The sequence below is a fragment of the Leptodactylus fuscus genome, chromosome 5, assembly GCF_031893055.1.
Source record: "Leptodactylus fuscus isolate aLepFus1 chromosome 5, aLepFus1.hap2, whole genome shotgun sequence".
Taxonomy (NCBI): Eukaryota; Metazoa; Chordata; class Amphibia; order Anura; family Leptodactylidae; genus Leptodactylus; species Leptodactylus fuscus.
Genome location: NC_134269.1, coordinates 72290985 through 72354098, shown reverse-complemented (window position 1 = coordinate 72354098; position 63114 = coordinate 72290985). Strand labels below are relative to the sequence as shown.

Genomic DNA, 63114 nt, shown 5'->3' with positions numbered 1-63114 from the left:
GCATTACATGTTGGACCCACCACATTATAGGGATTTCTTTTTTTGCTATATCACAACAGGTTTTGCCTTTACTTTCTACTTTCTTTTCGGACTATATAGTTGTAATATGGGTGATTTTTTTTTTTAATTAAAGGGGTTAGAAGAACATGGCTGCTTTCAAAAACAGCGCCACACCTGTCCATGGGTTGTGTCTGGTATTGCAGTTTATCTCCATTGAAATGAATGAAGCTTAGGCCTGGTTCACATTTGCGTTTGGTAATCCGTTCGGGGAGTCCGCATGGGGACCCCCCCAAATGGAATATCAAATGCATTGGCAAGCGGTGAGTTTATGAAAGCACACAGACCCCATAGACTATAATGGAGCCCGTGTGCTTTCCGCGCTATCCAGCGGAACATGCGGACAGAAAAGTGATTCACGATCTACTTTCCTGTCCACATGACTCGTGCGAAAAACACACAGACCCCATTATAGTCTATGGCAGGGGTAGGGAACCTTTGGCTCTCCAGCTGCTGTGAAACTACAACTCCCAGCATGCTCCATTCACTTCCATGGGAGTTCCCAGAACAGCAGAGCCAGTATGCATGCTGGGAGTTGTAGTTTTGCAACAGCTGGAGAGCCGTACGTTCCCTACCCCTGGTCTATGGGGTCCATGTGCTTTCATAAACTCACCACTTGTCAATGCGTTCAGTGCAGACTCCCCGAATGAATTACCGAACGCAGATGTGAACCTGGCCTTAGCTGCAATACCACAATTCATGTTTGTCTAAAACTGGACAGCTCCTTTAAGCTCTGCTTAAAGGGGTTGTCCCATCACAAGGATCCTATCTATACTGCTTGTTAATGTGAATGTAAGACTTTTCCTAAATACATTGCTTCAGCAAAACTGCTTTGTTTGTCCCCTATATCACTTTATTCATTTTTTTTTTTACACAACCCTTGACTGATATAGTTTTTAATGGTAGAATCCCTTCAAGGAATGATTACAATATAGTTTTTTTTTTTACATTTTATATGCAGTGATTGGAACACCATTGTCAATTACACTTGTAATTGTAAATTGTATATTCCTGTTATAAGGGTCTCAAATTTATGCATGTATGTATGTATGTATACACGTATGTATGGATTGTACTTTACATTACAGCCAACTGTAATTGAGGTACAGAGGTAGCAGTTGTGCCTGGGCCCTGGAGCCTGAAGGGGCTCATAGGACCCCTTTGTCTCATAGGAAGACACTAGTATTACAAATGGTACATGGTAGATAAGGGGCTAATTTGCAGATTTTGCACTGGGGCCCAGGAGCTTCAGATTACAGTGAGTGAAGATGCAGTCATACAGACACAAGTTCAATGTTGTCAGCACAGCCCATTACATATTGTATACATATGTCATTCTGCACAAATTCATTTTCCACATAGGACTATGAAATGTCAATGAGTCAATAAGGAAATGAAGCTCTGAACCACCAGATCTGGATACTATATAGCTGCTTACTAGTAACTAATTCCATGGGTTCCATGAAAGCTGCAGAAGATGTTTCACTAGAGCAAGTATATGTACTTTTGTTATGCCCCTATGGAATGGAATGTGTTGTATAAAGAAAACAATACCAATAATTGTTCTGTTTATATATTTATTATTAATATTATTTATTATTGATATTATAGATAAATATTACAAAAGCAAATTATACACATCTATAAAGAATAATTTAAAGTTTTGTTTTGCTTTATAAAAAAAAAAAAAAAAAAAAGAATAAGATCCGGTAAACCATCCTAAACAGCAAAAATGGCAATTTGTGCGTCTTTGGTTAAAAAGTAATAACTTTAATGTGTAGTTACAAATATTTCTTCATACTCTTATGGAAATAGTATATTCACATACAGCCAGGGGGCGTAGATATAATGGGTGCAGTGGTAGTAGTTGCTACAGGGCCCTGGACCCTGAGGGCCCCCAAATGTCCCCCTGCCATATGACATTTATCACTATTCTAATGCCTCATGGTAAGTATGGACGCCATTACAAATAGCGTTGCTTCTGTTGTAGGACAAGCCCCATTCAGATGAATGAGACAGCAGCAGATATGTCTGCCACATGTGAATATACACTTCCTGTATGAACTTTTTCTTCACCAATAGTTTTAAATTTGATCCTTCCTTTTGGCCCCATCTGCTATTTATCATAAAATGCTATTATTTCTTACATTTTTTTAACTATATAAATTGCTGCATTATAATAATTTTCTTTATTTTAATAGAATTATCATAAAAGAAGTTTCACAGTTGGTAACATGGAATTATACTATTGCTCTACCCCAAGTGGTGAATATCCAGATTTGTGGCTGATGTGGTGGTATAAATAATAATCTATAAAAAGAGATGGCGGACAGCAGATAGTTGTTCTCTAGACCCTTAGAATGCAATGATAAAATCAGCTAAAATCCTCTTTCCCCAAATAGACAGTGATACGTGCCAGTGACTATGGCTACAGAATCAGCCCCCCTTTTCTGACCTGGGGTATTTAGAAACAGTACTGGGGTAACAAACTGAATCTATGGCTTGGGTATAGGAAAGTAGTTAATAGGTAATGGTACAAAACAAATACTTTTCGGAAACTTTCCTTTCCTAAGTTTAAGCAGAGGCAGAGACTTTCATATCCACCTGAAAATTCTCATTTTAAAGCGACTATTCATTTAGTAGTCAAGAATGTCGCAGAGAAGATCTGAAGTTTTGTATTTGTAGCCTGTGCAGTGCAAACCTTAATCCAACCATCCATAGGCAGGTAGCTTCGCATAGAAGATCGAATGGGCATATTTTTAGGAACAAAGCATAGGCTGATTGCAAAGTCAGCCAGTCTTTATATAGGTGCCAATCAATGGCGATTCTGAAGATGTCAGATATTACCTACTTTCAAGGCTGGCAATCCTAAATAAAGACTCACTGGCTTTGCCATCCAAGACTGAACTTTGAAGAAAATTTCACAAAGTGACCTTCTATTATCTTGAGCATAACCATGTTGGGCACTAGGCACTGTGTCCACAACACCAATGTATTTATACTGGACATTGACTAATTTACTAATATATTTCAGACTGATGATCTCCTGGGTCAAAGTTAGGGAGCCTTCACACGGAGTTACGCTGCGCTCATTCTGATCGTAAAAACACGTTTAGAATGAGCGCGTAAAAAGCAGCTCCCATTGACTTGAATGGAAGCCGGCATACGTGCGCTCCCCATTAAAATCAATGGGAGGCTTTTTTCCCTATTGCCTATTGTATTACGTGCGTATCACATTGAAAGCAATAGGAAAAAAAAGCCTCCCATTGATTTCAATGGGGAGCGCACGTATGCCGACTTCCATTCAAGTCAATGGGAGCTGCTTTTTACGCGCTCATTCTGAACGTGTTTTTACGATCAGAATGAGCGCAGCGTAACTCTTGCAAATACGGCAAGTGCTCAGCCTGCAAAGAATATAACCACGTAGAAATCTACTTAGTAACTGTAAGCCTTCATGTCACACTGTGTCTGTCTCTCTAGTTTCTCTCTTAAAGGGCAAGCAGTCTTATATTCTGTAATGTCTTACAAAGATTGCTCTAAATGAGCAGTGCTGAGTATTGCAGCTGTATTACACCACATGCCGCTCATGTTGTTTATTTTTGTAACCAGTTCAGAGGGTCACAGCTTACAAATTGGCCCCAGTGGGGCATTAAATATCATCCTGATGGAATTGATGTTGTTACCAAGTAACCACTTAAGAAAGTACAAACATATACTTACATTACCAATCTCTTTTTATATAAAATAATCTAGCCAGTCTTAACACCCAGGGTACGATGAATTCAGTCACCAAAGCTTTCCAGTCCTTTACAATCTCACAGTTTTATTCTTTTGTTTTTCACATCTTCATAAATAGTCTGGGTCATGGGGACGTATTTCTTTTCTCTCTCGTCCAGAAAATAGAGGGGGTCAGTAATATTAGATGGATCAAACCCTTGTTTTACAAGATCCACTTTGCGCTGCTTGAAGGTTCCTGTGATCTCCAGTTCTTTCTAATAAAGCACAAAAACACCTGATGAGAAGCAATTCATTGTGAAAAGGTAATGTCTCATTAGGGAGAGACTGCTATAGGGACATGCATGGATTGAGATATATATATATATATATATATATATATATATATATATACATACATACATATACAGTACACAAGCACATACATATACACACACACTGGATCAGCTGTTTGGGAACAGTGTCACTCCAGGTAATGTCTGCATGCTGCTTTCTTGCCACATGATGTGTAGCGCCAGTGTTATGTTTTGCAGCGCTGTCCCATACATTTCAGTTGGCTAACGCTGCAGTACCTAATCCTGTTTCTACACATTGTGCGGCAAGTGAACAGTGCAGCTCCTGGCAGGTAAGCATGTCCCGAGAATAGATGTACTGTAAAAGCTGATCTGGAGGGTCCCAGGTGTCAGAACCTCTCGCATGTAATATTGATGGACTATTCTAAGGATAAGCCATCAATATTAGAAACTGAAAAACTTGCCTTCCCATAAGTCCTTTACAATATTAGTATATTTTATATGGCAGAGGGACCTTTGGAGCCTACTCCGGGTCTAAGGCCCGGTACTGCCTGGTACTGCTGCACTTCCTATAGCTACTCCCCTACTCCACACAGGGCTTAAATAAAACCAACATGCATTGAACAATTAAAAGCTCCATGTAATCAATGCATAAAGTGAGCTAATAACAATGTATACAATTGCTAAATGGCATATCCTATTGTGCTAAGTCAACAGTGCACATGTACAGGTATGACTGCTTCACTGCCCTCATCCTTGGGAGGGTTCATCAGCACTGCGGGTGCAGAGACACAAGACTGGTCCACACATAAAACACTGCATCATCTGAGCAATGGTATAGTGAAATTACTAAAATAATGGCAAGTTAGTCACTAAATAAGTATATAGAACAGTTAGATTTGCTTTCCAAGACTGGCATGATGCATTACATGGTTTTTAATTTGGAAATGTATGATAAAACCACCATAATTTAATGAAGTAATCTATACAATACCTGAACCCGAATGAATCTTGGTCTTGCATAGTTTGGAAGGAAGTCGCGGACATGAGCGTATAACTTTCTACCATCAAAAGTCTCATACTCTCTCAGTTTAAGAGTGGCCATTCCTATTCTGCCTTCATGATCTGTTAAAGAAAGCAAACTATTCAGAACACAACTAAACAATAACTACAGAATATAATATGGTGTTAGTGTAAGAGAGTGAAACAGCCCTTGTGTAGTGAATGTGCCTGTTTCTGTAATAAGTTTAGTTTTTTCATAATCTGACATTTTGTTGTTTGACCACAAGAGGTCACTGTTGCAAGACCACAAGACAAAGGGAAAAGGCTGTATGTCCCTGGAGTACTGGTGTAGACCCTGTTTGGGAAAAGGTGGGCTTAGAAGGAGGAGAGTGTGTGTGCAGCAGCCATTTTGGGCAGTGTGTGCTTTGATCTGAAGTAGAAGGAAGGACTGGAGTGGCATCCTTGTGTAGAGAAGATCCTTGGAGGGCTGGAGCTACAGCAAGTGGAACTGAAGTAGAGACTTCCTGAGATTATCCAGACACCATCCTAAGGAGAAGATTGCTGTCAGAGAGTTGGCTGAGAAGTGACACTGTCAGTGAGATTGCATGCTGTCTGAGGAGCCCCTCTTCCAACTGTTACAAACAAAGGCTAAAAAGTACCTAACAGAAGTAACCGTGCACGCACCACACTGCAAGTTTGGCGCCAAATTGTTTGAGACTGAGAAAGAGCCTGTAGTTAGATAGTTAGGCATAACCAGTATCACAGGCTGCACTACTGGTGAAATATCTACTTGTCTGGTAGAAGGACTAAGACACAGAGGATTCTACAGAGTTATATCTCTCAGAAAGGGACTTCTAAGGAAGTCTGGGAGCAACATCCAGTTTAACTTCACACTGTTTGGCTTACAAGCTAATCAACTATTATATTTTCTTGGTTGTACTTTGCTTGGGGGAGATAGTAGTATTACAATAAGATTGTAAGCCTTGGTGTTATACTGCCGGTGCCTGTGTCACACTCACTGAATTGTTCCTGTGTATTAGGGTAATAAAAAGTAACAGGCAGCTGTACAGGTGCAGCCTGCAGATAGGTAAAAGCTTGGAGTATATTGAAGGCCACACTAGTGGGCACCGTGGTGTACAGCACCAGGGTCTCAGCTTCCGGGCTGAGTGAATGTAAATATCCGGGAGTGTTCTTTTGCGTAAAGGATGTTACTAAATTAAGTAAAATCTTGTCTTTGCTAAATTGAGTTGGACTCGCTTCCTTTGTTCGTGACTTTGCTGTATCTTGGGGAGCCCACCCCGGTACACGGCTTCCATTAGTATAGAAGTATTACTTTTTAGTATTAGCTTAAAGGGATTCTACCACTAAAACACATTTTTTTCTAGTTACCACGTCGGAATAGCCTTTAAAAAGGCTATTCGTCTCTTACCTGTGGAAGTGCTCTCCGCCGCGCCGTTCGTTCAAAATACCGGTTTGTACCGGTATGCTAATTAGTTCTCTCGCAGCGATGGGGGCGTCCCCATTGCAGCTCGAAAACCGACCGCAGCGCCGCCTCTCTGGTCTTCTGTATCCTCCCCTTGCTTCTTCAGCGTCTGTCGGACGCCTGCGCAGTATGCTTTGTTCGGCGAAGATTGCCGAACGTACTGCGCATGCGCGAAACTGCGGTGCCCGCACTATGGCTGGGACCGCAATTTCGCGCATGCGCAGTACGTTCGGCAATCTTCGCCGAACAGAGCGTACTGCGCAGGCGTCCGACAGTACGCTGAAGAAGCAAGGGGAGGATACAGAAGACCAGAGAGGCGGCGCTGTGGTCGATTTTCGAGCTGCAATGGGGACGCCCCCATCGCTGCTCCTGCGATGGGGACGCCCCCATCGCTGCAAGAGAACTAATTAGCATACCGGTACAAACCGGTATTTTGAACAAACGGCGCGGCGGAGAGCACTTCCACAGGTAAGAGACGAATAGCCTTTTTAAAGGCTATTCCGACGTGGTAACTAGAAAAAAATGTGTTTTAGTGGTAGAATCCCTTTAAATACATAGAAGATGAACAATCAATAATGGTATAGTGTCAAATATGTTGAGGAAATAGCTGACCTCTAGTGGAGATAAACACTAGGTACAAGAAGAGGAAAACCACCTGCTATATGTGTATGTATACCACATATACAGTATAAACCTTATAGCTATGGTATTTTTTACCATGCGCCTTTGTGACGATTAAGCTACAAAATGCATAAATGTACATGTCACAGGATATTTGTAGAAAACACTTCATATATCCAATTCCTGATACACTAACTAGTATATGAGGCTTGAATTAAAAGTAGAAAACAGATGGAATCAGATTACTAGGAAGGTTACAGGCCGCTCCATGACAGGGCAAGTCATATCATATTCCAGCGAGTATACTGGTCAACATTATAGACAAAAGTGTGAGCTGTTCGCTATGTGTTTATACTGTTCATTGGCATGGGAAATATGTCCCCTGGTAATTATAAGATTATCTTAAGCACTATGGCAAAGTGAATACAATAGTATAATGTTGGTACTAGGACAGCTCAGTGTAATGTAAAACTACCGCTATCACATGGAAATATAATCATTTACATAAGAGATTTGTAATCAAATAAAATCTTAGCGCCCAAATGCAGCAACAAGTTCTCAGCAGATAGACAGACAGACAGGTAACCTGTGCATCTATGGGGGCCCAATAGGTCAGGGGCCTAGCACCTTTATTTACACAAGACTAGGCCATGTGTTTAATGGATCAGTGCAGAATCTGCATGGCACCAATATTTTTTACAGACTCATTTGGTTCAATGGGTGAAACAGTTCCATGAAAATATCCTGATAGTCCAATCTGTGAAAAACTGGAGGATGCTGTATTTTTTCACAGATTACAGACCATGAACTTGCCTAAATAGGGTGTAACAGCAGCTTCTTGGTGTCTATTAGACTGTAGATAAACTACATTCATGAACTTCAAAGCTGACTATTACTGGTGGATTATTAGAGAAACCTAAGAGGGGTGCTCTATGATGAGATATTGGAAAGCAAGGGCTCCATAACTGTTCATGCACAGAGGCCATCAGATGTCTGTCAGGATAGATTAGATAGATAGATAGATAGATAGATAGATAGATAGATAGATAGATAGATAGATAGATAGATGAAAAAAATGCAGAAGCAGCACAGCATACAAACCGGGTGCAAAACCAAACTGGAAGGTGGCTAATCTTCAACTTTATATAGAAAATGGAAAAAATGGCAGCACTCCAATATTTAGAAAAAGTGTGGATTTATTCCAAGCAGCGACGTTTCGGTTCTTATCTGAACCTTTCTCAAGCAAAGAAGTGAGGGAAAACCACCAGTTTAAATAACAACCACATCATATGGTGCATAATTACAATTAATTAGTTAGCATGTGGATACAATGCAACACAACATCAAAACACACTTAGGTGGAGTGAAAGATACAGTGTAACAAAGTGTTATAAATATACGATGATCTAGTAACATTTTTCAGATCAATATAAGTGACACATATATATAAAATCACATCATATATAAAATATAAATATGAGGAGGAGGAACATCCACTTGCTTTCACTAGTATCATGTATGAATAAACGCCCATGATACTAGTGAAAGCAAGTGGATGTTCCTCCTCCTCATATTTATATTTTATATATGATGTGATTTTATATATATGTGTCACTTATATTGATCTGAAAAATGTTACTAGATCATCGTATATTTATAACACTTTGTTACACTGTATCTTTCACTCCACCTAAGTGTGTTTTGATGTTGTGTTGCATTGTATCCACATGCTAACTAATTAATTGTAATTATGCACCATATGATGTGGTTGTTATTTAAACTGGTGGTTTTCCCTCACTTCTTTGCTTGAGAAAGGTTCAGATAAGAACCGAAACGTCGCTGCTTGGAATAAATCCACACTTTTTCTAAATATTGGAGTGCTGCCATTTTTTCCATTTTCTAGATAGATAGATAGATAGATAGATAGATAGATAGATAGATAGATTTTAATATATCTGTGTTATCTTCTAAACACAGTGCTTCTTACTTGGGACGGGTACTCCATACACATTCACTTCTTCAATGAAAGTCACAAGACCTAAAATATCAGCAACCTCTGTGGTAGCAACATTTTCTCCTTTCCACCTGAAAAAGCAGATATATATAGTTTGTGAACAGTTTTATTATCAGAATTAGACTTTAAAGGTTGTCTACCACCAAAAAAAAAAAAAAGCTTTTGTAGAGCAGGTTAGTGATATAGTGATCTTACCATTATTGTGTCAAGGTGCAATGAGAAATTGCACTTTAATCTGTATGTAGATGAACAGCTTGGTGCGCCTGGGGTAATGCTGTGTATACTGGTGCACCAGTTCATACTTGTCGTCAACAAACATCTGGACCTACTGAATGGCAACCACAGGTGAATATGGGCCCTCCAGCAGGTGCGGTACTCCCATTTATGGCCCCTACAACAGTGTATATGGTTTAGAAGCTATTTTAGTCGTGGTTAACTCCCATTAAGCGATGATGACTAGTGATAATACTCAGATGACGGCTGAGACAACAGTGAATTTCAAGGTAAAAAGATGGCAACAGACCCTGATACAAATGTTAGATACCAGTTCTGTCTGAAGTATACCTTATATACATTCTAAAGGTTCTACTAAACCAGATGTGGTCAGAACTTTTTACCATGAGATCTACTTTTTGTGAAATCTGAGCCAAGTCATCTATCAATGTAAACCATTTCTGTAAATTAAATAAAAACCAAAACAAAACATACAGGCATAATGTGCATACTGATGTCCCAGTGCACAGATAACATACCAAGTGATCTTTACATTACTGAAAAAGTTTACAAAGTGACATAACCATATAGGAATAATGTATATGATGAAATCCTCTTACAGACAAAGTGACATTGTTGCATTAAAATATTGTAAAAAGCTTATATCATAGCATACAGTATTATTTATTTATTATGCTTACTTATATAGCACCATCATATTCCACAGCGCTTTACAGATATTGTCAGTCACTGTCCCATATAGGGCTCACAATCTACATTCCCTATCAGTATGTCTTTGGTGTGTGGGAGGAAATGCAGATGTTGCCCTTGGCAGGATTTGAACCTAGGACTCAAGTGCTGCAAAGCTGCAGTGCTAACCACTGAGCCACCATGCTGCCCAATCTATGCACTTGAATAGGAGCGGTGCAGCAGCATCCTGTCCACAAGCAGTATCTGTAATACAGCTAATCTGTGGGGAGTTTAGGGGTGCAGACTTATACACCGCGTTATACTTGTACATTAGAAGGAACTATTATTATTAAAGGGGAGTACAAGTCAGCAGCTGTATAGACTTGAGGTACTGACCGTCCATTCTATAGGAGCACTATGAGGGGTGCTGCTATAGAGCTCTCGGGTGCAAAAGGGGTGATCATTACATTACTAAGGAAAAAAAGGTTATGCAGACTCATTTTTTATACCGATGATCTATGCACCGGATAAGACCTCAGTATGTGATCTGTTGGGTCAACGCCACCCCTATTGCTTGAATAGGAGGGGTGCAGCAGCATCCTGTCCACAAGCAGTATCTGTAACACGGCATAAAAGATAAAGCATAAGATATTTGTAACTAATAATGTCTTTCCTTGGTCTCCAAGTGACTTGCATTCAGTGGATGCGGGCCCCTTATCTACTGGACCCCTTACAAGCTTCTGTGCCTATTACTCTGATAGCTATACATATGCTTTATATCTCTGCACTGCTCTACCCTGGGCTGCCAGAGTGAAAAAAAGGTCTGTCTAAGGCTTATACTCCAAGCAAAACAAGTCTCTAGACAACAGGTCAATGAGTCTGAACTGCACACTGAAACACAAACAAACTGGGAGACACTACTCTGTACTGTATAGATTGAGATCTGCTGTACTCCAGGTCTAATGTCTACTATTTGACCGCCACTGACCTAAACCTAAACAATATATACTATGACTAGTTACATTAAATTCTGTTACTTCCTCACCTGAACGTATCTCCTACTCTGTCATGGAAATAGACAAAGTTTTGCTGATCCACCATTAAAATATCCCCGGAGTTAAAATACTTGTCGCCTTTCCGGAACACATCCCTCAAGATCTTCTTTTCTGTATGAGACTTGTCTCCAGCATAACCTCCAAAGGGAGAAAATGTTGTAATCTTGCTGATAAGAAGTCCAGGCTGACCTAACAGTATACAGAAAGTGAGAAGAGATTGCGATTATTAATATATGGATTTAAGATTACATTATGGCCCTTTATCTAACACAAAAACAGACTTTATGTGTCCAGGTTCTACCATTAAAAGGGATGTCTGGGATTAGAAATAAAGATACAGTACTTATGGCTATGCTGTAATTGTATGGAGGATGTGCACTGGGATAGTATGGTGCAAGTTCAGGAGGTATCAGGACAGTGGGTTGTTTAAGCATTTAGATGCAGCGGTCATTTGTCACCTCAGCATCTAAGTCATTACATTGCCTGGGATCCACCATCTTTAAAGCAATCATCATCATAGGGGGCTGCCCTACTGGCAGTCATGACAGCTGGGAGCTCATGCCATAGGCAGGGTGCAATAGCAAGTCTTGCAACATATTGTATGAGCGATGAAACATCCGTCATCCTCTGCATATTAGCTTATTAATTATTAGGTGTTTCATGTCAAGAGGGATGAGAGTGCATAAAACAAGTAAACTTCTCCATGTCCCAACACGGCCCCTATACTGTGAATGACAGTTGTACTGATGTTAGTAGGGCATGAGGACATGGCCATGCTGGGGCATGGAAAAGTTGACTTTTTCCATAAGCTCTCCACCACTTAGACTTGAAAGACCTCATATAAATACAGAACGGAAGTTAACTTATGGAGGAATTATAAATACACAATTGGACAACATGTGAGATGCAATGTGAGGTACTGATGGTGGTTTGGGAGGGGGGGGGGGAGGAAGGGGAGTTAATTTGCGCTACAAAGTTCCCTTTCATTAAAGGAGGTTAGTTAGCAGTAGGAGGAAGAGTTGTGGGACAGATCGGTCTATCCACCACTGATCTCACTTGTGTTATTATTTTACTGGCAGGTTTACATTGTATTAGTAAAGTAATTCTAAACTACTCATAATGGGTAATAAGAGATCACAATTTATCAGTCATTAAGGATAAGTCTAAGGATACAGGTTGTGAAGAAACATGACCTACTAAGTGTATATATCATAGAAGGTCTCCGAATAACTTTTGCATGCTTAGAAAATATTTTGTCCTGACATGAGTTGGACATGTTATACAAATGACCATTACAAACATCAATGTGGGGTCTCTTTGGTGCGAGAATCTTCACAGGAATGTATACAATGATTTTTCTAGCCTGCTTCTGGGGGTGTCACAAGACAGTATAACCCCTTATTAAGTATTTTTGGTTGCATAAAGTAAGAAGTGTGAACATTGTTTTCTACTTAAAGGGGTTATCCAATTGCCAAAAATATCAGCAAATACATTCACAGCAGTGCTACACACTCACTGTCCCCTTATATACTCTTTGCTTGGTTTTATTTTACTTGCTGCTCCTTGTATCACTATTATTTACATGCAGTGAATCTGTGGACAAACTACATTTCCCAGGACTCATCTGCTGGCTCTCAATCTCTGTCTGCCTCTCCCTTCTCCACTCTCCCCTGCAATGAAATGACAGGTAATAAATCACTCCCACATCCAAGGTCACATTCTGAAAGGAAGGGGGTAGAGAGCTTGCAGACAGAACAGAACGTCAGTCTGAGGTTAATGACCTGAAAATAAATCAGATAAGCAGTACTGAATTTAAACAGGATATATATTAGGAGGTGTGTTGTATTGATGCCTCCTGTTATTTGGTCCATATATTTTAAAAACTGGAGTACCCCTTTAAGTAATTTAAGTCTGAAAGGGAGAAAATAGTGAACAAAGAGAACCTACTAACAATGACCCAAGTATTGCATACCCTTCTTTGCTTTGATACAACGTCCCTTTGCATCCTTCACAGGCTCATCCTTTTCAATATCATATTTGATAAATTCAAATGGTAGCACTTTCTATTAAAGGAAAAAACACTGAGTTAGTATTGAGGAAGAAACAAAGACATGCAGGATTATATGTAAACTCTGTAGTATAGGATACATATCTGAGTGGTCAGAAACAGGAGAGGAGTTTGTAAATTCTATAATTGGAAAGAGTGAACAGAAACACATGGAGCATAGAAGGTGTCTTCGGGCTAGTTCACACAGAGTTTTTTGCAGGCGGATTTTCACATGGAAACCGCGCGGAAGTTTGCACGGTGGAAACCATTTTCTGCTGCATAAACATACCCTTAGAGTAAGTTCACACAGGGTTTTTCGGTCCAGAACCTGAGGTGGAGGCCTCCTCAGGTTCCAGACCAAAAAGCGGGTAGCCGCAACTGAATGCCCATGCACTGCACCGGCATCCAGTCGCGCACTCGTCTCCAGATTAGGCCCAATGAATGGGCCTAGTCGGGAGGAGGGAGTGTCTTCAGGCACATTCGCGAGGCAAATCGGGCTGAAGAATGAGCATGTCCGTTGAGCCGGCTCCCGGAAGAAAGACCTGAGCGGCTCCCATTGATTTCAATGGGAGCTATCTTTTTTGGTCAGGATTTTGAGCAAATATGGCCTCAAAATCCTGACCAAAGAACCCTGTGTGAATTTACCCTTAGGTAGACATTATTCTTGGGGAATGGACATTTCCAGTGCAATTGCTAAAAGGAAATTGGTTATAGAAAATGGAGGATTTAAAAAGGACCTGTCACCATTCCGAACAAAAAGGTGCTAGATCTTGTAAATGTATATATTGTGGGCCATATACATTGGGGCTATATTGTAAAATCAATAAATCATATATCATAGAATTCTGTATTAAAAGATTATATTACACAACAACATGGTTGAATAAAATTAGTAAAAATATTAAGAAAAAAATGAGAGAATATAGTTATACTTATGATGTGGGCATGTCTAAAAAGAAGGAAAGTTTGGGTTGAGCTAATAAGAATGGTGAAAACTGTGTCTAATAAAAGAATTGATATACATTTACTATATTGGTCAAAAAGACTCCAAATTACAATTGAAATGGTTAATTGTTTGGAAGCATTAGATATATAATTTTCTGATTTTTTGCACTGGAAGATGTCTGGCTTTAATGTAATAGTTTAGGACAATATTTATGGGGAAATATAGAAGTACTGTAAGAATTATAAAGAGAATGTGAAAAAAGGTCGACTGGTTGGGTAAGGGATGGGCACAATGGGTTAAGTGTGAACATTCAATGCAAAAAACAAGGACATAATAATGCAGAGAAAATAAATTATATAAATATATACTCATTTAATCCAATCTAATCATATATATCTATGTAGAATATATATCTAGTGTAGGACAGATGCTGCTGGAAAGAAAGTGTATAGTATACTAATAGCCAAAGTAAACCGCTCACAATGAGTGCACAGAAATTCTGCTCTAGATTATAATAAAGAAACACATAAATCTTACATGTATACATATGATTATCATAGTACTATATACACGCTTAAAATAGTGCAAAGCTAAACAATTATATATATATATGTTTGATTTACCCTCTAGGCATCCTGGTCTTTTAGAAACCTACCTTGAGCAAGGAATTGACTCTTCCCACTGCTCCAACTGTGTTAGTGTAATTCAAGAACAGAACATTTCCTTCTGTAGCTGCATAAAACTCATACATTTGAACATCACCAAATCTTCTCAAGAACTCACTCCACACGTCAGTCCGCAGACCATTCCCAATGGCAATCCGAACATTATGGGATGCATCGTCATCTGTCTGAGAGAAACCAGATGTCAATCAGACCTGTACCTACACATGGGAACCTGGACAGGACCTGCACATCAGCAACAGTAAAGACTATGCCTTCTATTGTAAAGCATGGTTCATAGTCTGCTATATAACTGTCAAGTATAGGGGATTATATAAAATGCCAAACTGTTTGTGTGGGAAACTGTGTAATACTTTGCTTTTTATGTGGTGACTCTGCAGGGATATCAAAGGGAACCTGTCACCAGGAAAATGCAGCTGACTTGGAGGTGTCAGCAGGAAGATATCTTCTAACTAGATTATTGTTCAGAGGCCTAGAAAAAAAAAGAAGTGCTCAAACTAGAAAATCCCTTTAAAGAAGACAGTGACAATGTTTAAAGAAATATTTCCATCTCAGAAAAAGTGAATATACTAGTATCACTCAGATTTGATGTTATGATCCGTGAGAGTGCAGCCAATGAAGGGGGACACAATAGATAAAGGGGGATACATGGCTAAATCAGCACTGTATCCGTCAGTCTCAAATGTGGGACGTATTGTGGCATATCCTAGTGACACACTGTTACTTCATGAGATGGAAACCATATAATAAGCAAGAATTGTGAAAAACTATTTAACTAAGCATTTCTGAGAGGATCAGAACAATAACTAATAAAGTTTTCCTGATTGATACAAATGGAAGAAGACTTTATATCCATCCTCATTGACTTCCATGATTATATAAAAATGGAAGGTCCTTTCTATGTGCATTTCTTTTTTACGGTTTACTCAAAAAAATAACACAGCATGTGCATCACATAAGAAGACAACAGCAATATAAATGGCGCATGGTAGGTAGTGGGTCCAGAGGATGAAAGTTACGCTTCTGGTCTGATTTCTGTGCTATCATCTGACTCAAAGACTGAATACTAAGACATCAAACAACTGATCCAATTAAAATCACCAGAAGATAAAGGTACCTTAGGGACGTTACAGAGGTATCGCAGCACTTCCCCAATGTATTGCACAACAGTCACATTATATTTTCTGCAATCATCCCAAAACTGACTGGCTGAAAACTTCCTGCGCAAGACGATAGTAGCACCTAGAAGACACAAAAAACAGGAGTAAATCATAAAATCTCATACTATACATCAATACTCAAGAACCAATAGAAAACATTGTGCTATGAATTCCCTTCTCCACTGCCTGTCAGTGAGTTGTCGTCTTCTGTACTATGTCAGACATAGATGCCTGTCAATAGATGCAGTAATCCTGACCGATTCTGGCTTTGTAATAATCTGACAGCTTTCCTATAAAGGTTAATCACTCGATTGCTATATAAATGAAATTGTTGGTTTTCCATTTATAGTTGACTTTACATTTTCTGAAATTCCGTCTTCATTCATTGACTTGCATCCATGAGAAATGCAACAAAACTGTCGCAGTGGATTGTGAATTTGTTGTTTACACCAACCAGTGTGTTCAGCTTTTGCTTTCTACACTACGGTGACACAAATGAATGAACAACCAGATAGAAACAGACAGAAGCCATCAAAGAAAGTAATGTTACCTTTAAGGATAGTGCCATGGACACCAATCAACATAGCTGAGCTGTGGTACAATGGGAGGCTAATATATACAATGTCTCGTGGACGGACATGGCAAAGTTCAAACAGGCCACTAGCCATAGTAATGCGCTGGTGGTTTATAATGGCTGCCTTTGGAAGTCCTGTTGAGAAAAAAGAGGGAATATTTAAAAAAAAAAAAAAAAAAACAACACACAAAAACCTTGTACACACCCTCATCGTTTTCTACCTAGACTACTGCAACATCCTCAGTTGTGGCCTCCCTATAACACTGTTGTACCTCTTGTCCATGATCCACTCTACCCAGTTAATCCACCACTCTGTTGGTCCTGTAGATCCTTTCCACCCATCTTTTCACTGTCCACCCAATGCCCAATTAATTCATTTCAAAATACACACAATGGTATAAAATAATGTCCACTACCTTTCCCCATCCATATAGCTTTGCCCTAATATCCTGATGTCTACCTGCATGTACTTTCTAGTCCTCACAAGACCTTTTCTGCACTCGTCAGCTTCTTCCATTATTGTCTCCAAGATGTCTCCTGTGTATCTCCTGTACAGAGGTATTTCAATCTGAAAGCCCTCCAAACCTTACAAACTCTAATATGCCATCTCCACTACCTAATTGTATAAGTATCTTCTACACTCACCTACTGCCCCCTCTCCTAGTCTCTTACAGGAAAGACCCCCTGTCCCTCTGTACCAGTCTGTCACTTAGTAAACTGATGTTAATTGCAACTGTTTCATTATTTATTCAGATTTTTTATATAAAACCTCTTTGTGTTAAATATATTTGTCGTTCTAAAATCTAAAGGGGTTTTTTGACCACCACTTTTTTTTTTAGGAAGACCTATCCACAATATAGGTCATCACTCATCTGTATCTGATCAGTGGAGACCCAACATTTGGACTCCACACTGAACAGCAGATTTGGCTGCCCGTGACCGCCAATAGCTACTGCACTAGACCTGGCAGGATACAGCTCTGCTGCCTTTCTAGTAATATACCCCACGTTCACTGCTACACAGTGGATTGGGCTGCATATCTGCTCCTATTACATGAATAGAAGCAAACCTGCTTTTGGCTTCATCCAATGCAGTTTACTGATAAAAGGTCTAGGGATCACATACAAACAGAATCCGTAGGCAGGTCATCAGTATTTAAATTTTTTTTTAAAAAAAAAAAAATCACCTGGGGTCTCAAAACTGTATCACGCATCTAATGACTTTATCTGCACGTAGATAGCAGAGTCCCCATAGAGAATACAAAGATAGTATATTACTGTCAATGCCTTCCTGAGCACTGTGTGTATGGATAAAGGAAGCCATGATGTTTCGCATGACCATGTAACCTGCCTAACTTGATCCAGAGGTTGCACTGCCTGTTTTCTTTTACTGACTTGCTCCGTTGTGCTATCGGGACATCATAATGGTGTATTTACAGGTGGACCATGTGAGTCTTGTCTGTCTCTCAACTTCACCTAACTCAGTATAAGGTCAATTATAGACATGTGAGATTCTATTAATCTAATCCCCTATTTATTGATTGTATCACAGTAATTAGGGTTGTTTTACATGCATATCTATGAACTTTGTAGTTTCATTATATCTATGCACTGGTGTTTTGTGATAACATAGCTTTCATGTATTTATTGGTAGTGATTTTTAGATTTATTTCCCTATGATGCACTATATAAACCCTTTATATCACATTATTGTTATATCACATTCATTACACTTATTGAAAAAGGTCTTTTAAGGACTGAAACTTTGCACTGGGCTAATGAAAAGTCCCTTTGGTTTTTTTTCTTGCTATTGAGTGCTGCCTATTTTTGGGTTTTCCTATATAGTCATTGGGTCTGGATTGTGGGGCATGCACCCAGCCTTCTGTTTTGTTTGGTCCTGCTCTCTTCTTTTTCTAGTTCGGTGGTACCTTGCTCTATTTTTTTCAAAATGTAAAAAAAAAAAAAAAAAAAAAAAAGTTTTTCCTACTTTTCTGTTCCATTTTCCTAGATGTTTAAACAGAAAAAGCATATTAAAATGGAAATAGCCTACCAATGTATCACCAAAAAAATGCTAAATTATTGAAATATCCAAACCACAAAGCATGTTTTTGCTTTCAAGGCCACGCATACCTAAACCTAATCATATCTGGTTATGAACCATGGAATATGATCTGGCTTTGAATTAGCAAATGGTCCCTTTAATAAAAATATTAAAAATTGTTAATATTTGTCAACAGTACAGTATAGCTAACAAAAAGGCTGAACAAACATTTCTAAGGCCATGTTTGCACACGCTACAATTGCTGTGGGTATTAGGTGTGGGATGGCATTTTGGAGAACCCCAAACAAATAAAAACATTTTTAAACCAACCACGTACCTTATTTAGGCTAAGGCCCCACGGGCCGTATTTGCAGCACTAAAGCACTGCGGAAAGAACCGCGGCGTGATCGCATTGCGGTTCTTTCTGCAGCGCTTTTAAGAGAAAGTTCAGAGTTTTCCTCTGTGGACTTTCTCTTAACATTATATCTACGGGATAGCCGCCGGCGTTTCCGTAGATATATTTGACATGCTGCGATTTGCAAAGCCGCAACGGCTTTGCAAATCGCAGCTTGTCCGCGCTGCGATCTTTTCTGCAAAGTGTACAACGCCTGCACTGTACAAGGCCGCGATTTTTCCTGCAGCGTCTCTGCTGCGGGCAAATCGCAGTGTTTACGTTCCGCGGGGCCCCAGCCTTAATATGGCTATTCGTTTTAGATTTTTCTTGTTGTTTCAGATGTTTCCACCCCCCTACATTGCAAACTATTTAATGTGTTGTATAATTCACATTGGACTGTTTTTACAAACCTGAATTCATATAATATGGTGGTTATGTTAGAATTTCAGATCCAAGATACCAGGAGAAGCATTACCTGTGGTTCCAGATGTATAAATGTACATTGCCAGTGTTTTTGCCCCGACAAATGACCTCAAGGATTTTGGTACAGAGTCGCATGAAGCTGCTTTGACTTTGTCGAGAAATGTTTCTGTTCCTTCACTGACGGATGTTTCACTTAGGTAGAAAACTCTGGCGTTTTCTTTCCTGAGCTCGGGCATGATTTCATCTATGGCATCCTTGAGCTCTTTAAAGCAATATAAGAGAAAGAGCAATGAGAACATTATATGTGGTAAGACAAAACAAACTAGCAAAGTTTTGTATCTAAAAATAAAAAATAAAAAGGTCCCTGTGAACAGTAGAACAAACCAGAGCTGTGTAGTCAGTCGGATAGAGCAAGTCCAACTCATATGTTTTTATTTTTTTTAACAACCCAACTTTGGCTGTGACGCCGACTCCTACATAAATGACAAATATGTTCAGACAGAATCAGGCAAAGATCCTTGAAGGCTAATTTCACATATTTTGCGAGAATTTTGGACTGGAATTTGACACGGAGGCCGCCTCAGGTTCCGGTCCAAAATACGGGGTAGCCGCGACTGGATGCCGGTGCAGTTCACCGGCATCTAGTAGCAGCACTGCGATCCAGATTAAGCCTAAATGAATGGGCCTAGTCGGGAGTGTCTTCAGGCGGATTCGCGAGGCGACTCAACCTGAAGAATGAGCATATCCGTTCTTTTCTCTGGGAGCTGGAACAAATGGCTCCCGGAAAAAAAGAAACAACCGGCTCCCATTGAAATCAATGGGAGCCGTCTTTTTGGTCAGGATTTTGAGGCAAATTCGGCCTCAAAATCCTGACCAAAAAACTCAGTGTGAACTCAGCCTGAGGGTCCATTCACACTGAATTTGGCAAGGATTTTGGTGAGGAAAGAATCTGCTTCAGGAATTAGGAAATGTTTTTTTCCTCCAGCACAGTGTATGGACCTTGAAAAAAAACGCTAGCGGGTTTTCCACATGTTTTTTGCCAAATCCACGTGGATTTTCCACCTCCCATTGACTGTGTTGGTGTTTTCAGGAATCCGCCTGAAGGAAGCTTTTTTCTGCTAGTGGAAAAAAAAAACAAGCTAGCAGAACCCAAAGAACTCTATGAGGAGGCGTTTTTTCTACGTGGATTTTGACACGGATTCAGCGCCAAAATCCTCCGTGTGAATAGACCCTGATTCAGGAAAAGGGTCAGTGATTGTGATGGTAGCATAAGAGAAGAACAGACTGGAAAAAAGAGGCTTCAATTCCCCCTGATGACCTGATGGGAACCTTCAAGAACTGATCAAGAAAAGCCTGAAAGCTCTGGAAGAAAGTTGAAAGCTCTGCCTTTCAAGAATCCTTATAACATCACTTGAGATATGAGATAAACTAGAGAGCCGCATCCAAAAAGAAGAGACATTTTGTCTCCTTTAGGTCTAATTCATAGTCATGTGTACAGGCCCATAGAAATGAATGGGTCAGTGTGCCACCTGGGCAAAACTCAGAGACACACTGACCATTTATACGCTCGACTGCAAGGGGCTTAAGGTGCATTATAGCGGCTATATTACTGCAATAATGCCCCGCATATCCACAGCTTTAAATAAACACATTTTGAGGTCTGACTCTTTTGTCAAAATATGGACACTAAAATGTGCCCGCATTACACTTGTCTCAGAGCAGACTTAGTAATGAGATCTACAGAGTAGATAAACAAAGTAGTGTAACTATTGGGGATGCAGAGTAAGAGTTTACAGAAAGCTCCCAAAAGCCCCTGTGCCACCTAAGACAACACCAGCTTTATAAATGGCACATTGCACTGAGAGGACCTTGTAGCTCCTGGGCTTAGGCAAATACATCACAATACAACTCGGGTTTCAAGTTATTTCAATGACAGTGCATTATTTTATAAGCAGTTTACTTGAAGCAAACACTCGATCATATGTTGTTACGGAGGTTTATCAAATGATGATCTATCCTCAGTTGAAGACTGGCAGGACTGAACACCCGGGTACCCCCAATGATCAGTTTGACGGTCACATTGGAAAATTACTCATTCCGTCAAGTTTGAAGGGCAGATTTAGTGATTCTATCTAATATTTAGACAGCATAAATTTAGATCAAGCAGTCTAAAGATGCAACAAATTTTTAAATAAATTCTTTACTTATATCAAATATACAAAACAAACCACACAACTATAAAAACAGGACAGGTCCAAACTATAGGGACCTGTAAACAAATCAAACAGCAGAGAGCAACAACGGTACAGAGCAAACAGAATACAGTAACTGAGCCGAGTCTCTATGACAGTAGCAGCGCCAAGATGCAACGAATTTAAGCCCAACTTGAACTGACTTGATAAATTTATTGTATCTTTAGACACTTATGACCAGTTTGATACCACCTAGCGGTTGATCTGCATCAAAATTTACCCTAAAATTAAGCCCACCAACTTTTCAACAAAAAAACATCTAAAAAAAAAAATGAATGCATTTTTGTGCATTCGGTATCGGTAAATCCCCCCTTAGTGTAGGGGCCTCTTGACTGTTTTACAAGCAAGAAATACGGTGGGAGCTATAAAAAGAAAAAGCAGGTAGAGTTACAAAATGACACAATCTGCCCCAGTGTCATGCCATCCCCCCCTTCATCTGCCCCAGTATCATGCCATCCCCCCCTTCATCTGCCCCAGTATCATGCCATTCTCCCCCCTTCATCTGCCTCAGTGTCATGCCATTCTCCCCCCCTTCATTTGCCCCAGTGTCATGCCATTCTCCCCCATTTCTGTCTGTTGCATGGGCTCATAGTTAGTTCCTGCAGTAATGTGACAATGTCAGAGACATCAAATGTGTACTAGAAAATTTACAGTCTATTTTCACATTGCGTAAAAATCACTATAAAAAATGCAATGAAACAAATAGACAAATAAAACACCAGCAGAAATCAAAAAGCTTCAATGGCAACTTTTTTTGCCCTTTCATTCTTTTTTTACTGTTTCGGTGACCGCTGTCACTAATCTTTTATGTGACCTTTTCTGTCATTAAACACTGAATAACCTCTTTTGCCTCATGTAACCTGGTGGTATTTATGACATATCCAAGAGATATATTAAAATTAGTCTTGGCATCTGTATTGGTCATTTGTGGTAACTTCAAAAGGTTCCTTGAGGGACTGCTGGATTTGTCACTGGTCTGTTTATTGCAAGGTTTATTGATAAGGTTTATGGTGGTAGCTGTGATTAGGACATCTACCCAAAATGAAAGACTCTGGCCACCACCATCATGCCATCAGTGCAGTGGCGGATCCAGGGTTTGCAGGGCCCTGGGCAATTGACTTTGGCGGGGCCCTACGCGCAGCGCGCCGCAGCAAATTAGGCCCCACCCACTTTTATGTTGACTCCGCCCATTCTCATTCATTTTTCATGTGATTCCATACAGTATAATCCTTCTACAGTCACCCGTAAATTATATGTCCCCCCTCCATCTCTCCCCATTTTCATATACACCCTTCATCTACCCCTAGTTTCATGTCCCCCCCTCTATCTCTGTCCCCAGTTTCATGCCATTCTCCCCCTTTATCTGCCCAGTTTCATGTCCCCCCGTCTCTGCCCCAGTGTCATGCCGTTCTCCCCCCTTCATCTGCCCCAATGTCATGCCATTCTCCCCCCCTTCATCTGCCCCAGTGTCATGCCATTCTCCCCCCCTTCATCTGCCCCAGTGTCATGCCATTCTCCCCCCTTTATCTGCCCCAGTGTCATGCCATCCCCCCTTCATCTGCCCCAGTATCATGCCATCCCCCCCTTCATCTGCCCCAGTATCATGCCATTCTCCCCCCTTCATCTGCCTCAGTGTCATGCCATTCTCCCCCCCCACTTCATTTGCCCCAGTGTCATACCGTTCTCCCCCCCTTCATTTGCCCCAGTGTCATGCCATTCTCCCCCCCTTCATTTGCCCCAGTGTCATGCCGTTCTCTCCCCCTTCATTTGCCCCAGTGTCATGCCGTTCTCGCCCCTTCATCTGCCCCAGTGTCATGCTGTTCTCCCCCCTCCATCCACCCCAGTGTCATGCTATTCTCCCTCCTTCATCTGCCCCAGTGTCATGCTGTTCTCCCCCCTCTATCTGCCCCAGTGTGATGCTATTCTCCCCCATCTGCCCTAGTGTCATGCTGTTCTCCCCCCCTCCATCTGCCCCAGTGTCATGCTGTTCTCCCCCCTCCATCTGCCCCAGTGTCATGCTGTTCTCCCCCCTTCATCTGCCCCAGTGTCATGCTGTTCTCTCCCCTTCATCTGCCCCAGTGTCATACTGTTCTCTCCCCCTCCATCTGCCCCAGCGTCATACTGTTCTCACACACACTCACCTTTCCTCGTTCCCCCGCAGCTCTCTCCCTCATACACATATTGTAGGCGCGATGTGACGTCATCACATCGCGACTACAAATGCCGGAGCTCAGTGTTACAGCTCCTGCTTTAAACGCCTATGTATTCAGCTCATCGGCGTCCGTAGGACGCCGATGAGTTGAAATCGGGACATGCTGACCCAGGACCGGCTCCAGGTTTTTATGGGCCCTTGGGTGACAGAGCCTCAGTGGGCCCCCTTGTAAAGGAGGCGGGGGGAGTCGAGACACTGTGCGTTGCAGATGAAGCGAGTGACGTCATGCAGGAGTGTGGCATCACTAACGCCATACCTCCCAATTTTTAAAGAGTAGAAAGAGGGGTAAAATGTGCAGCGCGCTCTGCGCGCCGGGGCAAATTTGGCTCCACCCACTTTTATGTTGATTCCACCCTGTAAGGATTGGAGTCAGGGTCAGGCAGTGCAAAGTGACACAGCTGGAAAAGCAACACTGTGCAACTAATGACAAAAGGGGTCGTAGGCCCTGCAGCTATAACTATGCTGTAGTATCTGAGATGAGGCAGACCCATGCACTTCCTAATTGAAGTGCGCCTACCACGACTCCTTACGCTTCTATCCCGGCAGCTAGGATAAGGGGAGAGGAGGCCCTGAAAGTCCTAGGGACTGGAGTCACAGGGGTCACACCTAAACAAAAAGCACAGTGTAACTGCAATGCAAAACAAAAGACTAAACAGCATGGAACCAGGGAGGACCTCAAGTCCCAGCAAGACACAGAAGAGAAGGCGAGGTAAGACGAGCAAGAGGTCAAGCCAGGAGATATAATAAAGGTACCGAATCAAAAGACAAGAGATAGTCAAAAATACAAGCCGGGTATAAAAACCAAGAAACATATGGAATACAAACAGACAGGGAATAAGACTGAGCAGGGGGACCAGGAAACCCAAAGTGAATGGCTGGCAAGGATCCATGCCTGGGTGGGGTTTAAATAGCAGCAGAGAACACACCTGATGGCTAACGCCATGGAGACTGAAGGCAAGGAAAAGATTAACCCTTAATGACCTAAGCACACCCAATAGAACTCCTAACACATCTCCAAGGGAGACGCCGCGCAGCAAGGAGACCGCGGCGACTCCGTATCCTGACACACCCATTCTCATTCATTTATCATGTGCTCCCACACAGTATAATCCTCCTACAGTCACCCGTAAATTATATGCCCCCCCTCCATCTCTCCCCCAGTTTCATATACACCCTTCCTCTGCCCCCAGTTTCATGTCCCCCCCTCCATCTCTGTCCCTAGTTTCATCACGTTCTCCCCTTCATCTGCCCACAGTTTAATGTCCCCCCTCCCCTTCATTTGCCCCCCAGTTTCATTGGGCCCCCTCCATCTCTGTCCCCAGTGTCATGCCGTTCTCTCCCCACCCCCTTCATCTTCTCCAGTGTCATGCCGTTCCCCCCCTCCCCTTCATTTGCCCCCAGTTTCATGGGCACCCTTCATTATGTTCCACCTTAATATTTAATACAAAACAAACACTTACACTCACCTTCTATCACTCACCTTCCATTGTTCCCCCGACGCTCCTCTCTCTCACTCCAGTCACATACGCGATGCAGGAGCTGTGACCTCAGCTCCTGCTTAGCTGCGGCCCAGCTTGCGTGTGTAAGCGTGATGTGATGACGTCATCGCGCCTACACACGCAAGCCGGGCCGGAGCTTTAAAGCAGGAGCTGAGCTCACAGCTCCTGCTTTAATCGTGATTCAGCTCATCGGCGGACGGACGCCGATGAGCTGAAATCGTGACAGGCAAGTGCCGGGGGGCCCCCAGGGGCTCTGTGGGCCCCGGCACTTGCCCGACTATGCCGAGCTGACCGGGACCATTTTGTTAGGGCCGGGGCAGTTGCCCGGCTCGCCTGGCCCTGGATCCGCCCCTGCATCAGTGGAAAGGGGTTGGACATTAAAGACATAAAACCTTCTTAACCCGGGTCCCCACGTAGTGTACATGTTGTGATATGTCCGTGGTGTTTTACAGTACCTGCAAAGTGAATGGGATTCTGGCTATTCCCGTCCACACATTGCAGAAAAAAACCTGAAGTGGAAATGCTGCAATTTCAAAAATGCTTGCGTTTTAGTAAATTGTAGCATGTAGCGTATACCTACAGAAGCGCTAGTGGTTTCCCTACAGGTAAAATAAAGTCAGAAAGTCTGCAGCGTTTTCCTGTTTCCTTTTCTGCAAAAAGTGCTGCGGGAAAAACTGTGATGTGTTTCTGCCATGGTTTTTCCCACAGTGCTTTTTGCCTGTGGCTTAGACTTAATATATGAGAAAACTTTGCTAATTTCTGGGAGACTCTTGAAAGTTGAAGGTTTGTTCTGTTTTCTCTCTACCTGCCCCCTGGCATAGATCTTAAGCCTAACTGTGTAAGTTTTAGACGTTTGATTTCTTTACTTTTATTTTAGAAAACATTTGCATATTATTACTGTATGCCATTTGTTACCCTTTTTTTTTTTTCTTTTTATAGTAGAGTTGGAAGGGACCTCAAGGGCCATCGAGTCCAACCCCCTGCGAGTGCAGGTTTTCCTAAATCATCCCAGCTATATGTTTATCCAGATTCCGCTTGAAGATTTCCATTGATGGAGCGCCCACCACCTCCCGTGGCAGCCTATTCCACTCTCTCACTACCCTGACTGTCAGAAAGTTTTTCCTAATGTCTAATCTGCATCTCTTTCCCTTTAGTTTCATCCCATTGCTTCTTGTACTTCCTTGTGCTAATGAGAATAGGGTAGATCCCTCTGCACTGTGACTACCTTTCAGATATTTGTAGACTGCTATTAAATCTCCCCTCAGCCTTCTCTTCTGCAAACTAAACAATCCCAGTTCTTTTAGCCGCTCCTCATAGGACATGGTTTGCAGACCTTCCACCATTTTGGTTGCTCTTCTCTGGACTTGCTCCAATATATCGATGTCTTTCTTGAATTGAGGCGCCCAGAACTGTACACAGTATTCCAGGTGTGGTCTGACCAGGGAAGAGTACAGCGGAATAATGACCTCTCTTGATCTAGATTCAATGCTTGTCTTAATACATCATAGAATTTGATTAGCCTTTTTTACAGCAGCACCGCACTGTTGGCTCATGTTGAATTTGTGATCTACTATTATGCCCAAGTCCTTTTCCCCTATGCTATCACTTAGTTCTATTCCTCCCATACTATATACTGTATGTTTTTTATATTTCTGTTACCCAGATGTAGTGCAGGAAACAGGGAGACAGACACTGGGTTGCACACAAGTTCAGACTTTATTCACTTGCAGTGCATTAACTGCCTATGCAAAGGCACAAATAAACAAAACAAAACCTTCTCGGCTGAGAACTAAACTAAACACAAGCAAACTTTTCCCTGTATATACAGAAGCCTGGCTACCAAACTCCCACCTTGGCAACAACCACTGGTGGCACAGTACCTGCTTTGTATGTTCAGTCTTAACAGGTCAGCTCTGTCAGTATGGTGCCACACTCTTAGTCATCACACACAGACTATTATCAGGCCTTGATTAGTCAGCTGACCTCCCTGGTGTGGGTCTTTACCAAACACCCTTTAGGTGCCAGGCTGGAATGTACCTGTCTTCCCAGACCACATCCTTCACTCTCTCACAGTAGTTATTTTTTCCACCTCTTCCCCAGCCTCCATGTAAAAAAACTGTTATCTTGGACAATCCCTTTAATACAACTAAGTAAATGAGTGGAATTTCACCCATAAACTTTCTCACATTCCTCCTTATGGTTTATTTGAGAGCATAAGTCTCTGTTAAGAACTGAAGTGACAATGTTAATGTGAACAGAGTGTTGACCAACAAGACAAATCAAGTTTCAAAAGGATCCCAATGATGCTTGAGGTACACTTTTTGTCACTATGCAAACCTTTCTAAAAGTCACATTTTAGAAGGGGTCACCTGAGAATAAAGGGTTAAAAGGATTGCAGGCTACACATGGGTGCTGGGCTGTTTACTTCTCCTAGGGCTACCACCTTGGACACTTACAAAACACAACTACAGAGTGCAGGCTGTTCTTTCCACAAAGGTTTTATTGCAGCAATACCTTGTTGTCTAAGTTTGTTCTCTGGTCAGTCATTCATAAACTGACCTGATGAAGAGCTCTCTTGTATTTCTAATACTTCCAAATATAATATTTTTGGATTTTTTTCTCCCACACATAGGTTTTTAAAGGGTACCTGAGTTTTCATGAAAAGTTGAAATATCTGCAGGGTTTTGCTGGACAATGTGTTCTATGACTGTATACGTACGCCTTCATACATAGTGTCATATCAGTTTTTTCTGATAATAATCAAATTATGGCTGAAACACATTTTACATTTGTCCCTCAGGCTGTGAACATGTACAATAAGGAGCAGTCTGCTCCTTCCCCTATCCATTACTGATAATGTTCTGCCATTCTGCCAGGAGTAACTATACAACTGCAAACAAATAGATAAGAAAAGCCTAAGTCACCACAATATAGGAGATACAGGAACTCTTGAAAGTAAATATAAGGCAGTTACATGAAAAATACTTGCAACCAAGCAAATAAAACACAAGAAAAAAAAATCACAACAACCTATGAGCCCAGTTAGTAGAGCTGCTTGCTGTCTTTGAATAATATCTCATCTAAGAATCAACCTCTCCCTCTCCATTCACTGTGTGAAGACAGAGAAGAACTGCCCTCTACACTCACTGTCTTTCCGTCTTGTCCTATCTGGCATCTATGGACGGACTTCCTTGCCATATTACTGCCATAGTGATGTCAATGATGATGATTAGAGATGAGCGAACAGTGTTCTATCGAACACATGTTCGATCGGATATCAGGGTGTTCGCCATGTTCGAATCGAATCGAACACCACGTGGTAAAGTGCGCCAAAATTCGATTCCCCTCCCACCTTCCCTGGCGCCTTTTTTGCACCAATAACAGCGCAGGGGAGGTGGGACAGGAACTACGACACTGGGGGCATTGAAAAAAATTGGAAAAAGTCATTGGCTGCCGAAATCAGGTGACCTCCATTTTAGACGAATAGTGGATTTCAAATCCGGGTCATATGAGAATGTGAACTTTGTGACTATGAGACAGGGATAGCTGTACAGGCAGGGATAGCTAGGGATAACCTTTATTTAGGGGGGAATGTTATTAAAAATAACTTTTTGGGGCTCTATCGGGTGTGTAATTATGATTTTTGTGAGATAAACTTTTTCCCATAGGGATGCATTGGCCAGCGCTGATTGGCCGAATTCCGTACTCTGGCCAATCAGCGCTGGCCAATGCACTCTATTAGCTTGATGAAGCAGAGTGTGCACAAGGGTTCAAGCGCACCCTCGGCTCTGATGTAGCAGAGCCGAGGCTGCACAAGGGTTCAAGCGCACCCTCGGCTCTGATGTAGGAGAGCCGAGGGTGCACTTGAACCCTTGTGCACCCTCAGCTCTGCTACATCAGAGCCGAGGGTGCGCTTGAACCCTTGTGCACACTCTGCTTCATCAAGCTAATAGAATGCATTGGCCAGCGCTGATTGGCCAATGTATTCTATTAGCCTGATGAAGTAGAGCTGAATGTGTGTGCTAAGCACACACATTCAGCTCTACTTCATCGGGCTAATAGAATGCATTGGCCAGCGCTGATTGGCCAGAGTACGGAACTCGACCAATCAGCGCTGGCTCTGCTGGAGGAGGCGGAGTCTAAGATCGCTCCACACCAGTCTCCATTCAGGTCCGACCTTAGACTCCGCCTCCTCCGGCAGAGCCAGCGCTGATTGGCCGAAGGCTGGCCAATGCATTCCTATGCGAATGCAGAGACTTAGCAGTGCTGAGTCAGTTTTGCTCAACTACACATCTGATGCACACTCGGCACTGCTACATCAGATGTAGCAATCTGATGTAGCAGAGCCGAGGGTGCACTAGAACCCCTGTGCAAACTCAGTTCACGCTAATAGAATGCATTGGCCAGCGCTGATTGGCCAATGCATTCTATTAGCCCGATGAAGTAGAGCTGAATGTGTGTGCTAAGCACACACATTCAGCACTGCTTCATCACGCCAATACAATGCATTAGCCAGTGCTGATTGGCCAGAGTACGGAATTCGGCCAATCAGCGCTGGCTCTGCTGGAGGAGGTGGAGTCTAAGGTCGGACCTGAATGGAGACTGGTGTGGAGCGATCTTAGACTCCGCCTCCTCCAGCAGAGCCAGCGCTGATTGGTCGAGTTCCGTACTCTGGCCAATCAGCGCTGGCCAATGCATTCTATTAGCCCGATGAAGTAGAGCTGAATGTGTGTGCTTAGCACACACATTCAGCTCTACTTCATCAGGCTAATAGAATACATTGGCCAATCAGCGCTGGCCAATGCATTCTATTAGCTTGATGAAGCAGAGTGTGCACAAGGGTTCAAGCGCACCCTCGGCTCTGATGTAGCAGAGCTGAGGGTGCACAAGGGTTCAAGTGCACCCTCGGCTCTCCTACATCAGAGCCGAGGGTGCGCTTGAACCCTTGTGCAGCCTCGGCTCTGCTACATCAGAGCCGAGGGTGCGCTTGAACCCTTGTGCACACTCTGCTTCATCAAGCTAATAGAATGCATTGGCCAGCACTGATTGGCCAGAGTACGGAATTCGGCCAATCAGCGCTGGCCAATGCATTCTATTAGCCCGATGAAGTAGAGCTGAATGTGTGTGCTAAGCACACACATTCAGCACTGCTTCATCACGCCAATACAATGCATTAGCCAGTGCTGATTGGCCAGAGTACGGAATTCGGCCAATCAGCGCTGGCCAATGCATTCTATTAGCCCGATGAAGTAGAGCTGAATGTGTGTGCTAAGCACACACATTCAGCACTGCTTCATCACGCCAATACAATGCATTAGCCAGTGCTGATTGGCCAGAGTACGGAATTCGGCCAATCAGCGCTGGCTCTGCTGGAGGAGGCGGAGTCTAAGATCGCTCCACACCAGTCTCCATTCAGGTCCGACCTTAGACTCCGCCTCCTCCAGCAGAGCCAGCGCTGATTGGCCGAATTCCGTACTCTGGCCAATCAGCACTGGCTAATGCATTGTATTGGCGTGATGAAGCAGTGCTGAATGTGTGTGCTTAGCACACACATTCAGCTCTACTTCATCGGGCTAATAGAATGCATTGGCCAATCAGCGCTGGCCAATGCATTCTATTAGCGTGAACTGAGTTTGCACAGGGGTTCTAGTGCACCCTCGGCTCTGCTACATCAGATTGCTACATCTGATGTAGCAGTGCCGAGTGTGCATCAGATGTGTAGTTGAGCAAAACTGGCTCAGCACTGCTAAGTCTGCATTCGCATAGGAATGCATTGGCCAGCCTTTGGCCAATCAGCGCTGGCTCTGCCGGAGGAGGCGGAGTCTAAGGTCGGACCTGAATGGAGACTGGTGTGGAGCGATCTTAGACTCCGCCTCCTCCAGCAGAGCCAGCGCTGATTGGTCGAGTTCCGTACTCTGGCCAATCAGCACTGGCCAATGCATTTCTATGGGGAAAAGTTAGCTTGCGAAAATCGCAAACTGACAGGGATTTCCATGAAATAAAGTGACTTTTATGCCCCCAGACATGCTTCCCCTGCTGTCCCAGTGTCATTCCAGGGTGTTGGTATCATTTCCTGGGGTGTCATAGTGGACTTGGTGACCCTCCAGACACGAATTTGGGTTTCCCCTTTAACGAGTTTATGTTCCCCATAGACTATAATGGGGTTCGAAACCCATTCGAACACTCGAACAGTGAGCGGCTGTTCGAATCGAATTTCGAACCTCGAACATTTTAGTGTTCGCTCATCTCTAATGATGATGTCATCTACGGGTTTGGTAGTGACATTCTTATGTTCATGCTATTCTAAAGTTTGTGCTTTAAAAATGTACTGTATATAAATGATTTAGCAATTAATTTTCCCATGGGGCCACATGAGAAATTGTAACTGTTCTAGAGGGCCATACGCGTCGCGGCAAATTTAGCTCCACCCACTTCTCTGCTGGCTCCACCCATTCTCAATAATTTTTCCATGTGCCCTACAAAGTATAATCCTCCTACAGTCACCCTAACATTATACACCCCCACATTATAACGTTTCCCTCCAAATGTCCCACAGTATTAAGTCCCTCTCCTGGTGCCCCAGTATAAACCAGTATAAACTAGAGGGGACATTAACCTGGGGCAGCTGGAGGGGGACAGTAAACTGGGGGCAACTAAAGGCAGACATGTCCCCCTCCAGCTATCTCCATGGTTCAATATCCTCCTCCATCTGCCCCCTAGTTTAATGTCCCCCCTACATGTGCATTAAGTTTAACTGCCCCCGTACATCTGCCCCTAGTTCCCCCCTCTTGCTCACAAATGCTGTCTCGCACACAGTCCCGTGTGGCTCCGCCCACTAACGAGTCATAGCCTATCCTGGTGATAGGCTGTAATGACATCATCCCAGGTCCTTGAACATCTTCCCCCTAGTTTAATGTCCCCCTCCATGTGCATTCAGTTGAACTGCCCCCCTACATCTGCCCCTAGTTCCCCCCCCCCTCTTGCTCACACATGCTGTCTCTTCTCTCTTTATCATCCAGCAGCCTCCATTGCTGGAAGCTTGCAGAAAGCACACAGTCCCATGTAGCTCTGCCCACTAATGAGTCATAGCCTATCCTGGTGATAGGCTGCGATGACATCATCCCAGGTTCTTGAAAAAGCTTCCACTAGCTATGCGGACCGGATAGAAGCAGTCAGAGGGCCGGATGTGGCCTGCGGGCCGCACATTGCCCAGGTCTGATTTAGATGGAAGAATTGCTCCATACCATCTAACCCTGATTTCTATTTTCTATAAAATATATTTTTTTACAGTGCCAGAAATTCATTGGTGCTGTGCATATGAAAAGGTTACTTGCACAGTGCAAAAAACAAGTACAATAAAGCCCCTTACAGATGGCCATATGAAAGGTCAGTGTGCTAACTGGGTTTTTTCCCGGGCCATTCATTTTCATGGGCCAATCCACATGACCATGAATAGCACGGTCTCCTGTGCAGGCTGACAGTCCGGGCCGCAAAATATGCAACAGGTCCTCTTCCTGTTGAATTTTTTCAGCCCTGCTTGAATGAATGGCGCTAAGCCCACGGCTAATTGCAACCGGCCTGAACATGAACTGAGTTACTTTACCTACCCACAAGACCTTACAATCTACAAGAGAAGGTGGAAAGAGACATTTGAGGATAGAATCTGGTCATATGGCAGGGAATTACTGTAAAAGGTAGGCTTTCCTGAAGAGGAGAGTTTTCCGGTTGCATTTAACGGTTTGGCCATAGATCACAGTCTTAAGTGTTGCGGTAGAGAGTGTTGCTGAGCGACCATGTTGGCTAACTGGTTTTACGATATGTAAGTTATTGGAAAAGCATTAACACTGCATACAAGTCTAGAACGGCATTTTCTGGTTGTGATCGAAGTACTGTAGTATTCTCGTGTATGAAGTGGTTTATCTAGTAATATGTTGAACTTTGCACTGATGTTGTGTTTAGCAGCTGAACAAAAGTCTACACCTAGCTGAAGGTCTCCCATTACACAACAGTAAAACTAGGTGAAAAGGCCATAGGGATTCACGTGTGACAGTGGGAAGAGTCAGACGTGGAAATGGCTGAAAATATACGCAGGAATTATTTATTTATTTCTGATCCTAAGACAATATTTCCTAACAAGTTGTTCAAGGGCTACAGGCAATTCTTGGCCCCATGAATATAGATCCATATCTACGGGTTATACACTATGGATTCCATACGATTAATGACGCCTTAAACTACATTATATCACTTAATGACTAGAGTAATTTTCGAGGACCACTGATTGAGATGGTAATATACTATCTACTACATTAAAAGGACCTTTCATGTCCTCTGACATTATATGCCGATAGACAACTGTGCAAGTGCGCTGAATTCATGAGCTGCAGGGCCTGTTCTTCTAAGGGCCAGTTTACACGGAGTTAACGCGCTCGCATTTTGGCACGTATACACGTGTCAGAATGTGAGCGCTCAAAACAGATCCCATTCATTTCAATGGGTCATAACGGGCGTATAACGCGCGTAATTTTGCGCGCGCAAAATTAAGCATGTTATACGCCTGTAACGACCCATTGAAATGAATGGGATTCTGCTTTGAGCGCTCACATTCTGACACGTGTATACGTGCCAGAATACGCGCCCATTAACTCCGTGTGAACTGGTCCTAACAGTGGAAGGATATTGGTGCTGAAACTAACAGCACCAATATCTCTGGCACTAGGACGCATACCAGCAAAGTTGATAGCGTGCTGGATTCAACTTTCTAGCGGTATATAACACTATCAATGTCAGATCATATAAAAAGTCTTCTTTAAGTAACATAAACGTATTACACAACGTGTTCTACATTCATACTCATAATACTCAAAATTCTGTTTGCAGAATGGGAAGGGGCCTTAGGGTGCATTCACACGGCGTAACGTGCCGTGTGACCTGGCACGTATGAGCCGTGTGAGATTTTGAGCGACGTATACGCTCCCATTGATTTCAATGGGAGCCTAGATTGTATACGCCGCGTTATTTTGCGGCCGTGATAACGAGGTGTATACGATCCAGGCTCCCATTGAAATCAATGGGAGCGTATACGGCGCTCAAAATCTCACAAGGCGTGCCAGGTCACGTGGCACGTTACTCCGTGTGAATGCACCCTTATAGTGGCTGTAGCTACCTTTCACTGCAGTGGATTGGCTGGTTTCACTATGGGTTTAACTTCTGTGGCTAGAGTATCTTTCAACCTTTAGGTTAGGACCCCACGTGGCGTAAACGCTGCAGTTTGGTCGCAACGGAAATGCCACATCAGAAACCGCAGTGTTTTTCAATCCATCCACACATTGCAGAAAAATACACACAGTTGAAATTCTGCAATTTCTAAAGTTTAGCATCTTTGGAAATCGCAGCATGTCAATTCCACCTACGTAGATGCTGGAAGTTTCCCTATAGGTAGAATTGAAACAGAAAGTCTGTGGAGGACAACTTTTTTTCCTACAACCAGCTACATGAAGCCTTAGCCCTGCATTATAAAGGTTGTAAACCACTGCGGAATCCAATACAACAATTGACATGCTGCGGGATCCAAACCACCAGCACAGAAACACATCCAGACTCAGATACACAACTCATTACTGCCACAGTACAGTCGTCAGAGAACTAGGACCTACAGGAGATCATCACACGACCAGGGCAATGTTACAGCTTCTGGAAAGAAACAGTGATTTCCATTCACATTTATGAGCTGGAGAGTGTATTGTGTGTTTCTACACATCCTCAGGCTGTGATAGGAGTAGAAGGTCACTGTGTAGGTCACTGTGTAATTGGTTCCAAAAAGCACTTGACATAATATATGAATGGGAATGTATGTATGTACGCTATGGACACACAATGACACAGGTATGTATATGTGTTTGCTATGGACACACAATTATACAGGTATATACATGTGGACGCTATGGGCACACATTGTTGAGCTGTAAACTGTAGTGTTTGGCTAAACAAGATGTATGAGGAGACAAAGAACGTCTTGACTAATAACAGAGGTGAAAGACGTTAGCCAGGCTTGTTGTAGGAGTGGCATGGCGGCAGTTAATAGATGGCATAAAGAAAAGGTAGACAGTACAACAGCTAGGAACATTTTTTATTGCTTTGTCTGACTGCTCAATCACACTGGAAAGGTTTCCAATGATCAGTGCCAATGCAAATTTTATAGTGGCATGTAGCGATTTGTAGTGGCATCTCACCCTGACAGTGCCCATAGCTTTATCATTGCCACACAACCAACTGGAAAATCCTGACACATTGCAACCAAGCCAATAGTGATGAAACATGGGAGTCACCCTGCTGCATACAGTAGAGGAGCCACATGGTGCAACTCCCTCAACAATAGGTGGCAGCATGTTGGTGTGCACACCTTAAACTAGTAATTTTCCCTGATTTATCCTACGAAAAGAATACAGGTTCTATACATTAAGACATTGGTATAATAAATTATACAAAGTATGGTATGTATTTTGTATATGGGCCAATGTTTAGGCAGGTGGTATGGTATGTCTCTCTAGACATCAGCCAGAGCGCCGTCACAAAGCCTCTGCTTGCTTTCTTCCTTACCATAGTGCATTGGGGTCCATATCTGTGGAGCTAGACCACATTGGTAAGCCTTTACTACCTAAGGCTAAGGTCCCACGGGCCGTAAACGCAGTGATAAAGCGCTGCGGCAAGAACCGCTGTGTGATCACATTGCGGTTCTTTCCGCAGCGCTTTGAAGAAAAAGTTCGCCGAGTTTTCCTCCGTGGACCTTCTCTTCCCATTATATCTACGGGAAAGCCGCCGGCGTTTCCGTAGATATAATTGACATGCTGCGATTTTCAAAACCGCAATGGTTTTGAAAATCGTAGCGTGTCCGCACTGCTTTTTTTTCCGCAAAGTGGGCATGGGATTCACATGAATCCCATCCCCTTTGCTTGCACTGTAAAACGCAGCGATTTTATCCTCAGCGTCTCCGCTGCGGGCAAAAGCGGCGTTTACGTCCCGTGGGGCCCCAGCCTAATGGACATAAATGAGCCTATGGACCACTTTTAGTAATTACTATCCATTGTATAATGGGAACACCACACAAAATTTGGCCCTTGTCCCAGTCCCTAAATTCCTTATGTGTCCTTAGTTTGCCGTCTTGCATCAACTGACTGTTCACTTGCTGAAAAATACACTGTACGTCTTCTCAGGTGTCATTGTCATGATGATAGCCAATGTTATCCATTTGACCAGTCTTAATGTTATGGCTGAGTGGGGTGTATCATCTACAATACACTACTAAATATATAAGTGAGAATAGCTGGTTTTCTAAGGATGTGCAATAAATTGTTTTATATGACGGGAAACATAATCGCTTGGTTGTTAGTGTGAGCAAAGGTTATATTTTCTAACATGCTGACCTTAGATAAAGAGAGATTGCTTATTGCACATATGACCTGCATTAGGAATGATAGTCTGGGATGTTTTTCTCTTCATACATATCAATACTGTTTGTAATGTGCCCACTCTACTGCACATGGCTCTCATTTTATGCACATGATATTGTTAGTATTGTGCTATTTTGTTGAAGATTAATACAGTAATGAAAGTTTTGTGCTAAAATTGCATAAAAACTAATGCTGAATATTTGCCGAATAAATTTTTTTTGATGAATAAATGCACAGATGACTTAAATAGATGTGTACAAGTACATATGATTAGAGATGAGCGAGTACTGTTCGGATCAGCTGATCCGAACAGCATGCTCCATAGAAATGAATGGATGCACCTGGTACTTCCGCTTGGACGTAGCCGGCGCGCTTAACCCCCCGCGTGCCGGCTACGTCCATTCATTTCTATGCGAGCGTGCTGTTCAGATCGGCTGATCCGAACAGTACTCGCTCATCTCTACATATGATCACATGCTTCTTTTTGCTGTTTATGTTTAAAAATTGCCAAGATTGCTAAGTCCGGTTCACATCTGCATTCGGTACTAAGTTCGGGGAGTCCACTTGGGGAACCCCTAAATTGCACCATGGAATTAATGGTGCTATATAAATAAATAATAATAATAATAATTAAAAAGCAGTTACCTAAGAAACCACATGGACCCCATAGACTGTAATGGGGTCCATGTGGTTTCCACACAAAACATGCTTTCGTGCGGACACTGAGCGGAAACCCCATTATAGTCTATGGGGTCCGTGTGGTTTCTTAGGTAACCGCTTTTTAATGCATATAGGTTTCCGTTTGGGGGGTCCCCTGAACCGGGCCTAAGATGCAAATCATATGAAAAAAAGAAACTTTGTTACATATTACCTAGCATCTTGAATGAACACACAAAAGGACAATTCAGGGATTTATATGTTCTTGTATTTACGGGACACAGCACATGAACAAAATACTTTTTCCTCTTTTCTTCAATCCACTATAGATTTAGGCTAGGACAAGCTGCATAAAAAAAACCTGAATGTGTGTTTTTATCCTTAACCCTGAGGCCCCACGTTGTGGAAACACAGCTTTTTTTGTTGCAGATTTTGCGGTGTTTTTTCAGCCAAAACGGAGAATGGCTACTAAAGGAATGGAACATATAAAGGAAGTTCTTATACTTCTACCTTCTGCCCAATCCACTTCTGGCTTTGGATCAAAAAACCGCGACAAAAAAAAATAAATTACATTTCTGCAACGTGCAGCCTCAGTCTAAGGCCCCACATAGTGAGCCACAGCCGAAAAATACTGTGAAAAAGACCGCAGTGTTTTTCACAGAAAGTCCACAGAGTTTTAATCTGCAAACTTTCTGTCTCTATTATACCTATACAGAAAACGCCAGGGTTTCTGTAGGAATAATTAAATTGTTGTAATTTACAAAAACACTATGTTTTTTGAAATTGAAGCATTTCCACAGCATATTTTTTCTGCAATGTGTGGATACTATTAGTCATAATACCATCCATTTTGCAGGTACTGTAATACACAGCATTTTTTGCCATGGTGTTTACGCTGCAACCAAAAGGCTGTGTGTTCACAACGGGTCCCAGCCTAGAGGGTTTTTTTGCAGCCAAGCGGAAATTGTTACTTCATAGGGTGGTGGGTGCTCATGGGTAGGTATGTGACACCTTGCAGGGTATCCTAGTGGCTCTGTACTGCCTGAAATACCTGGGAATTAAAATAGGAAGGTCTCCGGACTTGATATATAGATTGAACTACCCACTGCTTTTCGGGAAAATGCAACAATTACTATATTGTTGGCACAATCTCTCTCTCTCTCCTTGTTGGGCAGGAATAATCTCCTTAAGATGATGAGCTTCTTGAAGCTCTTATACCCAACCACACCTTTGCTTTTGAAGAACATACAGCACCTTAATGAGCTGATGTCTAGGTTTTTGTAGCAGGGTAGAAGTCCTCGCATTCACAGTTATAAGCTAATGGCACCAAGGGAGGTGGGAGGTATTAATACACCAAATTTTCAGGTCTATAATCCGGTATGTCTGGCAAGGCACATCAATGACTTAGACTGCTCCCTAGAAACTAAAAAAATGATCGTTCCCTTTACACTTATGCAGCGAGATCTGTTAGAACAGATGAAGGGTCCATTAGGTCTTTTGCAGATACTTCCAGGTAGCTCCTCTACAAGCTAGACTAAAAGCCTCCCAAAACGAGATCTCTGCATGAGGTCTGACTTGTGGTATGGTGACTATTCTGGGTTATTGTATAGAGGGACCTGGTAATTCTTCATTGTCATTTACCATGACATTTAATGGGCCTGCATACCTACTATGGTGTATTGTCTTGCTATGTCTTTACATATAATAAAAAGAGGGACTTTAATATTGAAGATCTACCTTACGGGGCCGAAGTCTCTTTAATGAACGCATGGTGGGGGTTGCAAGGAGTTGGACTCCCACCAATCTGATATTGATGACCTATGCAGGATTTTATGTGCTCTTGAAATAAAGAAAAAAAAAATAACTTTTACGACAACTTACCACAGTTTTGTGATACAGTTTACAAAGTGTGACTTGTACAGGCAAAGCAAATTGAAGCCAAGTGCCTTACCTGTAAACACCACGCAGCAGAGAACTGTATTGCCAAACTGCAGCAATTTGTGGTAACACGTGGTTTTGGAAATGGAAATTTCCTGTTTTTCCAAACCACATAAAAATGTGCAAGTAGTACAAACTCTAAAAAACTGTGAAAAAAAGCACCAAGTAAACTTAGCCGAGTAGAAGTTTTCTGAAGGTTTCCAGGTGACAGTAGCCGACAGAGAACATGGTGTGAATGACACAATGCTAAATGTTATATTTTATGGCCGTAGAGAATCCATGGTGAAGTTCTAAGTGACCACCATCTACATGCCTGGCCAAGTTTAAGTGTATTGTATGCTCCCATCATGCCCACTTTGAGGAAAGTGGCATGTGGAGCACAAAACTTAAGTTAAATCTTTAAAAAAATTCTGATTTGTGAAAAAAAATTCAACTTTTTATTTTCAAATGCATAAGCCATAATAAATCAGCCCCTTTGTTTTTTATCACTTTACACAAAGGACATTTCTTTGGTAAGGTCCAATAGGTTGTTAGTAAGAAACAAACCAGAATCGCAACTGACTGGCTTCTTAATCTTCTCCTAACAAGGCTGACTACTAATGGATCTTTAAGGGATTTGCTCCAAGAACATAACTATACTTAAATTTATGAGCAATTAAAAGGTAAATATTTTTGCAAATAATAGAGTTTTAAAAATGTTTTCTAATAATCGGAGTGATGACAGAATTTTATCTTAATAGGTCTGCCACTTACTTTAGGTTCACATCTGCATTCGGGTTTCTGTTCCTCGGATCCACTTGGGGACCTGAAAAATGGAAACCCAATCTGCTTAAGAAGCAGTTACCTGTGTAAACCCGTGTACCCCATGGACTAGAATAATGGGGTCTGCCAGGTTTTGGCTTTTTTCAAGCAGAATAATGGACGGAATACTCGAACGGGCAATGAGTGCGGGTTTGAAACTAGCCTTAGGAACCATCTATGGTCTACCCACTTGTGAAAAACCCAGCCATGATTTTCTTATTTCTTCCACAGAGACATCATGGCCCGTGCGTGCCCGAGAAAATATCTAGCTGCAATAAGAAATGATAGATCAGTTTCTTAGACCATGTCCCAGACGTAGAAAGTTCCTGCATTTGTGGTCGTATCCATTGGCAGCCGATTGAAACAAAAAACTGTCACCAATAAGATGGTTAGAGAAAATCTTTAAAACTCTTAACATTTTTGCAAATAAAAGTAAATAAAAAATTTTAATATTTAATTATCTACCAACTTAAAGTCAGAGTCAGAACTTGAGTCCAACAGTAGATTCTCTGGTACTTTGGTGGGCCATTCAACCCTGCAGGTTATGTTGAAGAACATATTTTGTCTTTTAGTCCATTATCAATACCAGCCTCAAACTTTCAGGATAAAAAAAAAATGAGAAAAAGAACTGTAATAGTGGTGACAGAAAACCATATCTGCTAGTAAGCACTGATTCCAGGGGGAAGTAGGAGCACCGAGGAATAATCTATTGAGGCTCCAACACCAGCAACTAGTCCTATTATGAGAGAAGAATCTTACCAGATGGCCCTTACCATACATGAAAAATATAAGGGATCATGTGATGAAACTATCATGAGGAATGCAAAAAAAGGGAAATAATTCTGCTGTCTTTTGGATGCAGGCCTAACCTTACCCCTAAAAACAGAATTAGGCAGTTTCACTATTATGGTTGAAACTACACGCTAGCATAAACGTAGCACATTTTAAGAACATGTAGTTAGAGGTAAAACTTTTCTGACTTTCTATATATGTTGGCATGTCCACTTAGGGCCCCTTCACACGGCGTAAGCACTCGGCTCATTCCGAGCCGTACACGCGAGCGCTTCTAAACACTTCCCATTCACTTCAATGGGAGTGCGTGCAAAGCCGGCTTTACGAGCGCTCCCATTGAAGTGAACGGGAAGTGTTTAGAAGCGCTCGCGTGTACGGCTCGGAATGAGTCGAGCGCTTAGGGGCCCTTAGAAAACATGGGGCTTGGCTTAAACGTGACAAAATTTGCCAAATATAAAATTCTGATGGAAAGTAAGCCAACTAATATGTGGCATAAACTTAGACTAGGTAAGTGTAAAGATACAGATTTTTATCTAGCATCAGCCACTGTGAAAAATCTGGCACATTCTCAAATTGCCTAAGTTGACACTTTCGAACTTTTACACAATTTATGGCCAACGGGTGTCACAACCATCACCATACAATGCAGTCTAAGTCCCGGGCCCCATGTGGTGTAAACAAAAGCCGCAGCATTTCACAGTCACTGCATGGTGGATGGGATTCTAGCAAATCTCATCCACATATTGTAGAAAAATACGAGCAGTAGAAATACTGTGATTTCCAAAACCATTGCGTTTTTGGAAATCGCAGCATGTCAATTATATCTACGAAAAACACCAGTGGTTTCCCTATAGGTGTAATTGAAACAGAAAGTCCGCAGAGGAAAACTCTGCAGAGTATCTGTGAAAAGCGCTGCAGGAAAAACTGCAATGTTTTACCGCTGTGGTTTTTCCTACAGTGCTTTATTGCTGCGGCCTAAGCCTAAAGCTATGTTCACACAACGGAGGTGCAAAACTGCTGTGAAAAAAAACAATCCATTGTTTACGGCCATCTTGCACTTGATGCTTGATGGCCGCCGTTTTCACGGACCCCCTATAATTTGAAAAATAGAACATGAAAGATATTTTGACCGTCAAAATAACGGTCATTTGAATATCTCCATTCACTTTCATTGAATTTAATGCTGCTGAGTGACGTCCGGTATATTCACGGTTGTGTCAATATAGTTTAAAGGGGTTGTCCAGGCTAAAAACTTATTTATTAATTATCCCAGGGAGGTGAAAAGAAGGGAACTGGGACTTCAAAGCTGGCGAGAAATTCAACAGTAAGAAAGCAGTCGACTGGTCCGGACCACCGTGGAAGGACACTGGAGCATCAGGGGCAGGTGAGTATATATATATTTTGTTATTATTATTTTCACCTCCCCCGGCCTAAATTAGAAAATATTGTTTAACTTGCACAACCTCTTTGATACTGACCTATCACTTCTCAGCTCAGTTTTTACATCCAGGTTCCTTGCTGAAAGTTAATGTTTGCTTTACACAGTTGAGTCAGACAACACCTTTGTGATGGCAGCTAAGGGGATAAACAGTTAAGTGTCCCAGGTTCCTAGATCCCATAGGACTCCATTTAGTCTGGGGGCCACTATTTTAATTAGCTCCTGTTACCATTATAATCCTGTTGCTGAGTTGTGGATAGTAACCCTTTCCTAACACGGTCACATGCAATGTACAGTAACACACTACACATGCAATGTTTAGGAATAGATTGTTCAGGTCATTGTTTTTTTTATATTTCTAACAGTTGATATACTTTTTGGTGAATGGGCCACATGTCTAAGGTCTCATTCACACAACTGGGTCATACAGATCCTAGAAAGCTATGTGCTTCAGTGTAAGGGTACATTCACACAATGTAATTTGACAATGATTTTGAGGCAGATTCTGTCTCAAAAGCTGTGTCAAATTCCATCCTGCATCTGCCTTTAATTGTATGGGTCATGGGTCTATAGCCCATAACCCTTTTTGCACCAAAAATGTGCCACATTGTTTTTTCTGTGCCCCACTGGTCTCTTTACAAATGCTAGCAGATCAGAACAGAGATGCCAGAGTCCGACAAATTTACTATTCATATGTGGCAAATAGAACAACCCATTCTCATGATTGTGGGGGTCCCGACAGGAAAAAAAGTACACTGGCTAGTCATGATCCTCTATGGATAGGGGCTAACTGGAAATTACTAGTATAACTTTTTAAAGGAACAGTATGGAGCAAAATATCTTCCAACTATCTGTATATGACACTTCCATCCACATACAACCCTTTCCATATTTGACACCACTAACTAACCACTGATTAAAATCATTGTAATTTGCATTCCTGCTTTTCAGGTTGCCATCATCCAGGTGGGTGTCACTTTCTGATTTAGGTATGGGGTGAACTGAATACTAGGTATGCCCCTCAATCATGTATGAAGAGGGTAAAAGCAGGGCCACACCTCTAATGAGACAAGGTGAGGCGGCGGCCTCAGGCAGCACTCTGGAGGGGTGGCGCCACGGCAATTTAATTTTTTTCCTCTAAACTAGGGCAGGAAAATAACCTGAGCACCCTCTGCTGCGCTGGTTTAGACAGCTGCGTTTCAGCGCAGGTGGCGTCATCATGCTTTCTGCACTGAGAGGCAGACATCTTATGCCGGGTGACAGTAGGAGGAGGTAGCGGCAGCAGGAGTAGCGGTGAGGTCGGTTAAGTAACATACTTTTCCCTAGCAAGTAGTGGCCTATTTACCTACCTCCCCGGGCCTGCTCATGCCCACCCTCCACTTCCCCTTCTACTATAGGCCATGGAGGGCGGCAGTGAGTAGGCCCGGGCCCAGGCCGCGATCCCAATACCACTGGAACCCCAGGGGAGGTGAGGGAACATAATAATCACTATAATTTCACCACTAGCACCCCCCCCCCCTTTGCCCACTGCTTGAGGCGGATGATCAAAACATGAACACCCCCCTGGTTTTCAGTCTGGGGGGTTGGGGGGTGTCTTTTGATCATCCGCCTCAGGCAGCAGAGAGGGTAGGTTCACCACTGGGTAAAAAGAGTAATTCTGCAGATTTCTCAGGCACCATGTGCACTTAAGGGATATCCCATAAAAACATGTATCAGTGGTGTCACAGGATATGTGATAAATGTGTGACTACTGCGAAACCAACTACCGAGGCCCTCACCAGTTACTGCTACAGGGCTCCAGGGGCCCTGTTGCTTCTCAGTGCGCAACTTTGAGGAGAAGGTGTTGCAATAGAGTGGCGGTTATATATGTCTCGTTACACTATTCACTGTCTATGTGGGTAATAAAGACAGGTGAGTACAGTGCTCATCTCTTTCCCTTTGCCCCACAGACATTGAATGTAGTGGCTGGGCACACTTGTCTAGTTGTAGTCAGAGCTCCCATAGAAGCGAATGAAGATATCTACAATTGTATGGGTACCTCTCCATTCCCAGTGTCACCAAATGCTTACATTGTCTGCTTTAAAAGTCCTTTTTTGTTAGAAGGGTCTCCCAAAAATAAACTGATCATACAGTGTGTCCCATTGGTGGGAGCCTCAGAGATCAGCTTTTATCTGCAGGGGAACCCAACAGTAAGTGTTCAATTCCCCTGCAACTCCACCACAGGGAAAATAAAGCATTACATGTTAGCCATGGTAGAAGGCTGGCTGATAAAACGCATCGCAAATGTGGGTCACCCCTTTATTAACTCACAAAGCTCTAATAGCAATTTTTAACCTGGTGATCCCTAACTGCAAATATATGACCTGTGTATTAATGCATTAACTTTTCTATAGATAATATATCTGGACATGTCATAAGATAGATTCTAACGCAGGGGTAGGGAACGTACAGCTCTCCAGCTGTTGCAAAACTACAACTCCCAGCATGCATACTAGCTCTGCTGTTCTGGGAACTCCCATGGAAGTGAATGGAGCATGCTGGGAGTTGTAGTTTCACACCAGCTGGAGAGTGAAAGGTTCCCTACCCCTGTTCTAACGTGTCAATTAGAGATGATGCCGTAGGTGCAGAGATCTAGAAACTTGCACATCTCTCACAGTCCCAGTGATCAGCTGAACTACTGGGATGTCACAGTGTAAATGATGATCTGTTTTGTGTGCATTCTTATTGTACTGTGACATCACTATGTGCATTAGGCTGGGTTCACATTTCTTGTATTTCTGTTCCATCTTAGCACCAAATACATTAACATGATGATAGAGATAGCACAGGATCCATCATCTGAGGAACAGTACCTGGCAGAATGCATTGACTTTAATGGGATATATTAAAATTCTGTCATGGTGTCCTTCATTTTACTTCTAAAAAAAAAAAAAAATTGTGCTGCCTGCTGCACTGTTTTTTTTCCTGCACATCTAAGGGAACTGGTGAAAGAAGCTCCTACCAAAGCTTTATGGTGACATCACTGCCTGAATTTTTGGAAAAGACATGTCAAAAGATAGCATTACCAAGGGTGTGAAAGATATGCAAGCTCCTGGATCTCCATAGCTATAGGGTCATCTGTGTCATGTCAGAATACGGTAGTGGTGAACTATCTCAAGAGCTAGAGTTACAGTAAGGGGGCGTTCAAACTACCGTTGGATTCTGTCTGCAGTGTCCATGGCGATTGTCCATTACAAGATTTTAACAACGGACACTAGCTGGTCCATCTAAAATTTCCATTCGTTTCAATGGGATTTTATCTTGTGTCCGTTTATACCCATGTCAGTTTTTTCAAGCGGACAAAAAAATCCTACATGCAGGACTTTTCTGTCCGTTTGAAAAAAACGGACAGCAAGTGTCTGTTATTTTTTTTTACATTGAAGTCTATGGGCAACAGACTTCTAACGGACAGTAACCGATAGCTGTGGAGAGGCAGAAGACGCGCAGGGGCGCTCACGGACGGACACTTTCCAAACTCATTCAAATGAATGGGTTTGAAAACTGACTGCCGGTTTCCGTCTCCTGTGCAGTTTCTCGGGGCAGAAGATGGAAACCTGAATGCGGAGCATGGGCGCAGGTGTAAACCTGCTCTCATACTAATGTGTCCATTTTTTTTTAACTGATCCCTTACGCTGGGTTCACACTAGCGCCTGGACTCTGTTCTGAGCTTTCCGTCTTCTGCATGCAGAAGACGGAAAGCTGTCAGACCGGGATCGGCTATGAGCGCCGGTGAGCGTTTTATGCTCTCCGTAGCGAAACCATTTTTTTAAAACCGGACACAGAGTACTGCATGTCTGACTTTGTGTCCGGTTTAAAAAAAACGGTTTCGTGGCAGAAAGCATAAAATGCTCACCGTCACTTACGGCCGGACACCTTTCAAACCCATTCAAATGAATGAATTGAAAGAGTCCTGCAGGTTTCCGTCTCCTGCCCTGTTTTGTGCAGGAAACAGAAACCTGCAGAACGGAGACCGGGCGCAGATGTGAACGAGCCCTTGAATGGATCAGTTAAAAAAACAGACACATTAACATCAGTTAGCATAAGTTAGTGTCCGTTAATGTCTATTATGATAGGTGTCCGTTTTTTTATTTTTATTTTAAATGGACACCTTCATAACGGAATAACGGTAGTGTGAAATGCGCCTAAGAGCTGTGTTTACACAAAACAGGTAAAAATCCTATTCTAATATTATAACACTATACAATAGTTTAATATTTATCATGGTGTCATAGTATTTGCTGTATATTACGAATAGTCAGTTACATGGGACTTGCGATTATTGCAGAAGTTTCCAACATAATTGCAAATCTCTGTGACCTTTCATCTATAGGGAATAATAACAGTCGCATGTTCATGTAACATAAGGTAAGTAGGCAGCAGACCGTAGAGAAAAGTTATTGCTGGATAAAGACAAGGACAAGTGTGAGGGGCAGTTACTTACAAGTGTGAGGGGCGCTTACTTACCCGGCTCTGCTATGATGATCTTGGCCCCGCTGCATCTGAAGCAGTGCAGGAATGACTGGGACCTGATGTTGTTATTGAGGCAGGACAGAGCACAACCCAGCTTCGCCACCCCCAGCCAGATCCAGATGTAAGCAGGGGAATTGCCCATGTATATGGCCACACAGTCACCAGACTTGACCCCAGCATGTTTGCGCAGTGCCCGGGCTGCCTGGTTGCTGAGCCGGTCTATCTCGGAGTACGTGTACACCTCCTCCTGGTAGATGATGAACGGCTTGTCTGGAAACTTCTCTACCTGCTCCAGGAAGGTGTCCACCACAGTGTGTGCTGGGGTCTTCCGGACCTGCTTCTTGGTGCGGATGCCATAGCGTGCCACAGTGATGAAGTGGGCAATGTCTTGGAAGATGTAAGGGAAGATGAAGCTGATGAGCAGAGGGAGAAGCAGCAGCCCAGGGAGGGCGGTGAAGAACACAGTGATCATAGTTGCAGGCTCCGGAGGACTGAACATGTGCACCTGCTCACAGAACGATAACCATTCTGTGGTGAGCACAGGTGACAGCGCTGTCACTATAGTCCTGCAGGGAGGAGAGGGGTGTAGACTTAGGCACTGGACCCTCCCACTTCATGCACAAGTACAGGTGACAGCTCTGGAGGAGGAGGTGTGTACAGTGCTCTGCCTCCTATAACACATAGCAGGTGCCCAGGTGTGTATAGTGCTCTGCCTCCTATAACACACATAGCAGGTGCCCAGGTGTGTATAGTGCTCTGCCTCCTATAACACACATAGCAGGTGCCCAGGTGTGTATAATGCTCTGCCTCCTATAACACACATAGCAGGTGCCCAGGTTTGTATAATTCTCTGCCTCCTATAACACATAGCAGGTGCCCAGGTGTGTATAATGCTCTGCCTCCTATAGCATACACAGGTGCCCAGGTGTCAGGGGTGTAACTACCGTGGTAGCAGCAGTAGCAGCTGCCACAGGGCCCGGGCCATTAGGGGGCCCGGTGACAGCCGCTACCGCTGCGGGTTTTTTTTTTTTTTTTTTAAAAGTCCGTTACGGGCCCCATTCACTTGCCGATCCTGGCTGGGCCGGGATCGGCAAGTGACACCGCGGGGCCCACAGAGGCTATCATTATACTCGGGGGTCTTTGCAGACCCCCGAGTATAATGATCGGCGCACCGGGAGGGGTAAGGTAACATAAAAAACAGTGTTACTTACCTCTCCGCGATCCTGCCAGGGCTCCGTCATTTGTGTCTGACGTCTCTGACGTCACATGACCCAGGCCAGCTTCCCGGGTCATGTGACGTCTGACGTCATTAAAGCTGGACAAGAGCGGACAGGACAGCCGACAGGAACAGGTAAGCAACTGTCTCTGTTCTTTTAATGGTTTTAATCCCCCGGGTCTCCGATTATTATACTCTGGGGTCTTTTCAGACCCCAGAGTATAATAAATGTTTATAGGTGTCCACAGTGGGACATATGGGGACACTATGGGGGATAATACTGTGTGTGCAGGGGCACTATAGGGCTTAATAATACTGTGTGTGCATTGGACACTATAGGGGTTAATACTGTGTGTGCATTGGACACTATAGGGGTTAATAATACTGTGTGTGCAGGGGACACTATGGGGGATAATACTGTGTGCATTGGACACTATATAGGTTAATACTGTGTGTGCATTGGACACTATAGGGGTTAATACTGTGTGTAGGGGACACTATAGGGGTTAATACTGTGTGTGCATTGGAAACTATAGGGGTTAATACTGTGTGTGCATTGGACACTATAGGGGTTAATACTGTGTGTGCAGGGGACACTATAGGGGTTAATACTGTGTGTGCATTGGACACTATAGGGGTTAATACTGTGTGTGCATTGGACACTATAGGGGTTAATACTGTGTGTGCATTGGACACTATAGGGGTTAATACTGTGTGTGCATTGGACACTATAGGGGTTAATACTGTGTGTGCATTGGACACTATAGGGGTTAATACTGTGTGTGCATTGGACACTATAGGGGTTAATACTGTGTGTGCATTGGACACTATAGGGGTTAATAATACTGTGTGTGCAGGGGACACTATGGGGGATAATACTGTGTGCATTGGACACTATATAGGTTAATACTGTGTGTGCATTGGACACTATAGGGGTTAATACTTTGTGTAGGGGACACTATAGGGGTTAATACTGTGTGTGCATTGGAAACTATAGGGGTTAATACTGTGTGTGCATTGGACACTATAGGGGTTAATACTGTGTGTGCAGGGGACACTATAGGGGTTAATACTGTGTGTGCATTGGACACTATAGGGGTTAATACTGTGTGTGCATTGGACACTATAGGGGTTAATACTGTGTGTGCATTGGACACTATAGGGGTTAATACTGTGTGTGCATTGGACACTATAGGGGTTAATACTGTGTGTGCATTGGACACTATAGGGGTTAATACTGTGTGTGCATTGGACACTATAGGGGTTAATACTGTGTGTGCAGGGGACACTATAGGGGTTAATACTGTGTGTGCAGGGGACACTATAGGGGTTAATACTGTGTGTGCAGGGGACACTATAGGGGTTAATACTGTGTGTGCAGGGGACACTATTGGGGTTAATACTGTGTGCAGGGCTTACTAAGAGACATAATAGAGTGCGGAGGAGGGGGTCAGTCGAGGTCTTCGGCATCGGTTTGGGGAGGGGGGGCCCCATATCAAAAGTTCGCCACGGGGCCCCGCCATTCCTAGTTACGCCACTGCCAGGTGTGTATAGTGCTCTGCCTCCTATAACACACATAGCAGGTGCCCAGGTTTGTATAATTCTCTGCCTCCTATAACACATAGCAGGTGCCCAGGTGTGTATAGTGCTCTGCCTCCTATAACACACATAGCAGGTGCCCAGGTTTGTATAATTCTCTGCCTCTTGTGCCCTAACAGCTGTAGAATGCTGGATTTTTTTTGTCCTATATTGTCATCTAGTGGTCTCATGCAGAATTACATCTTTACAGTTCATTGGCTTATAACTTACTTATAACTTACATTAGGTTCACATTAGCGTTGCCTCTCGGACCAAAAGCATGGCATTTCCTTGCCTTGATATCTGTGGCATAGGAGGGTCCCTCACATATCTCAAGGTCAGTTCACAATAGCATTCAGGGACTCCGTCCTCCATTCTGCTTAGAATAGGTGGAGAGAAAAGTCCTGCAGGGCTTTCCAAGCAGGACTTTTCTCTCCGATGATTTCAAGTGGAAACCCGGCATACCCCATTATAGTCTATGAGGTCCATAGGTTTCCACTGGTAACTGCTTTTTAAAGGGACCCGAAGAATGGAAACCCAAACACAAGTGTGAACCTAGCATCAGCAATTAAAGCCAAAGTGGGAGAGATACAGGTAGAGACTACCAGGTGCGTAACTTGAGGGGGTGCAGAGAGTGCATTCACACCGGGACCCAGGAGCCTTAGGGGGCCCATAAGCACTGGCATCAGTATTGAGATTGCAGCTTTCATCTGGTCCATAAACCAAGGAGACCCACAGATTCCCCTAACCACACAAAGGTGGATTAAACTCCTTATTAAACTCCTTAGCACCCATAACTATCACTATATCAAGAATTCACTGTAGGGATTGTAGTATTGTAGTGAGGATGCAGATCTTCTGGAATAAGTCCACTATGAGATGGTTACTCTTGTAGATCAGAACACTTTATTCCATGCTCCATCATGGCTCCCTGTCTAACAACTCCTCCCCCTAAGCTCAGCTCCTCCTCCATTACTACCTCACTGTTGCTAGGCAGACAAAGCAGAATAAGAAATCAGAACAGAACATACAGAACATACTTATAACAACATCACATCTCTCCCCTTCTTATAAAAAAAAAATAAAATGCAAACATTATAAATGGACAATAAATAAAAGGTCCGAACTGAAAAGAAAATTTTACTGCAGAACATAGTCCCTGAGGTGCGTTGGTGGCCTTCGACTTATCCTTGTCGGGTAGCGTTGAGACATCTCGTTATCAAAAACAGTCTGTGAATTTTTGGAGGTATCTCTTGTTGGTGTTGCTGAACCAGTTGTACCTGGTGAAATTTCCTCATCATCTGTCTCCTCTGTACTTGCTCCTGGATTGTAGTCACGAAGCTTTTTAAAATGGGAGACATTTCGTGTCACTTGATGACCCTGGCGTTGAGCAGTATCCATGATACCTTTGTCGTGTGTGACTTGAAAGGGTTCTGGATGATAAGGGGATGATAACTTGTCACTGGGTCTCAGCCTTTTAACAAGGACCCAGTCTCCCACGTCCAGCTGTTTGAAGCGACAACTTCTCTTATCTGCATATCTTTTCATCCTGCCTTTGGCAAGGGAATCATTGAGGACCAATGGAGTCTGGACGTGAACTACTGGGATGTTTGGAAGCTTAATGCGCAAAGGCCTGCCGAAAAGCGCAGTCGCTGGCGGAGTTCCTGTAGTAGAGTGTGGGGTGGCTCTGTACTGTCTAAGGAATCTGTATAATTCTTGATGCAAATCCTTATGTTCCATGGTAGCAATCCGAAGAGTTTTGTTGATAGATTGCATAAAGCGCTCCACTTCACCATTGGCTTGAGGCCAGTAAGGAGTTATTGTCCTGTGATTAAAACCAAGATAAGTTGCAAAAGACTGAAAATCTGCACTATTGAAAGGTGGCCCATTGTCAGTCTTCACTGTTTCAGGTATGCCATATGCAGAGAAGATTTTGTTCAGTTTTGGTATGACAGCTCTTGCAGAGGTGGTGGAAACAGGTTCAATGACTGGAAACCTAGAAAAATCATCAATGACAACCAGTAAATAGGAATTATCTGGCAAAGTGCAGAAATCAACACTCACAGCAGTCCATGGATTGTCTGGCAGAGGTGTCATTTGTACTGGTGCTCGGCTACGGTCCACCGTAGTTGCTTGGCAAGGTATACATGTGGCAATAAGTGCTTCCACTTGTTTATCTAGTCCGGGAAACCATACTTTCTCCCTAAGTAACTGCTTTGTTTTAACTATACCTTGATGGGCCTCATGGGCCAGATCGATCACTCTACTCTGAAGTTTCTGAGGTATGACTAGGCGGTTGTCACGCAGCAGTATGTTTCAGTCAGATAAAGAGAGAGAGTATCTTGCATGAAAGAAGGCCTGTAAATATGCTGTTTGGCCCTGCGGTTGAAGACGAGTCTCAGCTAGGAAAGAGTTCCAGTTCTTAGACCGAACAGTGTCAATTACCAACTGAAGTTGGGGATCAGAATCCACCGCATGTTTAATTTCTTCGAGGGTCATTGCTCTTGGCACAGAGTGTGTAACAATGAAATTTACATGCTCCTCAGCTAAGACAGTGGCAGGCAAGTCATCTTTGGTAGACTGTGGTGAAGGGTGTCTTGAAAAATAGTCTGCGGGGTTCCCAACTCCTGCCTCATATCTCAAGTGAAAGTGATAGTTCTGCAGGCAGAGTAGCCAGCGTTCAAGTCGTGGGGGTGGCTTTGATGAATGTTTGTTGAAGATTGGAATGAGTGGTTTATGATCACTGACCACTGTGAATGGACAACCAAAGAGGTAAAGATGAAAATGAAGGCATCCCCAACTGCGAGAGCTTCCCTCTCAGTTTGAGAATATCGCTGTTCCGTTTCTGTTAAAGCCTTGCTCGCATAGGAGACTGTGGAGATGCTGCCAGTTTTGGACACCTGAGTTAAAATTGCACCAAGGCCTACAGGACTGGCATCCACAATAAGCTCAGTAGACTTTAGTGGGCCAAAATAGGCCATGACTGTGTCACTAGAAAGACTGGACTTTAGTGTGTCAAATGCTGATTGATGTTCAACTGTCCATGACCAAGGAGAATCCTTTTTAGTGAGCTGTCGTAGGGGTTCAGAAACAGTAGCCAGATCAGGTATGAATCGTCCACAGTATGCGACCAGACCAAGAAAACTTCGAACATCTGAGACATTTTGTGGCTGGCTAGCAGAGGTTATGGCAGCTACTTTCTCAGGGTCTGCAGAAACACCATTTTCAGAAAAAATGTAGCCAAAAAAGTTCAATGACGTCTGGTTGAACTCGCATTTTGACGGATTTACAGTGATAGGGACATCAATGGATCCCTCCGTATGTTGTAGAGGTCCTAATTAGAGATTAGATTGCAGGCCTGCAGAAGTCACACGCACACAGCTGATGGTGTACCAAATGAATTCTAATTTTATTGTAAGAAAAAGGTAGTTTTAATACATTACAGACAAAGAGCTGGCTTGGCTATTCTAATTAGTACAACATGATTGGTTATAGAGATATAAGATAAGCCTGGCACATGACTATTGGCTGAGGCTCATTATAATCTGCATCTCATTATAGCTTTCCAAACTGGGATGGACTTTCCCATGAAACAAAGAAGGATTCAAAATACTTATGTGTGAGCTAACATCCCAGACTGTCTATATTTATATATCTTGGCAAGAGAGATAAGATGACATGTTCCAACCTAATTAACAATAAGCTACATAGACTCTGTGTCTATACACACTCTAAGTGACCTTCATATACCATAAAATATGACAAAGTGCCCAGATACCATAAGATTAATACTTTTGTTGGTTATGTGTCCATACATCATGTAAAGGAGATAAGAGATATACAAAGTCAGCTGCATCTTCTCAAAATGAGGCCCTTGAGAGATAAGGATTAGCAACCTATGCATTAACGTTCATTATCACATTCCTTAAAGTCTAACAAGGGGCCTCCTTGACTTAAGCAGAAAAATACATACTTATACAGTTTATATGTGAAAGAGTACAAGATGGCTGCCAAAATACAAGATTAGAGGATTTGACTCTCACAACAGTTAAATTGCAGGTTTGCAGTCTCTGAAAGACTTGTTCTAGGTGATTGTCATGCTCCTCTTGGGTTGTGCCAAAGATAAGGATGTCATCACTGACATTGAGGACTCCAGGTATTCCTGAAAGAACCTGCCTGATAACATTTTGAAAGATTTCTGCAGCCGATGAAATGCCAAAATTCAGCCTCTTGAACCTTCTTAGAACGACATGAGTCCTAAAAGTTGTGATATATCTGGAGTCTGGATGCAATTCATGAGAATACTTTTGCACCATTTAGATCTGTGAGAATGTCATCAATGGTAGGCGTAATGTGCCTTTCTCTTTGAATGGCTCGATTGGCATGTCGCATATCCACACATAACCTGATTTTACCAGGCTGCTTAGGTTTAGGCGCAACAACAATTGGTGAGACCCAGGGAGTTGGGCCCTCGACATGTTCAATAACATCATCTGTCTCAAGGTCTTGTAGCTCTTTCTCCACTATCTTGCGGACATGGAATGGGATGTGCCTGTGAGGTCGAACTGACGGCTGGACTGACTGGTCAATGTGTAATTTCACTTGAAAGTCTTTCAGCTTTCCTATGCCTTGAAAGAGTTGAGGATATTTCTGCATAATAGTTTGGACAGAAGAGTGTGTTACGCTGTTTGCCAGTTTCACTAGGCCCAGAGATACCGCAGTATTGCAGCTGAGAAGAGTGTCTGCAGAACACTCCACTACATAGAAAGTGTCCATGATGGATTTCCCATCAGCCGTTAGTAATGCCTGAAATTTGCCACATAGAGGTAACGCATAAGGATATATCTTCAGGTTAGTACATTGCAAAGCAGGTTTGTTCTTTAGCTGGCTATAAGTGGCATGACTAATAACATTGACAGACGCCCCTGTGTCTACCAGTGTCTCCACCGGATTGCCATGTATTAAGATGACTTGTTTGGCATTAGACATTGCATGCACATTGTGAGACCCCTCAGTCACTGAGAATAAGCAGGTGCTGCTGGGCTCATCAGTAGGGGGCACTGACTGCACTGCCTGAACTTTCTGTGGCCAGGCTTGTTTAGCAGAGAGAGAAGATTGTGATTTTGATCTGCAGACTTTTGCAAAGTGATTTTGTTTCCCACAGTTATGACAAGTTACTCCCTTTGCTGGGCATGGTTTCTGATGAGGATAAGGATCTCCACAGTTGTAGCAGGTTGCAGCCTGTGTGTGAGGCACATGTGGCTTCTGAGTGAGCTTTGCTACAGAAGATGGCTGCTCTGGTATATAGTCTGTGTTCTCTATAAGTTTAGCTTGATTCTCTGCTGCATCATGAATACGTGCAATGTCCAGTAGCTTTGCTAAAGTCATGGTGGGATCTCTGAGTGCCTGTCTTCTTAACTTAGATGACACACATCCTTGTATGATTTGCATCAGAATTTCCTTGTCTATATCTGCAAATTCACAGTAAGCTGCAAGTTGTCTTAAGCGGACATGATATTCATCAATGGTTTCTGTTGCTGACTGTTTAAACTTGAAAATTTCAAAAGCTGCATTTATGTATGGAGAGAAATGCTTAGTGCTGCTTTGCATAACTCATAGTCACTGTTGTTAGGATCACATCTTCCATCTTGTATTCTGTCAGCCATTTTGTAAGCTTTTTCTTATATAAGCTTCATAAGGATGTCTGTTTAGAGTCTAAGAGACCCCTTTAGGGGATAAGGCGTGTGGAATGTTGATGGTTGGGTTATAACTCCTTATCTGTTTGTGGTGATCCTTAGCCACAAACCGGACTGGTCAGATAGCATGTGATCATTATCTCTCTTGCTGTGATATATACATCTAGAATTAGTGTAAGATGTTGGTTTACACATAAATATTGTAAATTCTTCTGTATGTCATGAGAAAGGTCATCCCAGGTTGGAGTATAATAATGAGATGCAGACCTTATCCAATAGTCATGTGCCACAGCTTATGTTATAACCAATCATGTCAAAGTCCAACCTGCTTTTGTCTGTATAAATGCTACTCTCTGTAATAATAAATCAGAATCCATTTTGATACAATACCATCTGTGTCTTGTGGTTCTCCAGGCCAAAGGATGGCTTTAGCCGATCTTGGCCTGTTATTTAATTTGAAACTACAACAACATAAGCTCTGGGGCTATTATGACCCCAACACTGTCCTCCCCTGTATTGGGCAGAATTGTGAAGATATCATAGACTTGCTCCCCTGCATAGTGTAATAACATGGCTTTCTTTCTTGCATTGTCAGTAATGTTCATTGCTTGCAGGAATATCTCAAAGCGTTTCAGCCATTTATTCCAGCATGCTGCCAAGTTTGCTTGGGGCTGGTGCACATCAAATACAGCAAAAGAGGGTAAGCAGGCCATGGCTGGTGCTAGGATTGCAGTCTTGTAAACAGTTTTCTGTAGCAATGAAATACCTTTAGCTGATGATTCTTAATCCTCGTCGCCAATTGTAGTGTTGTAGTGAGGATGAAGGTCTTCTGGAATAAGTCCACTATGAGATGGTTACTCTTGTAGATCAGAACACTTTATTCCATGCTCCATCATGGCTCCCTGTCTAACAACTCCTCCCCCTAAGCTCAGCCCCTCCTCCATTACTACCTCACTGTTGCTAGGCAGACAAAGCAGAATAAGTAAGCAGAACAGAACATACAGAACATACTTATAACAACATCACAGGGATGAGGTAGGGAGCCCCGGACAAAAGATTACACTGGGAGCCCACAAGACTTTAGTTATGCCACTGGAGACTACCCACATAGTTTTGTTCATTACTTATCTGGCTCTGGATCACCATTGAGAACATTCAGTAGAGCTAACTTGTTATACTTGTCAGTACTAGCTCCTTAAAATAGCTGAATTTCTGCTAAAATAGTCAGATTTAATATAAGAACTTTCACCTATACCACAAACTTGCAGCTCCATGTTGAATTCTGCTTCTTCTCATTGCCAACCTTCTAACCTGGGATTATTGGTGACAGACAGTATAGTAAACCATGAGATTTTGAGAAAAACAAGAATATACCTAATGAAGTAAACAGATTTACAGTATAGTGTATAGTATGCCACGGGGCACTTTATCCTGAGGAGCCTGATAGGGAATGTCTCATGTCATATGTAAACTAATTGAACTAAAATGGTCAGAGAGCAAGTGGCGTAACTACCACCATAGCAGCAGAGGCAGCTGCCACAGGGCCTGGGACATTAGGGGCCCGGTGACAGCTGCTACCGCTGCTATCTTTATACTCAGAGGTCTTTTCAGACCCCCGAGTATAATGATCGGGGCCCCCTGTTGGTGGAATACTTTCCACCAACAGGAGGCCCCGAAGCTGCAGCAACGGCTGACACACAGGAGCTGCAGGTCTGGCTCCTCCCAGCGCTTCAGGACGCTCCCCCTCTCTCCCCCCTCCCTTTCTCTGCCTGTCCTCTGCCCACCAATGAGAGGGCTGAGGAGAGCCCAGGAGGCGGGGCTTATCCCTGCCGAGCTGCACACAAGAGAAGAAGAAGAAGCTGCTCCAGGAAAATGAAACTAAAGAAAGAAAACAGGTCCACAGGTACATACTGGGGTTACTATGCTTATTACTATCAGGTCCACAGGTACATACTGGGGTTACTATGCTTATTACTATCAGGTCCACAGGTACATACTGGGGTTACTATGCTTATTACTATCAGGTCCACAGGTACATACTGGGGTTACTATGCTTATTACTATCAGGTCCACAGGTACATACTGGGGTTACTATGCTTATTACTATCAGGTCCACAGGTACATACTGGGGTTACTATGCTTATTACTATCAGGTACACAGGTACATACTGGGGTTACTATGCTTATTACTATCAGGTCCACAGGTACATACTGGGGTTACTATGCTTATTACTATCAGGTCCACAGGTACATACTGGGGTTACTATGCTTATTACTATCAGGTCCACAGGTACATACTGGGGTTACTATGCTTATTACTATCAGGTCCACAGGTACATACTGGGGTTACTATGCTTATTACTATCAGGTCCACAGGTACATACTGGGGTTACTATGCTTATTACTATCAGGTCCACAGGTACATACTGAGGTTACTATGCTTATTACTATCAGGTACACAGGTACATACTGGAGTTACTATGCTTATTACTATCAGGTCCACAGGTACATACTGGAGTTACTATGCTTATTACTATCAGGTACACAGGTACATACTGGGGTTACTATGCTTATTACTATCAGGTACACAGGTACATACTGGGGTTACTATGCTTATTACTATCAGGTCCACAGGTACATACTGGGGTTACTATGCTTATTACTATCAGGTCCACAGGTACATACTGGGGTTACTATGCTTATTACTATCAGGTCCACAGGTACATACTGGGGTTACTATGCTTATTACTATCAGGTCCACAGGTACATACTGGGGTTACTATGCTTATTACTATCAGGTCCACAGGTACATACTGGGGTTACTATGCTTATTACTATCAGGTACACAGGTACATACTGGGGTTACTATGCTTATTACTATCAGGTACACAGGTACATACTGGGGTTACTATGCTTATTACTATCAGGTACATACTGGGGTTACTATGCTTATTACTATCAGGCATGTGGGGTGATTACTTTTGTTTTAGTAACTCCATGTGCCTCATTTTAATAGCAGTTAACCCTATTATGTCCCTCACATTAACCCCTGTGTGCCTCACCATAAGAGTTACTAATATGTGAGATATATAGGGGTAATAATAATGAAGATACTTTATTATTACCTCCATGTTTCTCACATATCAGTAATAGAGATGAGCGAACAGTGTTCTATCGAACTCATGTTCGATCGGATATTAGGCTGTTCGGCATGTTCGAATCGAATCGAACACCGCGTGGTAAAGTGCGCCATTACTCGATTCCCCTCCCACCTTCCCTGGCGCCTTTTTTGCTCCAATAACAGCGCAGGGTAGGTGGGACAGGAACTACGACACCGGTGACGTTGAAAAAAGTAGGCAAAACCCATTGGCTGCCGAAAACATGTGACCTCTAATTTAAAAGAACAGCGCCGCCCAGCTTCGCGTCATTCTGAGCTTGCAATTCACCGAGGACGGAGGTTTCCGTCCAGTTAGCTAGGGGTTAGATTCTGGGTAGGCAGGGACAGGCTAGGATAGGAAGGAGAAGACAACCAACAGCTCTTATAAGAGCTAAATTCCAGGGAGAAGCTTGTCAGTGTAACGTGGCACTGACGGGCTCAATCGCCGCAACCCAGCTTTCCCAGGATCCTGAATGGAATACACTGTCAGTGTATTCCCGTATACCCGATATATACCCCCGATACCCGTTCCAACGGTGTGCCCCCCCACCTTCACCCCAGAAAAACCCTGCAAGTCCCCTAGCAATAGGATTGGGGCTATATACACCCACTATTTTTGCTACTGCCATATAGTGCCATTGTCTCACTGGGAATTCAAAGAATATATTGGGCTTACATATAACTTCAATTCCAGGGAGAAGCTTGTCAGTGTAACGTGGCACTGACGGGCTCAATCGCCGCAACCCAGCTTTCCCAGGATCCTGAATGGAACACACTGACAGTGTATTCCCGTATACCCCATATATACACCCCAAATCCCCGTTCCAACGGTGTGCCCCCCCACCTTCACCTCAGAAATACCCTGCAAGTCCCCTAGCAATAGAATTGGGGCTATATACACCCACAATTTTTGCTACTGGTATATAGTGCCATTGTCTGACTGGGAATTCAAAGAATATATTGGGGTGACGTGCACCCACAATTTTTGCTACTGCTATACAGTGCCATTGTCTCACTGGGAATTCAAAGAATATATGGGGGTTATGTGCACCCACAATTTTTAATACTGGTATACAGTGCCATTGTCTGACTGGGAATTCAAAGAATATATGGGGGTTATGTGCACCCACAATTTTTAATACTGCTATACAGTGCCATTGTCTGACTGGGAATTCAAAGAATATATGGGGGTTACGTGCACCCACAATTTTTAATACTGCTATACAGTTCCTTTGTCTCACTGGGAATTCAAAGAATATATGGGGGTTATGTGCACCCACAATTTTTAATACTGGTATACAGTGCCATTGTCTGACTGGGAATTCAAAGAATATATGGGGGTTATGTGCACCCACAATTTTTACTACTGGTATACAGTGCCATTGTCTGACTGGGAATTCAAAGAATATATGGGGGTTATGTGCACCCACAATTTTTAATACTGGTATATAGTGCCATTGTCTGACTGGGAATTCAAAGAATATATGGGGGTTACGTGCACCCACAATTTTTACTACTGGTATACAGTGCCATTGTCTGACTGGGAATTCAAAGAATATATGGGGGTTATGTGCACCCACAATTTTTACTACTGGTATACAGTGCCATTGTCTGACTGGGAATTCAAAGAATATATGGGGGTTATGTGCACCCACAATTTTTAATACTGGTATATAGTGCCATTGTCTGACTGGGAATTCAAAGAATATATGGGGGTTACGTGCACCCACAATTTTTACTACTGGTATACAGTGCCATTGTCTGACTGGGAATTCAAAGAATATATGGGGGTTACGTGCACCCACAATTTTTAATACTGCTATACAGTTCCATTGTCTCACTGGGAATTCAAAGAATATATGGGGGTTATGTGCACCCACAATTTTTAATACTGGTATACAGTGCCATTGTCTGACTGGGAATTCAAAGAATATATGGGGGTTACGTGCACCCACAATTTTTAATACTGCTATACAGTTCCATTGTCTCACTGGGAATTCAAAGAATATATGGGGGTTATGTGCACCCACAATTTTTAATACTGGTATACAGTGCCATTGTCTGACTGGGAATTCAAAGAATATATGGGGGTTACGTGCACCCACAATTTTTAATACTGCTATACAGTTCCTTTGTCTCACTGGGAATTCAAAGAATATATGGGGGTTATGTGCACCCACAATTTTTAATACTGGTATACAGTGCCATTGTCTGACTGGGAATTCAAAGAATATATGGGGGTTATGTGCACCCACAATTTTTAATACTGGTATACAGTGCCATTGTCTGACTGGGAATTCAAAGAATATATGGGGGTTATGTGCACCCACAATTTTTAATACTGGTATACAGTGCCATTGTCTGACTGGGAATTCAAAGAATATATGGGGGTTATGTGCACCCACAATTTTTACTACTGGTATACAGTGCCATTGTCTGACTGGGAATTCAAAGAATATATTGGGGTGACGTGCACCCACAATTTTTAATACTGGTATACAGTGCCATTGTCTGACTGGGAATTCAAAGAATATATGGGGGTTACGTGCACCCACAATTTTTAATACTGCTATACAGTGCCATTGTCTGACTGGGAATTCAAAGAATATATGGGGGTTATGTGCACCCACAATTTTTAATACTGGTGTACAGTGCCATTGTCTGACTGGGAATTCAAAGAATATATGGGGGTTACGTGCACCCACAATTTTTAATACTGCTATACAGTTCCTTTGTCTCACTGGGAATTCAAAGAATATATGGGGGTTATGTGCACCCACAATTTTTAATACTGGTATACAGTGCCATTGTCTGACTGGGAATTCAAAGAATATATGGGGGTTATGTGCACCCACAATTTTTAATACTGGTATACAGTGCCATTGTCTGACTGGGAATTCAAAGAATATATGGGGGTTATGTGCACCCACAATTTTTAATACTGGTATACAGTGCCATTGTCTGACTGGGAATTCAAAGAATATATGGGGGTTATGTGCACCCACAATTTTTACTACTGGTATACAGTGCCATTGTCTGACTGGGAATTCAAAGAATATATTGGGGTGACGTGCACCCACAATTTTTAATACTGGTATACAGTGCCATTGTCTGACTGGGAATTCAAAGAATATATGGGGGTTACGTGCACCCACAATTTTTAATACTGCTATACAGTGCCATTGTCTGACTGGGAATTCAAAGAATATATGGGGGTTATGTGCACCCACAATTTTTAATACTGGTATACAGTGCCATTGTCTGACTGGGAATTCAAAGAATATATGGGGGTTATGTGCACCCACAATTTTTAATACTGGTATACAGTGCCATTGTCTCACTGGGAATTCCACAAATAATTTGGGGATTCATTCACCCTACATCTCAGGCTCTTGCCATATTCACCCAGGTTGTCAGTGCTGCACCAGCTCGTTCCCAGACAGCTCGGCCCGAAAAACACGTTACCTATATAGAGGATTTGGACAATGAAGACAACATGTTCTAAATCTAATGTCTGCACCTTCTCCAGAATTAAAATAAAGGCAGCGTTTAACTTTCAAATAGCACTGCACAAAGGAAGAGCTTATCAGCTTGTCTCATGACATGCTACTGAAAAGTTTCATTTGTGTATCTTAATGTAAATATAGTTGTATAAGCTTTTTGGGTTTTAGGCACTGCCAAGTTATTTATTACCACCCGCTCCCTTATAATGATGATGACGCCAAAGTCACTGTGGGTGTTCAGAGCTCACAGCTTTGGGTGACATTTGTCTTGCTCTCTGTCGGTACCAGCTGTCTTTTTGGATACCGTAAAGTTATGTTGACTTTATTAACAGCTATAGAAGCTTTAGCCAGGTTGTGACGGTGTGTAACCCTAACAACACTAAGTGGGATACACATTAATAGTCAGTCTATGTACGCTAAACGTATCACTGAAGTAATTTTTTTTCCCTCTCCCCTAATATAAGAAAGGAACAGACATTAGACCTAGACCGGGGTTCGAGGCTTGAAAAAATCCAGTATTATTTGTTCTTCATGATGTGAAATATGTGTTGAAAAGCAACCCAAGATGAAGTCAGCCATGTGTGCCAGTGTGTTACTTGGCATGCCTTTGCTGGCCCCAACTGTAAGGGTCACTCTCCATTTCCTCCATTTTCCACTCCCCTTCACACCATTTGTGGTGAAGCAATGGGATGCACTGAAGTGCACCCTCTAGCCTCGTGTGGGATAGGGACATCAGATGCCACTCCAACCCCCTCGTCTTCCTCCGCCAGCCAACGGTGCGAAGATGAGAGGAGTGTGCTCTGAATGTTTTCTGCCTAGCAGAGGCTAGTTCTCACTTACGAAAATGGCCCCACTTTGACCTGTATATCAGGCACAATGGTGTAGGTTTCAAAGAAACATGGCACCAACAAGTTGGAAAACGTGGGCCATGCGTGGACCGTGTTTGAGTCTGGCAAGCTCCAGATCTGCTACCAGGTTCCAGCCAT

The 63114-nt window shown here is 42.8% G+C and overlaps 1 protein-coding gene across 1 annotated transcript; it reads right to left on the bottom strand.

Annotated features, from left to right (window-relative positions):
- Positions 1–3449: 3449 nt before the first annotated feature.
- SLC27A2 (solute carrier family 27 member 2) lies at positions 3450–47491 on the bottom strand. The gene is made up of 10 exons (XM_075273391.1): positions 46973–47491; positions 19483–19692; positions 16550–16708; positions 15957–16081; positions 14812–15006; positions 13136–13226; positions 11154–11352; positions 9179–9276; positions 5080–5210; positions 3450–4049 (listed from the first exon to the last, which is right to left on the bottom strand). Exons 1-10 carry the CDS (start codon positions 47475–47477, stop codon positions 3873–3875), a joined length of 1890 nt encoding a protein of 629 aa, XP_075129492.1. The 5' UTR covers positions 47478–47491; the 3' UTR covers positions 3450–3872.
- Positions 47492–63114: the final 15623 nt, after the last annotated feature.

Bases quoted from the DNA above. Each gene is read 5' to 3' on its own strand.
- SLC27A2 (XM_075273391.1), bottom strand. From the start codon at position 47,477: ATGTTCAGTCCTCCGGAGCCTGCAACTATGATCACTGTGTTCTTCACC. The intron at 16,709-19,482 runs GTAATGCTTCTC...TTTTCTCAACAG, and splicing joins TTATACATCTGGAACCACAG to GACTTCCAAAGGCAGCCATT. The intron at 9,277-11,153 runs GTGAGGAAGTAA...CTGCTTTTTCAG, and splicing joins AGAGTAGGAGATACGTTCAG to GTGGAAAGGAGAAAATGTTG.